The sequence below is a fragment of the Diospyros lotus genome, chromosome 3 (assembly GCF_014633365.1).
Source record: "Diospyros lotus cultivar Yz01 chromosome 3, ASM1463336v1, whole genome shotgun sequence".
NCBI classification, from domain to species: Eukaryota; Viridiplantae; Streptophyta; class Magnoliopsida; order Ericales; family Ebenaceae; genus Diospyros; species Diospyros lotus.
The window spans coordinates 17,851,342-17,923,430 of record NC_068340.1 but is presented as its reverse complement, the minus strand read 5'-3'; the positions used below and the strand labels follow the sequence as shown (position 1 = coordinate 17,923,430).

Genomic DNA, 72,089 nt, shown 5'->3' with positions numbered 1-72,089 from the left:
TTGGGAATTGACACTTTTACAAAATATAATTGTATGAGTTTCTAGTTCTTGTGAAATTTTATGAATTTTGTTATTGATTTAGTATTTTAAATATTTGATTTGGATAAAATGTCGAGTAGCAATCACATTAAAATATATATATATTTTGGGAATCCCTTAAGTCTAAGAGTGGACTAAAGACGACTTAGAAAGAGTATAAAATAGTAATATCACTTATATTTGATTTAAACACATTCAAATGCAATAGAAATTTTAATTACCACCCTTGATTATGAATTTAGAATTAAATGGTTATATTTTTAAGATTCTATTCTTTAGTGACTAATGGTATAAACTTGCTTAGCTAAATGAAAATGGGTCAAAGGGATTTACTAGAGTAGCTAAGGGGAAATAATTAATTTAACTATGAAAATTGAATTAATTATAATTCCTCAATTTTTGATTATGTAATCACCTAAGAGGACAAGATGTTACCTACATAGCCTAATAGTGTGACAATTGTTAAGATTCAATGTTAATTATTTATTTAAATGAGATTCTAGAATAAGATGTTCTAATATAAGTTCATTAAAATTTATTCAAAGAGAGTTGTTATGATAAATTCAAAGATCATGTAAGAGCGTCTACTCAATAAAAGGGTGAATTGGGCGTATTAAAAATTTTACTATTTTAGAAAATTATGCATCAAAATAGTTGTAAAAATATTATCTTATTTCAAAGAAAGATGGCATGCAAGGTAACGGTGTTTACAAGGAACAACTTTAGATATTTCGAACTACAAAGATCATTTCAAAATATAAATTGTGAGGATAGAATGGTATTTGTATCAATCGTTTTTTATACATTTAAATTTCAAATTTCATAAGAAAACTTTTGCACTTGGAATCTAAAATCGAAAACTATTTTTCTTGCAATGAAAATGTCAAGATTGAGTTATGAGTAAATAGTGCATAGAGAGAAAATAAAAATCCATGACACATAAGAAGCAAATTGAAAATCACAATCAACTTAAAAGAGAATGGGTGAATTAAGCCTCGCCTTTAAAAAATTTCTCAATTTAACTGAAGAAAAACTTAAAGAATGCTAAATTTTATAATAGTTCAGCTAGTAGCCTAGTCTACTACCTTACCTTTTCACTAAAGATTTAGTCAACCAACTTACTTGGATAGCTTTTGTAAGAGGATCAACTACAAAGCTTTTTACAAATGGCTTTTAATAGAATCAATCACAACTGCAAAGATAAGACGTAATCTTCTTACAAATCACAAATGAATATGGATAAAAGATATATAAGAGAATGTATGAAATAATGACAGAATATAGTCGCTTATATTGGATTACAGAGATGAAAAGATAAAAAAGGTAAACTCAATCTCTCTTTTTCTTTTTAAGGATATGTATGAATGAAGTACACTTGAAATAAACTTTTTAAGAATGCAGATAGCTTTCTATTTCTTGGTTCTATCTCCGTTTTTATTCGGTTCTTGTATATGTGTCTTTTCTTCAATCTTAAATGCTTAACTGGATTTTATTGAATAAAAAATATCTTCTTTGTAATTGCCATCTTTTCTCTTTATACAAACTCACAAAGATGGTAGAAATAGATATTTAATGTGTAAATTGTTTGAAATTGACCAATCAACATTTAATGAACCAATCATGAATTGAAAAATAGAAACTGTGAGCATTAAATGTTCTGTAACGGCTATAAATTAAAAAACAACAAGAATTTACTTGATTAATTTTGACAAATACTCGAGTGCATATATTTTGTAATAAACTAATTTTGAATTTTATTTGATTACAAAATATTTGTATTTGATTACAATTCTAAGATAGAGACTTGTAATAATTACTCGATTGCATTTGATGAATTTAGTTAATTATGTTTTAATATTTACTCGATTACAAATTTGAACAACTGATTACACCAAAGGTTCAGAGACTTTGACAATTTAAATTTACTGGAGTATATTTAGACATTCATGCTATTACAACTTAGAGTATTCGATTACTCTAGCTATTCTAGAGACTTACTATAAATACTCGATTACAAAAAAGTCAAGTACAAGTTCATACTTGAACACAATTTAATTTGTAATCAATTATCCTGTATGCATAAATGACTTACTCGAACATAATATGATTTTACTCAATTGTCTGATAAGGATACTTGATTGAAATCAATTTATCTCACTTGCTTATTTCAAATGAAATTATTATTTGAGTAAAGAAATATTTTATTCGATTACATGATATAGTACAAAGATGTACTCGATTATAATTAATTTTATACTCGATTAAAACGGTGTGTACAAAGACTCTTGTCTAGATTAATATTTTACTTGAGTAACATATAATTTGTACTCGATTAAAATAATTTGTACTCAAATGCTACTATACCTTACTTGATTATACTTCTATCAACTTTTATCTCTATTATATTATTTTGCATATCATCATCAAAACTATTTTCTCATCAACATAAAAACCTAATATATGACTAAACATAAATAAACCTTTTAGTGAAACATTAAAACTCAATTAGTGTTGTATTTTTCTATAAATAAGCTCTCGTTAACTGAAATTGTTGGGGGTGTGAGACAAGTTAATTAGACTAGTAAAACCCTATTTACAGTGATCCAATTAAATTTTGGAGTCTCGATCAATCTCAAACATTTAGGTTACGTTTTTTTTACTGTTTTCAAGTCATTTTTAGTTTTCAATTTTCTAAAATAATGAAAACGCATTCTCTTTGTTGTTTTTAAAAATGCATTTTTGAAAACAAAAAAAAAATTATAAAGAAAACTGAAAATAACAAAAAGTTATTTTGAGTGTTTTCATAAAAAACAAACTCAAAACTCAAAACATATTTATTTATTCATATTTTATTATTGTAATGGGAAAAAATATTACAAAATTCATTAACTTTAAAATGTATATATTTTTTAATAATATATTAACATTAAATATTTTATAATTTACTTAATAATCAAATTTATTGAATAAAATATCATTAAAAAAATATTTTCAAAATTTCAAAGAGAACGTGTTTTCTAATTTTCTATTTTGAAAAATAATTTTTTAAAATGACAAAGAGAACACGTTTTTAATTTTCTAAAAATAGACTACCAAAACAGAAAACTGAAAATGAATTCAAAATTCAAAACTAAAAATTGAAAATCAAAGAAAATGCAGCCTTATTTATTTGTGATATTAAAGAGAACCCCTTTTAACAACAGTCAATTGTGATTTAAAATCCTTAAATTCGAATCTGATTTCTTTTTTGGTAAATCGGTAAGCCAATTATCGCTATAATATTTCTTCATTGAATGAAAAATACTAATGTGTTTTGTGTATTAATTTATTAATAATTTCTAAGACTTGTTGCAAGCCGTGTCATAAACAATAAGATGAAAAATACAATTATTTTTTAGGTAAAATATTTTCTCTTTTTTCTAGAAGCATATTGAATGAAAATTAACACAATACACCTATTTCTATTTCACTAAATTATCCAATCTAATAAGTAACTTACGTTAGAATTGAAATTTTTTGACTTAGCTATGTAGTATTCTTTTATTTATTACCTATGTCTGCTATTTAGGAATAATGTTATCATTTATTTTTGTTACTGAATACTCTCTCTGCGAGGTTTCCTTCGAAGAGTTTTCGGAGGAGTTCTTGTAGAGAAGCCAATTCAGACTCGGGAGAATGCCTTTTTTTGGAAGGGTCTTCGGGGGCCTTGTTCCCTGAAGATCTGGGAGCCTTCCGAACACCTTTTGAGGATTAGTTTCTCCAAAGGCCTAGGTAATTTTTCAAAGACCCTTTGGGGACTAGATTTCCCGAAGGCTTGGCCCACTAACCTCTAAAGCATTTTGAGAGACACGTTTCCTACTGCTTCAACCAGTGTTGTTTCGCATAACACGACCTGTTATTTTTCGGGCCACATTTTTCCTAGAAACCTTATCGGAAGATATGGTATTCTTACCAAGGTCCTTTTGAAACCTAACCCAAGGATAATTGGACATCTTCACGTGAAAGATTGTGCCACATATTCTTGTGCATGTGTGCCACTTGTCTTAACCTACCACGTATCCCCATTATTGAGAGGTATAAATACCCCTTGACCTCTCATTTTCTAGATTCTTTTTCTAAACCCGGAAACCTCTCTCTAATTTTTCGGCACATATTTTTCTGAAAGCTTTCTTCTATTCGGGAAACCCTATTCGACACTCATCTACATTGCATCTATAACCTTCACCAGGATGCCCACATCTAACTTAGGTATTGGAAGGCCCACGAGGGAGAAATCCTCTCGTGCTTCCTGATTGCCTTTTGTCTTGTAGATCAAAAAATCCAAACCAGCCAAAGACCTTTTCGCACAACTTCTATAGGAGCTCTTTTGCAGTTTCTCACACCCAAAGACCATTCTCTTTCGGGAGCTATCCTTTCGCAAGATCTTCTTTGGGTGACTTCCTCCAAGTAGACTTTGTTCTTTTGCCTGGCTTTACTGAGCTTTTTTGAAATAAATCAATTTTAATTGTTGTATTCCAACAATAATAAGTCTTTCTAAGAAACTAAAAGAAACCTTAAAAACAGAAGAAAAAATAAAAAGTGAGAAAGAAAACAAAGTATAACTAGAAACAACTTATGAAACGAATGGGATTAAATATGAACAAGAGGGATCCATCAAAGAAAATCATTCTTTTTCTATTCTTTTTGAAAGAAAATAAGGATCTAGACAAAATCAATGAGAGAAAAGAGATCCAGGTGAATGGAAAAGAAAAAACAGATAATAAATTCCATTTTCACTTTAAAGAAACGTGTTGCAAGAATAACCCAATTATGAAACTTCTCATCTGAACAGGAATTGAGAAAAAATAGAATCATATTAACAACAAATAAGAAAGAAAAAACATTGAATGAACCATCATCAATTTAGAAGATTACCTTTCACGTAATTTAAAATAACTTATTATATTATTTAATATGTTTGTTTATAGTTATATGGATAATTATACTTTTTTGGCGAGGGGTTGAGAATTTTGCACCAATATAATTTGTTAAATTTGAGTTTTTCTCAATTTGACCTATGAATAATTATTGCTCCTAGGAGTAATTTGCAATCACAAAGTAGAGATAAACTACTCGACACTCATAAACTCTCTAATACTTAAATTAGTAATCGTATCAACAAAGTTGAGTATAAAGTTTGAGAATCATCAATAAGTGATTGTTATAAAATGCATTTTTTTTTTTTGAAGAGTGAACGAATATTGGTAAGTTATAATAATTAGAATGTTTGATCTCTTGAATGATTCTTAAATATTCTTTGTATACTTGTTAGTTAGGTTAATAATGTAAACGTCTTTTTCCTCTTAAATTATATAAGCACTTTTTATTTTTTAATAATATTAAACTATATTTCTAATACTAGTGGGGCGGGGCGAACTAATTAACTTTCCCCCCGATGACTTAGCAACCAAGACTAATTTATGAAATAATACTATTCATTTCAAAAATTAAGTTGAATAGCAAAGTTCTAATTGTATTATGTTAATTATTTTCATCTAAAGTCATACATTTTGTGCTAGCAAAATATATGTAAAATTTAATTTTATATTAACTTTAATCTTCTCGCCATTCAATCATCCTTCATATTTTCACTAAAAAGGTATAATTTCCGCCAATTTAGTTGCTTATTAAAATAAAAAAAATTTAAACCTCTCACATTTTCCCACAAAAGGAAAGAAAGATAAATATGTTACTTTCTATTATTAATTATCTCTCAAACAAAACCTTTAAGCGGGGTCGAAGGAGAATATTTCATCAAGTATGGGGTGCAGGAATGGGAAAAGAAAAAATGTGGGGGTACAAAGGAAAAAAGATAAAAAGAATAAGAACGGATTCAATAGGGCCTGCTTTTTCTGTTTCCGGCGCGGTCTTCTCTTCCCTGCCTCCCGAACACAGCTTTCTCGTTCTCTCGATTTGCGAACTCTCTCCTTCTCCTAGGGTTTTGTTCGATCTTCTCTCGGCCTCTTCATTTGAATCTCCACCGAAGGATCTGAACAATGGTGAGAGGATTACTGAACAAACTCGCATCTCGCTCTCTCTCCGTCGCCGGAAAATGGCAGCAGCAGCAACTCCGCCGCCTCAATATCCACGAATATCAGGTTCTTCTTCCGTTTTTATCATCTCGTTTTCGTGTTACAAGCATAGGCTTCTGCAAACATAGAGCAGCTTTTATTTGGGATCACGGACTCATCCCATATGACCGAGGACTTTGAGAAGAAAAAAAGGAAAGAATTATAAATCTCATAACTCTGGCAATTTTTCTTTTCAGTTAATGAAAGGCACCTCAAATAAATAGTTGTAGCCTATATGTGTTGACTGCAAATAACATTTAACATTCGTTTTATGTTTTTTTTTATATCTTTTGGTCCTTTTTTATAGAATCAAGTCACGCAAGATTTCATTACTTACAAATTATAGATGTTACAGTCCGGTCAAATTGTTGGTTTTTTTTTTTGTTGTGATGAGTGGTGGTTTATGTCTCACGATGTCAGGGAGCTGAGTTGATGGGCAAATATGGAATCAATGTTCCCAAGGGCGTAGCCGTTTCTTCAGTTGAAGAAGTCAGGAAGGCGGTTCAGGATGTATTTCCCAACCAAAGTGAGGTAATTGTTATAAATTTCTTACACGTAGCACCGCATAAGATATATGGATTGGATCCTCGGTTGCATTTTTTTGGTTATTTTTATTATTGAATTTACTGGTTTTGGAAAGGTGAACAAAGGAAATTTGCCATTACCAGGGCCATTTGGTTAATTTTTTTTATTTTTTTCAGAGGTGTATTTTCTGAGTTTGAATTAACGCTCAGAGATGAGAATATTCTTGGTGAAGTGAAATTGGTTCTGCAATGATTTTTGAAATACTCTAGTTTTAGGAAACAATAGAAAATATTTTCACCCCTTAAAAAAGTTGTTTCCATACAAGAATGCAAATGAGAATAAAATGATAGTGTCTTCCAATTTTTTCTTTTTGTTGGAACAAAAAATAATAGAAACGAAGGAAATGAAAACACTAAGATCTCATACCAAAACATTCCCAATTTTGTATGAAAATGGTTATTGAAAATTTTGAAGATGACTTTTCATGGTTTCTTAACAGCAACAACAACATATCAAGCCTTAATCTCATTAGATGGGGCCAGCTACATGATTTTAGCTCAGCAATTATTTGTATTTATGGTCATCTCTTCTATAAGGCTTCTTGGTTCCTTGAATTGGCATATTTTCAAGATCTCGAGAAACAATTATCCTAAGACTGAACATGGAGACACATAACAGGTTTAAGAACCCCAACTACATGCAAAGTGTTAAGACCCAGGGTATAATTGTAATAACGGTGGGTAGTTGTGGGAGCTAACGCCTACTAAAGAGGCTGTTGTAGAAGAGGAATCAATTTTGATGAAATAACAAACTCTCCCGCCCTCTTGGTTTCTCTCTCTCTCTCTCTCTTTCTTTCTTTTCTTGTATTGTTGTTTTAGAAGGAAATTCCTTTCGGAATTTTTGCCATTGTCAAACCCTAAGTCAAGGGCTTGACAATTTGGTATCAGAGCGGTGGGTCCTTGGCGGCTCTCCAGTGAGAAAATCTTGGGTGGAAGACAGATACACGGCATGGCGGAAGGTACTCGTCTCAAACAGATGGGGGCGCGTATGGAGTCCTTAGAGGCGAGCGTGGCACGTGTACAGGAGGACGTGACGTCCAACAAGGAAGATGTCGCGACCATCCGTGATAGCATCAAAGAGCTGGAACGAGGCCAAGAACGAGCGGATTTTTACGGCCAAAAGATCGACAGTATGTTCACTATGCTGTCGGCGTTGCCACAGTTTAAAGTGACTGGAGAATTGCATCCAAGATCGGGGATTGAGCCAATCTTGGAGAGGGATGGAATCTTGCCTAGGCCAGAGGGAATCAGGATGTTGGATGAGCGAGGAGTTTATGAATGGGAGTCACAGGGTAGAAATACAGGCCATAGTCACCCGCCAGTACCAAGATTGGAGATTCTGATCTTCGAAGGGGAGAAGCCGAGGTGGTGGGTTCGTCGTTGTGAGCAGTTCTTTGAATTGTACCGTGTCGGGGAAGATCAGAAGGTGGTGATGGCAGCGGCATATCTCAACGATATTGCCGATGCATGGTATCAGAATTGGAAGCAGGCAGAAGGGCCATGGGTGTCGTGGAGAACCTTTGCGAAAGAATTGTGTGGCCGGTTTGGAGAAAAAAATATGACCGACACGGTAGAAGAATTTAACAAGCTGAGGCAACAAGGGTCGATAGAGGATTACTTAAGGAAGTTCGAGGAGTTGAGAGCGATGATCGGAATAGCCCATCCTAGCTTGTCAGAGACCTATTTTGTCTCAAGTTTTATTAGCGGTTTAAATGATGATCTGCAATCAGTGGTGAAAATGTTGGCGCCAGCAACAGTAAAACAAGCAGCGGAGAAGGCCCGCTTGCAAGAATTGACTTGGGAAGCTGTATTCAAGAAGGGTAGGACGTGGAATCACGTAGGAGCACAACAAGGAAGGGGTATAAGTTTTCCTTCGGGGGAATATTCTAAGTCGACAATGGGAGTGGGTGGCCAAGGAGGACCCAGGAATAATAATAACTCGGGAAGTAATAAGAATTCAACAATGGAACAGAGGCGGCAATTGGGTTTATGCTTCAAATGCGGCGAAAAATACGGGCCCGGACATCAGTGTAGAAGATTGATGCTGAAGATGGAAGGGTCGAGTGAGGACGATGAGGCAGAGGAGGAGCTGTTGGAAGAAGTCGTAGAAGGGGATGGTATAGAACAAGAAGATTACGAGGATGAAGGAGGCCAGATCTCTTTCCATGCCTTAAAAGGTGGTTCAGCTGCAAGGATTATTCAGGTGAAAGGCCAGGTGGGAAAGAAGAGACTAGCGGTGTTAATTGATAGTGGCAACACTCATAGCTTTCTAAATAAAGCTATTGCCGTAGACCTCAACTGCAAGATGACAGAGACAGTTCCCCTATCGGTGACCGTAGCTAATGGGAATAAAATGTATAGTCACCACAAGTGCTGTAATTTCACTTGGGCCATGCAAGGAGTGGAGTTTATGGCAGACCTCAGGGTGCTGGAGTTAGGGGGATGTGACATAGTCTTAGGGGTCGATTGGATGAAGACAGTTAGCCCGTTAACATTTGACTTTAATAAGTTGGAGGTGACGGTGGACGTTGAAGGAAGGAAGCTGACTTTAGTAGGAAATTTGGAACAAGGAGAATGCAAGCTAATTTCAGGAAAGAGATTGCAGAAATTGATACAGAAAAACAGTGGACAAATCACCCATCTGTACTCTCTAAGAGGTGTGGAGGAGGAGGATCAAGTAACCAATGTGGAAGCTGAGTTGAAATTACTGATGAATGAGGTAACCCCTTGTGACAACTTGCACTTATTATTGACTGAATTTAAGGACTTATTCCTAGAACCTACATCCCTGCCACCCCAAAGACCTTTTGATCATTCCATACACATTAAACCCAATGCTGAACCTGTAAATGTCCGATCCTATCGGTATGCACCAATACAAAAGACTGAAATTGAGAAACAAGTCAAAGATATGTTGGCCCATTCTCTAATCCAACCAAGCCACAGTCCCTATGCCTCACCAGTGCTACTTGTTAAGAAAAAGGTTGGCACTTAGCGTTTCTATGTGGACTATAGACAGCTGAATTCCATCACCATTAAAAACAAATTTCCTATTCTAATCATTGAGGATTTGCTTGATGAACTCAATGGTGCATCCATTTTTTCGAAATTAGATCTTCGAGCTGGGTATCATCAAATTAGGATGCAATTAGCCAACATACCTAAGACAACATTCCGCACACATCAAGGTCTTTATGAATTCACAGTTATGCCTTTCGACCTCACTAATGCCCCAGCGACATTTCAATCCCTAATGAACCACATATTTAGCCCTTATTTGAGGAACTTTATGCTTGTTTCTTTTGACGACATACTTGTCTACAACCAGAATTTAGACCAGCACCTAGCCCACCTTTGAACAGTCTTTGAAGTCCTTAGGTTTAATCAATTATATGTCAAGTTGTCTAAGTGTACATTTGCCAAGAGGGAGGTGGAATACCTAGGCCACATCATTTTGGAAGGGGGAGTCAGCACTGACCCAAGGAAGATAGAAGCAGTGGTAAGTTGGCTAAGACCTGCTACTATTAAAGAATTGAGAGGTTTTTTGGGACTGACAGGATATTACAGAAAATTCGTTCAAAATTATGGAGTAATCAGTCAGCCTTTAACGGAATCGTTACGTAAAGATAATTTCCATTGGAATCCTTGAGCGGAGGCAGCTTTTGGAGCCCTTAAAAAGGCCATGACTCAATCTTCAGTGTTGGCATTACCAAATTTTTCGAAGACCTTTGTGGTGGAAACTGATGCGTGCGATAGTGGGGTGGGGGCAGTGCTGATGCAAGAAGGGTGGCCATTGGCTTACATTAGTCAAGGGTTGGCTCCTAGACATTTGGGGTTGAGTGTATATGACAAGGAGTTAATTGCAGTGTTGGTGGTAGTGGATAAATGGCGGCATTACTTGGAAAACAACCCGTTTATAATTCGCACTGACCATGAGAGTCTACAATTCTTAAGCCAACAAAGACTGCACACCCAATTGCAAAGAAAAGGGGTATTGAAGCTCCTAGGAATGGACTACACAATTCAATACCGAAAAGGAAAGGAGAATTTGGTTGCGGATGCACTGTCAAGAAGAGACAAAAAAGGATCTTGTAAAGCTGTCACAGCTGTAACTCCGGAGTGGATTAAAGAGGTCGTGAGCAGCTACGTCAATACAGCCTGGTTGCAGGAGTTGCTGCCCCAATTGGCTGTCCATCCCCATAATCAAAAAGGTTATACACTAGCCAATGGAGTAATTCGCTACAAGGGCAGAATTGTGATTGGAAATGCTGAACAGTTAAAAACAAGAATAATGCAAGCCATGCATGATTCAGTAGTAGGTGGACACTCGGGGGTGAGGGCAACGTATCATCGAATCAGAGGTTTTTTCTATTGGCCAAGGCTGAAAAGAGAGGTGGTAAGGTATGTAGTGTAGTGTGAAATTTGCCAGCGTTGTAAACATGAAATAGTGGCCGTGCCGGGATTGTTACAGCCACTTCCCATACTGGAGTAAGCGTGGGAAGATATTTCGATGGATTTCATTGAAGGGTTGCCTAAATCTAAGGGTGAAGAATTCTGGTCATTGTCGATAGATTGACTAAATTTGCCCACTTCATTAGTATCACACACCCTTTTTCAGCTTCAGAAGTGGCTAGACTATTCTTGGATTCAGTAGGGAAGTTCCATGGAATTCCTAAGAGGGTGGTGTCGGATAGGGATAAAATATTTACAAGTTCCTTCTGGCAGGAACTGTTCAAGAATATGGGAGTTGGGCTACACCTGTCCACTGCTTATCACCCGGAAAAGGATGGGCAAACGGAACGAGTGAATCAATGTTTGGAAGGGTATCTCCGATGCATGTGTTTTGCAAGGCCTAGGAGCTAGCATAAGTGGTTATCTCTAGCCCAGTGGTGGTATAATTCAACCTATCATACAGCTATTAAACGCTCACATTTTGAGGCCTTATTTGGATATTGTCCACCCCTACTACCATCTATTACGAGGACTTCAGCTACTTTGGCTGATGTGGAGCAATACTTTCAAGAACGGAGGGAGGTTTTGGTGGAATTAAAGAGGGAGCTCGGGACAGCTCGGAATTCGGATGGAACAAACTGCTAACAAAAGGAGAAGTGCACGAACTTTTGCAGTAGGAGATCAAGTGTTCCTTAAGGTGAAGCGTTTTTTACAGCCTGCTATCACCAAGGGTCCTGTGTCTAAGTTTAGCCCAAAGTATTTCGGACCCTACACTATATTGGCTAAGGTCGGTGAGGTGGCATATCGGCTGCAATTACCAGTGGGAACTAAAATTCATCCGGTATTCCATGTGTCGTTATTGAAGAAAGCGGTCACTCCTCAGGTGACAGTCAGCGACTCATTACCTAATGTGGAGGGCGAACCTAAAGTGGAAGTTAGTCCGCTGTTACCAACTATTGAAGAGAATGAAGTGGCAGTGGAACCCCAGGCTGTTGTGGATAAAATGGTGATATATCAGGGCACAGCCCCTATTACTCAGGTGTTAATTAGGTGGTCTCATTTACCTCTAGACCAGCCTACTTGGGAGTACTTACCAGATGTATTGAAGCAGTTTCCCCGTGTTATCAGTCTTCTATGACATTCTTGGGGACAAGAATTAATTCATGGGGAGGGGAATTTGTTAAGACCCAGGGCATAATTGTAATAACAGTGGGTAGTTGTGGGAGCTAACGCCTACTAAAGAGGCTGTTGTAGAAGAGGAATCAGTTTTGATGAAATAACATACTCTCCCGCCCTCTTGGTTTCTCTCTCTCTCTCTCTATCTCTCTTTCTTTCTTTTCTTGTATTGCTGTTTTAGAAGGAAATTCCTTTGGAATTTCTGCCATTGTCAAACCCTAAGTCAAGGGCTTGACACAAAGCTATTTCATTCTTTTGTATTTGCAGAAACATGAATAACTCAGGTTAATTGTTAGCATTTTTACACCAATTTAAATGTTGCTTAAAATTTTGTGCATTTAACCTTTAAATAATGAAGGTGTTGAGATCATACATCTCAAGCAGAGGTTTCTGTTTAGTTTATAATCAGTTTGAGCAGTACTCCATTAAAATAAAGAGCAGGATTATAGTTTTTACAGTCAGATGGCCAATTCCAGAACTACTTTTCGAACTTTGTAATCTCTTTAAATGAAGAGACATTAGTAGAAGTGTTTAGCCATTTGTTTTGCTGGTACCTTTTGGGGCCTTTTGTAAAAGCATTTCACCATCAAAACCAATTTCAAGAAGTATTCCTACAAATATTCTGAGTGTAAACTTGCTTGTTTTCGTTGGTTCACATTTTGTGGAAAATAATAACCAAGGAAGGTAAATAAGTTCGTTGCTTTGATTCTGATGCAGTTGGTGGTCAAAAGTCAGATCCTTGCTGGTGGTCGAGGGTTGGGAACTTTCAAAAGTGGTCTTAAGGGTGGTGTCCACATAGTTAAGGCCAATGAGGTTGAAGACATAGCTGGTATGGAAGACTGCACTACTCTGTCTCCACAAATGCTACAGGAATTGGTTATTGCTTTGATTTTAAATTTGTTAAAAATCTTTATTTTCCTTCATCTGAGTCTCTAACTTGCTCACATTCTTGCAACGATAATATGTAATTCATTGTCTAATAATGATTGAACTCTATTAATTTTGGTGCAAACACTTAAAGATGCCATGTTCTAGTGCCATCACCATTTACTACTTCTGTTTGGGTGATCTTGAGAAGCCTCAAAATCAAAATTCGTTTAAATAACCATTGTATTTTTTATAATGAGGTGAGTTAAGAAGTAGGAAGAATTTGTATAATGGCTTCTCGTTAGTAGCGCACATTATTTTTCTTGAGTTACCTACTTGACTAGTTTGTGTGACAAATTGGTTAGTCGAGATTACATGTACCTGGCATTCTTGCAGTCTTGTGGTATTCTTCCTTTCATCCTTCCTGAACTTTATGGTTAAGTTAGCAATACCCACACTTGATTGGCAGTTGGTTAGTTGAGATTACATGTACCTGGCATTCTTGCAGTCTTGTGGTATTCTTCCTTTCATCCTTCCTGAACTTTATGGCCAAGTTAGCAATACCCACACTTGATTGGCAGTTGGTTGTCCTCTGAAATGTTGATATTTTGAGCAGTAGGTGATGTAATGTTTTAAATATTATGGTTTTTAGTTTTGTTAGAATTCTTTGTGGCAGATGTTTTCTTTTGTAATTGTCATGTACCTAGGGTTCAACCTAGGGTTTAAGAGATAATTGGAAGGAATTTGGGGAAGATAGATCAGAAGAAATGGGAGGGAATTAGGGAAGGACAGAAACAGTGAGAGAGATTGGGGAGAACCGAGAGAAAGAGAGGGAAATTGAGAAAGTTTGAAAATCAGATTTCATTCAATAATATGGTTGTCTTTTGAATCAGATTGGATCAGCCTTATATGCTGATCCGGTTGTTAGGTTTGGCACAAATAGGACTACCAATTATTCAAATCAATACAGCTGGAGAATGTTACAATTTAACTAAAAGAAATTTATCCATTAGCTAATTACTATTATGTCCTTGGGTCATGACAATTTCCCCCCTTAGAGAGAGTTCTTGTCCCCAAGAACTTGCTGTAGTTGGTCCTGCTTCTTCATCCAATCCTGACTTGCTCTTCTTATTCTTTTCCATCTTTCAGTCCTTCCATATATAGTAACTGTTTCTTGCACCTGTGACCTAGGCTAAACTGTCCTCCACAGCAGTAGCACAACCCTGTGTGTGTCCTTTGTTCCATCAAAAGTGACTTGGCTGAATTAGGGTTAGTATAAACCCTATGATTGGGTTTTCCTTCCAGCTGCGAACTGTTTGCAGGATGAATTTTGGTTAGGAGCTGGTGTTTTGTCATAACTGATAGCTCTTGCAGTGAAGCTTCCTTAGCTGCTTCTTGCACTGTCTTAGGCTTCAACATCTTCACTGTTGGCCGAAGCTCATTGCTCAAGCCACTAACAAAACTTGATACAAAGTACTCCTTTGTCATGTATGGGTTACGACACAACATAAGTGACTTTAACTCCTCAAATTTGAGCTGATATTCTTGCACTGTTCCATCCTGTCTCAACTTGTTAAATTCTTCTATTATATCCATCATGCCATGATCTCCAAACCTCTCACACAAGCCTCTAATAAATTCATCCCAATTGCAACCATCCCTAACTTTGGGCCATCCTTGGAACCACACATCTCCAACATCGTTTAGGCAAGCAGATGGCAGGGTAACCCTCGAGTTATTGGGCACTTAATAGATGCTGAACAATTTCTCACACCGCCTCACCCACCATCTAGGCTTTTGCGCATCAAATAGAGGCAATTCTAGTTTTGGCATCGGAAAGCCGGATTGATGGGGTGTAACTTGTGTCTCTTGTTGCCTCTCACCCACATTTTCTTCCCTCGTGGCCGGATCCACTTCAAACTCCAATGATCTGGTTTTCCGATTGTTGGTTCCAATTCCTAGAAGTTGTGTTACGACCCTAGGGGCAGTACTGTGATTGGGGTGGAACTAACCTTGTAAACCGTTGGGGGTCTAACTAAATAGGGTGGGTGGTTAGTAGGCAGGAATCTGTTGTAACAGCTAGTTGTTGGGCTAAGTAGTTAGAAGGGGAAATAATTGTTGAATTGTCCAGAGGTTCTCTATATAGGGACCTACGACATTATGGGAAGGATTATTGAATGAATAATACCGATAATCTCTTCCTCCCTCTTGTTCTCTCTCTCTCTCTCTCTCTCTCGTTCTTGCATTCTAAGTTATTGAATTGCCAGCCCTAATTCAAGGGCTTGACATTTTGGTTCCAGCTTATCTCTAGGGGGAAATCAGGCGAGATTCTTACTTGATTTTGGTTAGAAAACATGAGCATGAATTGTTGCATTTGATCGCGCAACATGCTGCTTTGCTCTTGCATCTCTTCCCGTATATGATGATTGTGCATATCCCTGCGCAATCTTTCCGCAACAGCATCCAACTTCCTGTCTACCACCAATCCAATCATATCCTCCATGGATCCCATGCGATTCTACAGCTCCACCACCGTTGCTGTGACTTGCTGTGCAACTGCAATTCCATTTGCTTCATTTGGGTGCCATTGGCCATGGTGGATTGATTGCTTGAAAGAGTCTTCAGCCGGAAACTTGCTCTGAATTTTTCCTCAGTTCCCTGCAGTTATTCACCATTGATTGCGGTCACGACAGCTCAACAATCCTCTAGTTTTGAGACCTCACTTCATTGAATCTGCCTACCTCGGCATTGGCTTTCAATTCCAAACCAAATTATCAAAATCCACAATCGCCAAGGAGCGTCAGAAAACTCAGCTGAAATCACCTTTTGTTTCGCTGCTTGTAACAATCCTATATACGTCGGAATTACCGTCGGGAACGCCTGGCCTACTTGCCTCCAAAAGTTGACAACTCTTCCCTGATTTCACAAGCCGAGAGCCAATCCTCCTGCTTTGCCTTCGAAATTTGTGCAATGTGCCAAGATTCAATCGTCACCTCCTTTGCCATGGTTGGATTTGAGAAATCGGTAGCTTGAAAGTTGCCCCTAGCTTAGCTTCCTAAATCGCCTCCTGCGACTTGACTGGCTTTGAGAATCACTCGCTTCATGTCACAATTTTGAGTCAAGATTCACTTGCTCCTCTTGGTTTCAATTAGTCCTTGCTTCCTTCTAACTTAGATTTGGAACGCGGAAAGATCACTGCTCGATACCAAATTGATAATTTATGTTGAATCGACGGTTAGAGTTTCTGTTAGGAATCGCCTCTGAAAGCAAATGTAGTCCTCGTCTCGAAATTATAGTTGGAGTCGCCTAGCTCGCTCGTCTTCAAAATTCGAACAAGAATTTTTGATCAATCGAAACTACTTCAATTCTGGGCCGATTATTGTTGTGCTTTGCTCCTTGTGACTTGAGCTGAATTCACTACTAAAATCGACAGAATCACAGTCAAGAATCGTTGGCTTTGATACCAATTTGTCACTTACCTAGGGTTCAATCTAGGGTTTAAGAGATAATCGGAAGGAATTTGGGGAAGATAGATAAGAAGAAATGGGAGGGAATTAGGGAAGGATAGAAACAGTGAGAGATTAGGGAGAATCGAGAGAAAGAGAGGGAAATTGAGAGAGTTTGAAAATCAGATTTCATTCAATAATATGGTTGTCTTTTGAATCAGATTGGATCAGCCTTATATACTGATTTGGTTGCCAGATTGTTGGCAATAGGGCTGCCAATTATTCAAATCAATACAGCTGGAGGCTGTTACAATTCAACTTAAAGAAATTCATCTATTATCTAATTACTACTATGTCCTTGGGTCATGACAGCGATTTGAGTAGTTTTACATTCCTTATTTTTAGTGCATTAGAATTCTGTACATGAAGTTTTCCCTTCTGGAATTTGAGCAAGTTTTTAGGTTCTTTATACAAAATGTTTCATTTTGTAATTTGATTGCCCAAACATGGTTAGTAAATGATTGGGTGTTGATTCACAAGCCTGCAACAATCCATACAAAGTAGACTTCTGATTCTCTTAAGGATATTTGAAGGTATTGGCAGGATGTATTTGGTTAAGCTTCCATCTATTGCAGACTATGCTTTGAACTTTTAAGCTGATTTATTGATTTTGTTTTTCTAAATTCATCAATTTATTTTAGCTTATATTTGATATTTTTTGCAGGAAAGATGCTTGGGCAGATTCTTGTTACTAAACAAACTGGGCCTCAGGGAAAAATTGTCAGCAAGGTTTGTTTTTCTTTTACACATACCATGTTTTTACAGTAGTCTCATGTTCTATAACATGAGACTACTGTATGTTTGAAGCAGTTGTCAACAATATGTTGTATCTTTTGATGTTTCATGACAATGTTTGACTTGTATTGGTTACTTCACCTGGTACTCAATCATGAGGGAGGTTACAGGAGAAAATCTTGAAGTGGCTGAATTTTAGCTATTTGGTTTCATATATGCTGAGACTTGGTACTGTAGATCTATCATGAACTACTTTACCTTTCAGAATATTAAGTTGATACTGTTTATGGTTTTGTTGTTAGGATCATGATTCCTGTCTCTCTCTCTCTCTCTTTCTCTCTCTCTCACACACACACACACACACACACACACTCGCTCACTCATTCACTATCTATCTGCTAGCATTTTGCTTGGATCATAATCTTTTGCACTAAATGTTATACCTTTGTTAGTTACTGTTCTGCATCATTGGTTGGGGCTTGTTATTGTTCAATAATGTTTAAATTTTCTTTTGCAGGTTTATTTGTGCGAGAAGTTGTCACTTGTAAATGAGATGTACTTTGCTATCACTCTTGACCGCAAAACTGCTGGCCCTGTATGAACCTGAACTAACTTTCTTGTGTATTGATTTCAATATAGTGAATTTCTATGTTTCATTTCAACTTGACTAGAATCTTGTATCCTCTTTTCAATTCTTGGTTCATGTTTAGATGCTAGGGCTAATAGTTTCCATTAGTTTCTTACATTGACTTTTTTGCTGGAAGACCAAGCTTATGAGCCTTTTATAAATCTATATATAGGCTTTCTTCCTTGTTTGTGTTAAGCTTGTGGAACCATTTTGCCTAGGGAGTATCGTAACTTTCTGTTCAATGCTAGCTTCACCTGCTCTGGTGTTTATTCAAAATTCAAAAAGCAGCACGTTTATTTTTGTGGTTATTGCTGTCTTTGGCTCAACTTCCACCCAGCTTTTTTCTTTATCAAGAGATACAAAATGACCATGTATTTTTTTCTTTGCTGAATGAACAGAGGATAGTAAGGGGTAACCCAGTTGGTGATCCTATCAATAAGTGACCATAGCAGTCTCTTTTGGTTGGGAAACCGAAAGGTAGAGAATTCCAATGACTTTAAACCATGATTTGAACCCAGTCTCATCAGACTAAGGTACAAGTGAACCAAAACCTCTTAAGTCACTAGTGCATGGGACAAAAATTGAATCCATACCTTTTTGTTGCTAGAAACTCTGTGGGAAGTTGCCTTAGATCCCTTGGCCAACTGCTGTTATGGTGACCCTGTAATTTTTAAAATTTCTTTAAACATCCCTTATTTTTAAGTTTATACAATGGATTGCTCCTTATTTCAAGCTGTCAAGAGGGCTGCTGGTAGTTGCTAACATCATGTAGAACTGGTGGAGTTATTATTGGTTATGACTTCGCATCATAGGATGTTTTATTTGTTACTGAAAAAGTTTGTGCTATAATTTGACTATCAGGCATAAGATACCATATTCACAAAGGAAACTGAACTCTAATCTTGCTAAATTGGTCAAATTTCTCCTAGAATACACTTTTGTTTCTTCATCTCTGTACTGATACTGAAAATAAACCTGTTGATGCATTTAGTAGAATTTGGTGTTACAAACTATGAGCATTCTCATGATATGTTTTGATAGGATTCAACAAGAATTTATTTCATATCTTGATTTTACTCTTATTTGTCAAAAAGTGAAGGGTGGTAATCATCAAGAATATGTTGATTTTTTTCTTCAAGATGGTTGTTTATTTAGAAATCTCAACTTTTCATTCCTTGAATGTCCCTTGAGACTTCCTAGTTTGGGAATTGCATGTCAGAGGACTGTGTTTGGACATTTTGGTAGGAGATAAGTCCATATCCCTCGTTGAGTATAGGTTTTAACGGTCATCCTTAAAAAGGGATGTTGGTAAGATTCTCTCCAATTATCGATTACCCAAGGATAAAAAAAAAAAAAAAATAGTCTATGCATACTTTTGCTTATTTCATATGAACAATGGAAACATTTTCTCTTTGATTGGTAGCTTTAGGTGTTGATTAACTTGAAAAAATAGTCTATGTATAACTTTGCTTGTTTCATATGAACAATGGAAGATCTTTCTCTTTAATTGGTAGCTATAGGTGTTCATCAACTTGATTTACTTTAGATGTTGTCACGACCCAATGAGAATTAGAGGGGCAATACTATAATTAGTTACAATTGTTTGTTAGGGGATGCTATTAATTTTGTTGAAGTACACGTGGGTGCTGTTCTAGAATTTATTTTCAGTTAAACAGCCTATAAATAGGCTATAGTATATAGAGAAGTGTGGACAAATATATTGAATTGAAATCTCTCTTACATTCTCTCTCTCGTTCTCCCCTGTTTTCCTCCATTCTCCCTATTTCTGCTCAGTTTCTCCCTCCAATTCTGTTCTCTCTTGAATTCTTCTCAATTCCCTTTCTAAACCCTAGCCAAACCCTAGGGTCGTGACATTTGATATTAGAGCCGAACCATCTTTGGTTGTGTTTCTGTTGCGGCTCAGATTTGAAGGCAAACCCATCTGGTGCTTCGCGATGTGCTGCTCACTCTGATCAGAAGGTGATTCCAACCCAGATTGGGGAGGTGACAGGACCGAAGCAGTCAGAGCGGAAGATGATTTTGACCGGCGCTTCAGGGGGTGCTGCCCGCCTTGAGTGGAAGGCAATTCCGACCCGCACCAGTGAAGTCTCCGATAGGTACGTGGCTGTGTGCTGCAGTTTTGATCAGAAGGCAATTCCGATAGTGACTGCAGACATAGGTGGTCATGTGCAGTTGAGTGAGGTGAACTGAGGACCGCTGAATTTTGATTTTGAGGAAGGCAAATTGGATCTAGCAGGCGAAGCAGATTCTTAGAAGGTGGATTCATAGTAGCCAATTCTCGGCTACTGCATCGTGACTTAGGTTGCAGCTCTGAAGTGTGGATTGTCAAACCACAACAGGTGACGACGTTTATCGGGCAGTGATTCTTGTAATTCTGGTGAATTCAACAGAGTTGGCTGACTCTCGGCAGTGATTCTGGTAATTTTATCTGCTAATTCAAGATTGCTGAAGTTAGATCCATGTTTGATTAGAATTTGAAGGCAGACCAGACCAATTGATTCAGGAAGCCAGTTGATTCTCGGCTATAATTGAGAGCAGTAATCGATTTTCTGTTTCCTAGAGGCTGTTAATCAAACCTTCGTTTTCAAGGCTGCTGCATTGTGTGATTCGGATATAGGCGATCACGGGAGATTGCTGATCACAATCAGTCCCTTTTGAGGCAAGGCTGGATGTTTTGGAGCTAAGTTTGAAGCATACTCGAGAGGAGGTGAGTCTTTGCAGAGAGTGTGACATTGGTGAGAAGTGAATCTGAGCAATCGGAGCCCATTGATTTCAGAGATACCAGAGCAAGGCGGTTTCCGGCCTTGTGACGGAGAGCGTGACAAATTCTCAGGCGAACTGCAGAAGCCTGCCATTTCTAGAAAGCTGATTGAAGCTGTTTAGATCAGCGATTTTCGGAAGTAATTGTGCAGCAGAACTTTTGGTTTCAGTGTTGCGCTGTGGAAGTAATTGCAAAGCGGAAGTGTTGGGTTTAGAAGTTGTGTGGCAGGTTTTCGAAGTTACTTAGAACAAGTTATCTTCTGAAACTGTTCAGAGCCAGCAGGTTATTTGAGGGTGACTCGGAAATTGATTTGGAGGCCATTCAGCAACAGCTAAAGGTTGACACAGATCTAGCCTTCTGTGAATTTAAGGTTGCTGAATTTTAGTACTGGAATAATTTTCTGAAGAGATCCTTAGAAGCTAAGCAAGAGGTTGTTGCAGCAGTGAATTTTCAAGGAATTGAATGGAGGAGATGGTTGAAGGACTATGTGCTGCAACAAGAAAAGGAATCAAGGACCTCAGTAGACAGCTGGACAACTTTTTGATCCTATTTTCATATAAATTCCAGGTTAGAATTCCAGCTGAATGTTTTTCTAAGAATATTCTGCTTCCTTAATTCAGATTGGATATGATTGTTGCAATGAAAAGCATGGGTTACAGCCTAAAGGTTATACTAACAGCAGCCAGCAGATATGAGGTATTCCTAAGGCTGCTGTGTCTCTAAGATTAGGAATGGATGATGCAGGGGAGGAAAACTTGGGATGAGGAGGTGGGGGAACTCACTCCACACCCCTGGGCCCGGGGATGGACATTCCCGAATTTGAAAGAGATAGGCCTAGATGGTGGATCAGGAGGTGCGAGCGGGTGTTCTATCAGTACCGGGTGGCAGAAAGAAAGAAGGTTAATATGGCTGCAGCCTATTTAGATGATGTAGCTGATGCTTGGTTCCAGAATTGGTGCAGAGGGAGGTCCTAAGAATGGGAATGGTAGCTGCAAAGAATGAGGGAGGACCTGAATTGAAGCAGACAATGCAGGATGACAAAGAAGGAATGGCAGCTATTGAAGACGTTATTGAGGTTCCACTGGAAAAGAAATTCGTTGAAATGAATGTGGCTACAATTGTCAATAACCCAGAAGAAGAGCTAATAGATCAAGATGTACCAATTGAGAGGGTACAGGAGAAAAATGAGGAATTATTTGATGAATTGACAGAGGAAGCAAAGACCATTGCAGTAGCCTAGGTGCCTAGTCCAATATTTGAAGAACTGACTAATTTTCAGGAAGGGAACTTTGAGAGGCCTGGTCCCAAGAATGAAGGGTATAGACATACTGCTCCCTTGCTCTTGGCTTTGGAGAGGGATGAGGAGTCCATAACTTGGGTTAAATCAGGCATCAAGATGACGATGACAATTCCAACAGGAAAATGCTTCACTGCTGTTATGAATATGTTTGATCTCGAGCAATGTGACAGTCTTGCTGTCTTTTCAGCTGGAGCAGACCAGTTTCTGGTGCTGGTCCTAGTAGAAGAAGAGCAAGAGATCAGGAATGTAAAAGAAAAGAGGAAAAAGCCTAGAAGGAGAAAGAAGGAAAGAAGAATAAAACCGATAGAGAAAGCTGGGATCGGATGAATAACAACGGCTCAATGGTAATAAGTTACTTGGGGACAAGAGACATTTCAAGGAGAGGGAATTGTCATGACCTAATGGGAATTAGAGGGGCAATACTGTAAGTAGTTGCAATTATTTGTTAGGAGATGCTATTAATTCTGTTGAAGTGCACATGGGTGCTGTTCTAGAATCTATTTTCAGTTAAACAGCCTATAAATAGGCTATAGTATGTAAAGAAGTGTATGTGGAAAAATATATTGAATTCAGATCTGTCTTACATTCTCTCTCGTTCTCCCCTCCCCTGTTTTCCTCCATTCTCCCTATTTCTGCTCAGTCTCTCCCTCCAATTCTGCTCTCTCTCTTGGATTCTTCTCATTTCCCTTTCTAAACCCTAGCCAAACCCTAGGGTTGTGACTGATGTTTTGTACAGTTTTCCTTTGATCACCTGGAAATGAATGTTATTGGTAACTATATGTGTTTGATTAACTTGCTTGTTGTGTACTTTGCCTTTCTATTGCCTGGAAATTAATGGTCTAAAGTAAGGTGCTTCTGGGCATATTTTGTCTCCAGCTTATAATTGCTTGTCAGAAGGGAGGAACTAGTATTGAAGATCTTGCTGAGAAGTTCCCTGATATGATCATAAAGGTTCTAACATGCTTATCAAAAAGTTTCCTTCTAATATTCCATTTACCTGTGCAACTAAATGTCTGTCTGTTTTCTGCTGCCTAGGTACCTATTGATGTTTTCAAGGGGATTACAGATGAAGATGCTGCCAAGGTGGTAGATGGATTGGCCCCCAAGGTGGCTGACAGAAATGCAGCAATGGAACAAGTGAAGAAATTATACAAACTTTTCTGTGAATGTGACTGCACGCAGTTGGAAGTTAGTATTAGCTTATATTTGCGTGACCACTTCATGAGTTATATTTGTTAGTGTGTCTTTGACTTCCATGAGTTATATTTGCAAGACCTTGTCAATTTTGGACAGATCAACCCAATTGCAGAAACTGCTGACAATCAGTTGGTAGCTGCTGATGCAAAGTTGAATTTTGATGATAATGCTGCTTACCGTCAAAAGGAGATATTTACTCTTCGTGATCCTACACAAGAGGATCCTCGTGAGGTCTGACTATAATATTTTAAGCACTGAAAATGGGTGGAAGTTATAATTGGTTTTAAAGACCACTACTGGATTTGGTGTATAAGACCAGCTATTAGCTTCAGTGTTATCTTGGCATCCTTATTTCTTTTGTTTATTTATTGACGGATGGGTGAAGTGAGTAGTTTTTTGGGAAATTCACATTTAGATACAGGATTGGCTAATCCTAGAAATAAGAAACTAATACTTGCAACTCTTCTTTTGTGTTATCCTGTTGCATTAAGTTGTTTTCACTCTTCATCTATCCACTTTGACAGGTTGCTGCCGCAAAAGCAGATCTGAATTATATTGGTCTTGATGGAGAAATTGGTTGCATGGTGAATGGTGCTGGGTTGGCCATGGCTACAATGGATATAATCAAGTTGCATGGGGGAACGCCTGCCAACTTTCTAGATGTTGGTGGGAATGCGTCTGAAAGCCAGGTAACTTACTGATTGCAGGGTGCATGTTTCTCTCACTAACATGATGCTAGGTGGCCCTTTATTATGTCATTGTAATACTTGACGTTCACACACAAAACAAAACCATGTTTCATAATAAGCACAATGCAAGGGTGTATTCAGGAATTTTTTGCTGTTTCTTGTTAAAAAGCAAAATTGGCTATTTTCCCATGAAGAATGCCTGATATTTTTTCAGATCTAATTACTCATTTTTTCCCTGCTCTCCGCTCACCTTAAAAAAAAAAAAAATTGTACCAAGCAGGTTGTTGAGGCTTTCAAAATTTTGACATCTGATGAGAAGGTGAAAGCAATCATGGTGAACATATTTGGAGGAATAATGAAATGTGATGTAATAGCAAGTGGAATTGTCAATGCTGCTAGACAGGTGATTTTTCATCAGATTATCTGTTTGCATTCACGTGCTTATTTAATTATTCCACCTGTTCCATTACATATATATTTGAGATATGACTAGTAGTAGTATGGATTTGTAAAACTGGTGGACCCAGAAACAGTAAAGACTGCAAATTATGGTGGAATTTTCTAGAATTAGAGTTTTCATACTCATATTCTAGTTGTTCGTTGAACAAGTACTAATCACTCTATGGGGCTTTGTCTTTAATTTAGGTTCAACTCAAAGTACCGGTTGTTGTTCGTCTTGAAGGTACAAATGTCGACCAAGGGAAAAGCATTCTTAAGGTAAATCGAAACTGGCCTTCCATGAAATCCTACCAAAAAAATACGGTTGGCTGCCTCCAAGAGTTATATCGATATAAGGGAAAAGTAATATAACTAAATGCTAATGTTTTTCCGTCAAATACACGACTCTGCAGGAAAGTGGAATAGCTCTAGTTACAGCAGAGGATCTAGATGATGCGGCTGAGAAGGCTGTCAAATCAGCTTACAAGTGAGCCCATCGAATGATCGTTCTTATGTAGAATTTATTTAGCTCCAACTTGATTAATCTTAATCTTCTTCTGCGCATTGCATTTGGCATTTTGTGGTGTACACAAGGCTGTGCTTGCAGCTAAATTTGGAATTTTATATGAAAAAAGTGGTGATGGGATGGGGGGGCGGGGAGGGGAGGGGAGGGGCCATTTGATGCCTTCGAGCTGTCGGGAAACAGTTACAACCCACCCAGTGTTTCTTTGATTATTGAAAGGAAAACATAAGCGCATATATGCCATTTTTGCTCTGATCTTCATTCCCTCTACTATAATTCAAACATTGCATGCATTCTTATAAAAGGTTGTTGCATATAATGCAAGATTCCCTCCCCACACTTACAGAACAAAATGTAAAAAAGTGACGATGAAATTTGTGTAAGATAATTAGACTAGTATAAGCTCTTATTATATTTTCTAGGTACAATGCGTTCAGAAAATAAGTTGATGGATCCTTGGCAAGAGGATCCTCGTGTGAGGTCTAGCCAAATGGGAATCGGGATCAATTTAAGCGAGAGGACCACCCTCTTGCATGTTTCTTTATTTATTTAAGGACTCATCGCTGGAAGAAGAGTTGTTGGAGGCGGCACGCTGGCCTTCGTGAGGGAGAAAAACAATGATGGCAATGGCAACGAAGCTTTAACCTAACCATAACCTTTGACTCATTTTATTCCCAATGGAAGCCAAAGAGGTGTTGGCCAAGCAGAGAACAAGGAGAGATGACAGGGCAGAGGGGTCACGAAGAGGTTAGTGGTTCACAATGAATGGTATTCGTGACCGTGAAAGATTGGAAGAGAGATCGGGAAGAAGGAAGGAAGGCAGAGAGTTGGAGAGGGAGAGATCTTTGAGGGTCTAAGAGATAGAAGAACTGCAATCGATTCGTATGCACCCAGACACAACATCTCATCGCCTAGAGACTCCCACTTTAGTGCTTGATAACCATATTTGGAGTTGTCACCAATTTTTTACTTTACATTGCTTAGATTTTGACATAAATTGGTTATCTCTTATATCTGAATTATATAATTATTATGTATTTTAAATTCTAGATCTGGGAGTCGTTATAGAGAGAGAGAAAGAGTTGAAGGAGTCGGTAGTGACGTTTAACGTCGCTTTGACTTGTTGACGATGATGTTAGGATTGAGAGTAAATTAAAATAAAAAATAAATATTTGTTGTCTAATAACATATTAAGTTCTCGTTTTTAAATTAAAAAAAATTGAAAATGAAAATTAGAAATAAAAACTAAACAAATATCTGGGAAATTACGAAACTATAATAAGAAAAATAAAAGAAAAAGCTAATATAACTATTTTGTAAATTTCAGTTTAAGACATTCTAAGATTTAAATAATTTTTATGTAATTTATTTTTGATATTTTAAATTCTTATGGCCTCTGTTCGTAGGACTGTAAACAAACCGAGTCGAGTCAAATTTTGAAAAGTTTAGGATTGATTCATTTATAAACGAGGTTGTTCATTTATAATTGAACCGAGTATTTTGTGGCTTGTATTAAGCTCACGAGTTTTATCGAGTTTCAATTTTATTTAATAAAGTAAATAATAAATTAAATTAATGATAAATTTATTCAAGAATTTCAATATTTAGTATATAATTATATAAATTCATGAAGTATTATAATTTTTCTATACATATTTTTCAATAAAATTACTTAAAATATATGATTTTATAAATATTTAAATAAATATATAAAAATTTTAAAATATATATTAAATTATTCATGAATTTTTATACGAACTAACTCACGAATCTATAATCAAGCAGTTCAGGAACCTTATCAGGTCGAGTTTTATTTAATTTAGATTTGACTCATTTATTAAACGAACTCTAAAAAATAAGTTTGAATAAGTTTTTATTGAGTCGAGTTTCGAGTAGCTAATGGCTCAAGTCATTTAGAGCTCTATCTCTTAGCTATTTGCATTGTATTGTGTAGTATTGTATTGGTGAGCATTGCTGGCCCTGGCTGCATGGTGCAATATGTGCTGAGTAGCAGATTTTCTACGGCCAAAAGGCAAAAGGCCAAAGGCAAAAGGCAAAAGCAAAGGCGAATGAGATGGGATGGGTTTGGAATTAGTTCTAGAAGCAGCGCGCCGCCACCCGGTTGGATAAATTTTGAATATATTAATTAATTAATATTTTAAATTAACTAATATAATATATCTTGAAATTATCATTTTTGTGCGGTCTCCCATTAATTTTGTTCTCGATTTTGATAGAAGAAGTAAATCACAAGTGGAGACTTTATTTTATTGCGCATGACAAAGAATCGAATTTACGACCTATTTGTGCGAAGTTCAACTTATTGTAACTTAATTATTTAACTTGAACATGAAATAACTAATATAATAATATATATAGAGGGTTATTTATTAAAGAAATATAAAATAATTGAGGTATATACTTGTCCTCCCTCGTGGAGCAAATATTCTGCCTACATGGCGATGGCCTTTTGCCTCAATGGGGCATGCCTTGTTATATATATATGGAGAGCACCTCCAACCTCTATAGCTCTAGCTCTAGTGTGTAGTCAACGTGAGAAGATATAACATACAACGGCTCTCATTTGTTTCCAATTAATTAGCTATTGCCCACCTCTCTCTCTCTCTCTCTCTCTCTCTCTCTCTCTCTCTCTCTCTCTCTCTCTCTCTCTCTCTCTCTCTCTCTGATAGAGATAAGTATGTATGTATGCAGGAATGATAGGCTAAAATCATATATAAATCCTTCACCTTTTCTCATTTAACCACTTAGCCCCTTCAACTTGAGGAGGGACCTATTAGGTCCCTCAACTTTTAATTAAGGGCCTCTTAAACACTCTAACTTCTAATTTAAGACCCATCAACCCCCTCACAGTCCAGTCAACTCACGCGTGAAGTAAACTCTTACTGTTTGCGCGTGAAGTAAAAATTGATAGTTTAAATTTAATTTAAACTATTACTAATTGCTCTCTTTGCTGTGACTTTCTTATAGTACAAATTTAGTTTAAATTCTGACTATTTGCTTGGTTTGCTGTAATTTTCTTGCTACTCATTATAATTTTATACTTCTTATTTTTTACTTATTATTTTCTTACAATTTACTATAATTTTAATTTTTTTAAATGCCAATATTTAAAAAATATAAGTGTTATATCCTTTAAAGTCAAGTGCAAAATCAATCCCCTGTTATATTATAAACATGAAGATCAACTTATTCATATTAGATTATATAATAAAAAAAATTAATACCCTATTACATTAATTCATAATCAAATATTCATTCATCCTGTGATAAAGCCAAGATTGGAAGTACCAAAATTGAAAGTAAAATTAAAACAAATTAATCCATTCATAATCAAAAATCAATCCCCTGTTGCATTAAACAAATATTTGCATTAAAACAAAATTAATTTTGTTGCTTCAGTACCAAGATTGGAAGTAAAATTGAAGCAAATTAAACAAATATTTACATTAAAACAAAATTAATTTTGCTATTGAGCTCCAGTTTGTTGCCGTCATCTTCACAATTTGTTAACCTTTTTGCTGTTGAAGTTGATTGGTTGTTATTGCATTCTTTCCTTTCCATTTCAGCCCAAGTGGTTTAAAGCCAAGATCCCCTGTGACAATTGCTGAACTCTTTATCTTCCTTGGGTCATGTATGAGTCTGGGGGTGGTATTTAATGACTGTAACAAACAAGTACAAAATTCAATAAAATAGAAGAATTACAAAAATTTGCAAATAATAATGTATTTGACATACGTAAATAATATACCTGATATGTCATAACCCCAGTAACTTTGTTGTACAAGACTCCCATTCCGCTCATCACATTTTGTCGCTTGGCTTGCGAAGATACTGTTGGTGCTGCGTACGACCTTTTAGCACCATCAATTCCATGTCCCACCCCAGTTGAACTTGTATTGCATTGATTGACAGTACTCATGTTTCTTGACTGATGTACATAGATATGTAAAATAAAGACAATAAATGATAGATAAATGTAATTAGATTTCAATTAAATTTGTTAATCAAAACTTTACCTCATGATTACTTGAACTTGCCTTGCACCCCTTCTTATTATGGCCAAATTGCTTGCAGTTGGAGCACCTCATTGTTAAACCTGTTTTGGGATATTTACCAATTTTACGTTGGGATTCTTCTCTATCTTTATTTCTCTTAAGCCTTGGTCTACCTGGTTGTTTTCTAACTTAAGGTGGTTGAATAGTTGGATTTTGTGAATCTGGCCACAATTTAATTCCTCTCATTGGTTCCAAAAAAAAGCTATATGCCTTCAGGTAAGTCTCCTTTCGATACCACTTTACAATGTAGTCTTCAGGATTCAGTTGTTTATGAAACAAAGCACATACAACATGTTGGCAAGGTATCCCTTTCAGCATCCAGCTCTTGCAAGTACATGTCATGTTCTTAAGATCTACATTATGTCCATACTCCCCTTCCAACACCTCAAACCCATTGTCTCCATTCCACCGAATGTGACACTTCATTGCTAAGATCTTGTTCGCCTCCAACTTCTGCATTGCATGAGGTGAAATGTCTGATATCCATGTTTCTGCGAATTGTCTCATGGTTGCAATCCTTTCCATCACCTGTACCCTGATTTCTTCTAACATTGTATGAATTGACTTCATTCTAGCATTAAGAATCCAACCATTGAAAGCCTCAGTCATGTTATTCTCCAATGTATCACACTGACAATCTGTTCTAAAGAATGCCCTGCACCATGTATTATGATTATAATACAATAGGTCATCAACTATCCCTTGTCCGAGCTTATTCATTTCATTTAATTTTTCCTTTGTCAACTGCTCAAACGGTGCTCGTGCAACCTCCCAAAATTTCTTCCTCTTGTCCTCACCTCTCCACTTCTTAGCCCAGTTTGACCATATGTGTCTAGCACACATTCTATGCTCTACATTAGGCAACTCGTCAACAATAGCAGAATCCAAACCCTTTTGCATATTCGTGACCACTGTCCAACCAGCACCTGTTTCCATACCAAGGTCCACCTTAACCGTAGAGATAAACCACTTCCAGTTTTTCTTATTTTCTATATCCACAACCCCCCACGCTACTGGATACATTTGATTATTACCATCATTTGATACACAACATAAAAGTTGACCCTTACATGGACCCTTGAGAAAGCATCCATCGAAACCCAAAATTGGTCTACACCCAGCCTTATATCCTTTCTTAATAGCATCAAAACAAACATAAAATGTCTTGAACTGTTGCACGCCATCTTCATCCCTTTTTACTTTAACAAAACATGTTGTACCAGGATTGGATCTCCTAATTTCATCTGCATAGTCATGTAGCCTACCATATTCAACTCTGTAGTCACCTGTCATACTTGCAATCACCTTATTCTTTGCTCTTCTACACACTGTTTTTCCCACAAACATATTCAAAGACTCTCTACAGAGTTGTTGTATTTCTCTAATCTTTATCTCAGGTTGAGACAAAATCCTCTCCCTGAAATGCCTAGCAATAAACTTTGAATTGCATAACCTATTCCTATTGCTTTTATAGCACTTGTGTACAGGGTTATAAGTCTTGATAATGAAGTTGTTTGATTTTCTATCTAAACTACCAAATAACAACCATGGGCATCCTTCCTTACACTTCACCCTGACCCTTTTCCTCTCATTAGGTCTAATGGTTAGCTTTACTCCCCTTGCCACAGCATACTTGGACACAGCCTCTCTGAACTCATCTACACTCTTAAATATCATACCCAACTCCCAGTATGGAAATTCTGAGTTTGGATCATAGCGAAAATTTCTATGTTTGTGTCCTCTTCCTTGAGTAACCTCAACCTCATCCTCATATTCTTCGTCAGTGCCCCCCCTGCTATCAGGATCAGAGCTATTCTCAAAAGGCTCATCACCCCCAACAACACCTTGAGATGTACCAGACATAACAAGTTCCCCATGAAACCCCACATCATTACCCACTTCCCCTAATGATAGTTCCCCTTCTTGTGTAAAACGAACACTTTTTCTGTCATTCCTCAACCTTTCTCTTGCTATTCTAACCTCATCATCAACATTAGTAAATATAAATTGTCCACCAACATCTTCTTCTGGTGGGTCAATACTTTCCTCACTATTGCTCTCACTAGTGTCAGTACTACTATCATCAGTGTTTTCCCCCAAACCCTGCAATTCGAAATCTCCCACCCCACTTCCCTCATTTCTTAAAGGGTTAACCTCACTATCTATATGCTGAACAAACACATCCACTATATCACCGTTCCCAATTATCGCACAAAAACTAAGCACATCTTGATCTCCTTCAATTAAAGTGTAATGCGGGACATCAACATCTTTTACCCATCTATAGTAAATGGCCACGTGATTGGTGTAACCCAACTCCTTGACACGTGTATTTAATTCAATAAATGACAACAAATCTGGATCAACAATGTCTTCAGTTTGAGTGCCTCCAACATACCTCCTTACCCCATTATCAATTACAAAATTTCCCCCATGATTCCACCTTAACATCACAACTTTTTCAGCCATGTGCAAATCAAATTTCCTAAACAATATAATAAACAAAAATAAATTCAATTTCAGACCAACATCAAATTCAATAGAATCTATTCAATTCCAAAAATATTTTAATTTCCAAAATAAACCCCTAAAATTCATCAACAGATTGAACCTACAGTGAACATCAACAAAATTCATATTTTCATTTCCAAAATGAACCCCTAAAATTCATTTCCAAGCAAATTTACATACACCACAGTGAACATCAACAAAATGAACCCTAACATTCATATAGAAAAAGTAGTAAATGTTACCCCATTTTGCAGCAAATTGAAACACAAAGGCACCTCACCGGGGATAGCCAGCGACGGCGAAAGTTAGAGCGACAGCGAGATCGGCGATGGCGACAGTGAAATGTCGCAAGGCACCTCACCGGAGAGACCCAGCAACCACCACCTACAGAGCGACAGTGAGATCGACGACGGCGAGATATCGAAGGCGACATCGAGAGCGAGACCGAGAGCGAGATCCAATGCGAGATACCGACGAAGAGACCGACATCGACGATAACACAAGGGTATCGACGGAGAGACCGAGATCGAGACCCACAGCGACGGAGAGACCGAGATCAAGACACAAGGAGACAAGAAGATCTCGACGCACAAACCAGGATAGATACCGAGATCTGGACGGAGACAGCGTGCTCGACGGGGAGATCAACGGCGTGCTCGACGGGGTGGGCGAGATCAACGGCATGGGCAAGATCGACGGCGAGCGCGAGAGCCAAAGCGAGCGCGAGCGAGAGAAACACCAAGGCAAGTGTTCTGTTTGGGTGTTTAGGAAAAGGGATTTTTCTTTTGTGACAGAAATGAGTGCGTGTATTGCACGCAGGTAGATCGGTGATTTTGAGTGTTTAAGAGGTCCTTAATTAAAAGTTGAGGTACCTAATAGGTCATTCCTTAAGTTGAGGGGGCTAAGTGGTTAAATGAGAAAAGGTGAGGGGGTTATATATGACTTTAGCCGATATGTTGTCTATTGGCAGGCAACATAACATTTGGCCGTCAGTGAAAATAGCATGGGCCCACGCACATGGGGCCGTGTGTATGTGTATGTATGTATGAACATTTACATTTACATTGACATTGCAATCATGCAATATATGTTGACAGACAGGACATTCATTATCCATATGTTAAATTAAAAGTAAAACTTGTTGAAATCTATAATAATAATAATAATAATAATAATAATAATAATAATAATAATAATAATAATAATAATAATAATAATAATAATAATAATCACCGAGCCTCTTTTTTAAGCAGTTAAGTTCAGTTATGCAGTGGTATATAATAATGCAACTAATTAAGTGTTGGGGGTAGGTTAACATAACTAAACAATCTATATACAGAAACAATAATAATCTCAATTGCTCAAATCAAATCAATATTAATATTCAATATTATTAGTTAAAATCTGTTGCTCAATACTTCATTGAAAGATTATTTATAGATAATTAATAGATATAAAGCTATTCTAATAAGAATTCCTTTTAACTAGGATTTCTTAGTATTTAAACTAACAAAGGTAATCCTAATCTAATTAGGATCCTAGGACATAAAAAAATTAAAAGAAATTAGAAAACAAATTAAAATAAAGAAATTAATATATTTCTACTTTTATGCTTAAAATATTATTTTTTAAAATATTTATCTTTATAATCTTCATCCTCATCCCTCGGTTGAAAAGAACTGTCCTTCAACAAGTTGGATTGGAAATACCACTCTAAGAGCTAGGGTTACCAATGAACCAAACTATTTGCGAGCGACTTGACATCATTCGTTAAGTTAAACTCGGGCCTAATCTCGGCCCCTTCCCTAGGCCCAATCTCGATCTTCCCTCTAGGCCCAACCTTGGTCCAACGCCAGCCTACCACGACATCATTGCAACACTCGCTGGGTATCTGCGCAGCTACCTCAGATCCCATCCTCATTAATGGCGAATCCCATCCACATTAATGAGGGTCTCGTCGCCACCATGCAAACACCTAGGAACCTCCATCGACGTCGGATAGTCAGTCCCATCACCTACAAACACGTGGCGCATACATGTAGGAGGACTTTTCCTCTTCCTATATTAGCCAGCTCTTCTTAGGGCCAAGGTATGTTCTAATATCTAACTTACTGATACACTATCTTTTTCTTACTCTCTTACTCACTCGAGCGTCGGAGTGCTTGTAGGTGCCAGCTACCCCTCGGATGGACCAGTCGCCGGAGCTCGTGCCTTGTCGTTACGATCTCTACTTTGATCGTCCTCTTTTGTTCAGGAAAGAACATCTGGCGCCCATCGTAGGGCTCGGTAAAACTTACCTACCCCATAACTTAGGGGTGTTCAAAAAAACCAACAAACCGTGAAAACTGACCGAACCGAACCGCACCGCACCACACCGCGTGGTTTTTTAAGATGAGCGGTCCGACACGGTTTGAGAAATCCTCAAACCATGCGGTTTTCGGTTCGAGGATTTCTCGGTTTGGTTTAAAACCGAACCGCCCGAATATAATGTAATAATAAAAAAATTATAAAATAATTTATAAAACAATTTACTCTCAAACCAGAAAAATAGATCTGGTAAACAGATTGTAAACAATCTGTTCTATTTTACAAACTATTTGTTATACAGTTTGTTTTTACAAACAATCTTATACAGTTTGTAAAAACAATCTTATACAATCTGTTTACAAACAGATTCTGTTTTTACAAACAATCTTATACAATCTGTTTACAAACAGATTCTTTATACAAACAGTTTGTAAAAACAATATGTTTACAAATTGTATAAATAAAAGATTATTTTATTTATTTTAATTTATGAATTAAATAGTTGATGAAATAATTCATTAAACCATGAAAATCGCACTACAAAAATGAGTGGATTAATATTTTGAATATTTTGAACAAACCGCGGAAACCGCACCGAATCGCACCGCAAATACGGTGCGGTTTGATGCGGTTTTTGCTCACCAAACCAGACCGCGCGGTTTGGTTTGATAAAAAATCGCACAAGCGGTTTGGCGTATTAAAAATGTAAAAAACCGACCAAACCGAATCGTGAACACCCCTACCATAACTTCACTAGAGCCTTTCAAACCAACCTCCCCGTTACCACACCATGGCACAAATCGAAAATGCCTATACCCAAAGATCGAGCGACACCTGCCACCATCTAACTACCATACCCACATTAATCCATCCCCAGCTGATCGAATAGCCAGAGTCATTGACACTATTTTTAGGGATTTTGCCAACGGAGTGCCAAACTCGGCACAAGAGCAATGCTCCCACACAATCATGTCAATAGATGATACCAAGAAGAAACCTAGACGAATGGAGCGACATTCTGCGATCGGCTTCACAGACAAAGACTTCGAAGGAGTTGATCCACACCCTGATGATCCCATCGTAATTTTGGTCGTTATCGTGGGCTTTTTGGTAAAAAAAAGTCCTAGTAAACTAAGGTAGCTCGGCCGACCTGTTATACTTACCAACCCTAAGAAGGATGGGTATCCTCGAAAGAAAGCTAAGACCATTTCATGAAAACCTGATCGGCTTCTCAGGAGAGTAGGTAGGTGTCAGAGGTTACATCGACCTGCTGATCTCGCTCGGGGCAGCTCCGTCAGTTAAGTCCATCACTATCCGGTATCTGGTTGTGGATTTTCGGGCACCATACAACACGCTCCTCAGCTGACCATCCCTTAACGCTTTGTATCCACCCCCCATCTAACCATGAAATTCCCGATATCAAACACCAAGGTTGGGGTCGTCCACGCCGACCAAAAAAAGGCCTGACAGTGTTACTGCGATAGCCTCGAAACCCGGAGCCCCAAGCCTAGCAAGGGCGAAAAGAGAAGTGAAGCCTTTAATGGCAACCAAACAACGGGCGTCGACAACCAGGGCTCACAACACCATGTACATATGGCCAAGCTAGATCCGCGAAGCGAGCTCTTAGACAAGCGCCCCCAACCCACAAAGGAGCTCCACCCTGTAAGCTTGGGTCCTCACCCCGAACAGATCGTTCGCATTTGCTTTATGTTACTAAGTGAGCTAAAAGAAAGGCTCATTAGCCTGTTTCGACAGAATGTCAACCTTTTCGCTTGGACCCCCGCTGACATGCTAGGAATAGATCCACTTGTCATTTGCCATAGGTTGGCATTGGATCCAGAGGCTAGACCTGTCGCTTAGAGAAAAAGAAGAATGGGAGAAGAAAGAAAATGTGTAGCCACCGAAGAAACAACCAAACTCCTAAAGGCCAGATTCATCAGAGAGGTTCCATACACCATGTGGCTTGCCAACTTAGTCATGGTAAAAAATCATTAGGAAAGTGAAGAATGTGTATCGACTTCACCAACCTAAACAGAGCGTGCCCAAAGGATTCATACCTGTTACCCAACATCGACCGACTTGTAGATGCGGCCTCTGGGTACAGGTACCTAAGTTTTATGGATGTTTACTCCTGTTATAATCAGATCTGGATGCACCCCAAAGACGAAGAAAAAATAACATTCATCATGGAGAATGCCAACTTTTTGTCATCAGGTCATGCCATTCGGACTAAAGAATGCAGGCACAACATATCAATGACTGATGAATAAAGTATTCACTAAACAGATTGGCTAGAACATCGAAGTCTATGTGGACGACATGGTGGCAAAAACTTCAGAAAAACAGGACCACTGCTTGGACCTAACCGAAATCTTCGCGCAACTATGGCAGCACAACATGAGGCTTAATCCTGACAAGTGCGCCTTCGGGGTGCAAGCCGATAAGTTCCTGGGATTCATGTTGACCAACCGAGGAATTGAAGCTAACCCTAACAAATGAGAAGCCATCCTCGCAATGCATAGCCCTGCCAACCTAAAGGAAGTCCAACAGCTAACAGGTCGAATAACGGCTTTATCTCACTTCCTCCCAAAATTGGCCGACCGAGAGAAGCCATTCTTCCAATGCTTAAAGAAGTCAGTTGAGTTTCAGTGGACGAAAGAGTGTGAAACCACCTTTTAGGAGCTAAAAGCCTTCCTAGCAGCCCTCCCATCCTTTCAAGACCAGAACCTGGAGAGGAACTTTCACTCTACCTCTTCGTCATCACTAATGCCTTCAACCAGGTATTGGTTAGAGAAGAAGGCAAAACGCAACGGCCTGTATACTTCATCAGCAAAACCTTTCAAGGAGATGAATTACGCTATCAAAAGATCGAAAAGCTAGCCCTAGCACTGGTAACGACGGCCCAAAAGCTCAGGCCCAAAAGCTCAGGCCGTATTTCGAGAGCCATTAGATCACGGTTCAAACCGATCAATCGATCCAACAAATACTCCAGAAGACGGAGCTTTTAAGAAGAATGATCGCATGGTCAGTCGAGCTTTCCGAGTTCGGCATACAATACTAGCCATGTAAGCACATCAAATCCGAGGTACTGTATGATTTTTGTGCTGAACTTTCTCCCCCTAATCAAAGCCCGAAGCCTAACCTTTGGATATTATTCGTCGATGGAGCCTCAACATAAAATGAAGTGGAGCTGGGATCATCCTAGAAGGACCCAACGGGCTGATAGTCGAACAGTCACTTCACCTCAACTTCAAGGCAACCAACAACCAAGCAGAATATGAGGCCCTTATAGCCGGGTTAAACCTGACAAAAGAAATCGGAGCATTATGACTAATTGCTAAGAGTGACTCCCAACTGGTAACCAACCAAGTCAAGGGCGAGTTCCAGACGAAGGAGCCACAGCTTGGCCGATACCTCCACAAGGTTAGAACCCTGGCCGAATCCTTCAACTATTTCCAAATTGAATATATCCCCAGGGAACAAAACGCACGAGCAAATCTGCTCTCAAAACTCGCCAACACCAAGAAGCCCGGAAACAATCAGTCAGTCATGTAGGAGGCCCTGGATTTACCTACTATTGATCTTCTCGACATACAAACAATAAAAGCGACATTGAAATTTTGGGGAACCCTTATCATTCGATTCCTACAAAACATGACACTCCCTGATAACACCGAAGAAGCCAAAAGGCTCAAAAGAACAGTTTGCTACTTTACCCTACTCAAGCACTAGCTGTACCGAAGGGATCTTCATGCCGCTTCTCAAATGTGTTAACCTTGACCAGTCCATCTACATCATGACCGAGATACACGAAGGGGTATGCTGAGGCCACCTCGGTGGACGATCCATGGCAGCAAAGGTACTGAAAGCCGGATACTACTGACTGACGATGAGGAACGACTGCCTGGCCTATGTAAAACTCTGTGACAAGTTCCAGAGGTTCACAAACGTGCATCATTCCCCTCCTGAAGAGCTCCATAACCTCAGTAGCCCTTGACCATTTTACAAATGGGGGATAAACATCCTTAGACCCTTTCGAACTGCAATAAGACAACTTAAGTTTATGGTAGTAGCGATTGACTACTTCACAAAATGGATCGAGGCCGAGCCCCTAACTATGATCACCGCTAAAAGAATCTGAAAGTTCATTTGGAAGAATATTGTTTTCCAATACGGCCTTCTTGGGGTGCTAAGTTCAGACAACGACACTAAATTCACTAACGGCAAGCTGCAAGACTTCTGCCAAGAGCTCGGTATCCACCAGGTTTTTACCTCAATCGAGCATCCCCAAACCAATGGCCAAGCTGAAACTGCTAACAAGGTCATTTTAGCAGGCCTAAAAAGACGACTCGACAGCTCCAAATGAGCTTGGCTAGAAGAACTCCCCATGGTATTATGGTCGTACCACACCACCGCTCAGACCTTGACTTGCGAAACACCTTTTCGACTCACTTACGGGTTAGAAGCTATGATCCCGGTTGAGATTAAGGAACCCAGCCCTAGGCAATAGTATTTTTGGGAAGACACCAATAATGAAGAACAATGAGTCGACCTTGACCTTGTCCAGGAAATTCGAGACCAGGCCCAAATTCATGAACATGATGTCAAGCAAAAGGCAGCTTCGAAATACAACAAAAGAGTTTGTCCCAGACGATTCCAGGAAGGAGACTTGGTCCTAAGAAAGATTGAAGGCCCAAGGAAACAATCCTCCCAAGGAAAACTCAGCGCCAACTGGGGGGGCCCCTACCGAGTTACCAACAGCCTCGCGCAGGAGCCTACCACTTGGCCGAACTCTCAGGAAGACCCTTGATCAGATCATGGAACGCCGCCAGCCTGTGAAAGTATTATAACTATGCGACCATTTTCTTACATCATTCAGATAATATACTTCTTTCTATTACTCGTTAAATCCTTATGCGGGTCCAGACCCCAAGTTTTTCTTTTATCACAGATCTCGAGTTACCTTGGTCTGCTGCTTTTGGCCTCGAGTTATCTCGGCCTATCTTCAACAAAGCTTTGTAACAAATAAGCTTCGGCAAACCTCAAGTTTCCTCGGTCTGTTGCCTTTGGCCTTGAGTTACCTTGGCCTATCTCCAACAAAGCTTTGTAACAAACAAGCCCCGACGGACCTCGAGTTACCTCAGTCTGCTGCCTTTGGCCTTGAGTTACCTCGGCCTATCTCTAACAAAGCTTTGTAACAAACAAGCCCTAACGAACCTCGAGTTACCTCGACCTATCTTTAACAAAGCTTTGTAACAAACAAGCCTCAGCGAACCTCGAGTTACCTCGGTTTGCTGTCTTTGGCCTCGAGTTATCTCGGTCTATCTCTAACAAAACTTTGTAACAAACAAGCCCTGGCGGATCTCGAGTTATCTCGGTTTGCTGCCTTTAGCCTCTAGTTACCTTAGCCTATCTCCAACAAAGCTTTGTAACAAACAAGCCCCAACGGACCTTAAGCTACCTCAGTCTGCTTCACAAGTCACCCCAATACTCCCCCTTTTATTACTTAAAATAACACGGAGCCTACTCAAATAAAAGCAAATCAAAAGCTTCATTGGCCCCGCTAAAACCCACCGCAAAGTAGGCAGATGCAACAACCCTACATCTTTTGACACTCACAACGATTAGGCAATTAAGCACTGCAGCAAGCAAAAACAAAGGGAAAGCGTAAGGTACTCATACTCAGAAAATTTTCATTTCATTACTCCATTCTATTACAAAACATGCCAACAATACAAGATCTTTTATTAGGCTTTCGATGGTCCACCTACAAAAAAAAAAAAAAGTAACCAAAACTAGTTCAATATTTTACCCTAATCAAGCCTTAGCACAACAAGACCCTCGCAGCTAATCAAGCCTTAGCACAACAAGACCCTCGCAGCTAATTAAGCCTTAGCACAACAAGGCCAACCCAGTTGTTGAACTCCCATCCTCCACAGAACCCTTAGTAGCTTCCTAGCATGAGATCGCCAGAAAATTGACGCTGACATCATGACCGGCATTGGAGTTGATAACCCAGGGAAAAAATCGGCTAGAGGCCCCCTCAGCCGTACTTTTGCTAAATGACACCCCCGCAAGCCACACCTTAGTGAGGCAGACCCACGCAAGCGAAGGCATAAGCAAGAACTCCACAACGAGGTTCAAGAAATGCAACAACACTAGCGTGATGCTCGTGGACCCAAGAGAACCCAAAATTCTAGGGAAGGCAGGAAGGTGAAGGCGACAGAGGGCAAACCCCTTAAGGTTAAGGAGTAAATCGGCCCTCGTATAGCGACTATCGGGAACTACCAACTCACATATCATGAACACCCGGAACCACAAATCACGGCTAACTCAAGCTATAAGCGCATTGCCTGAATCGACCACGTCGCCACCAGAGATAGTATCACGGACCGACAGAACCTCGACTTGATTTGACATCACCAATCATCAGACCCAAAGATATCTAACTAAAAGAAGGACGCTGAGGCACTGAGTAGAGGATGTGCAAAGGGAAGCAGAAACAACCCCTTATTTATAGGCGTGATAAGGAATGTCGAGCGTCATCCACCTCGCCTATGATAACGTCGCTCATTTCAACATTAATGCCCCACATCCACCGGTAGAAGAGACACCACTGAAATGGAGCCATGTACTCAAGTAGTCAATGCCTCGCCCTAGGGAACTGACACACCTCCTGGGGAAGTGCCCCTTCTCCATTGAAAGCGCCCCATCGTGAAAGTGACGTGTTCTGCACCACCGAGCGTTATTTCACACTTACAAGCCACGCGCCCCCGACTCCATGCCACACACATTCTCACAACACAACACCCAAATCGCTGCATTTGGGCATCCCGAGGAAAATCAGGGATGGGACAGAGCCACCCCATACCCCACTAATCTGTAGGTACCGATCAGCCTCGGCGCCCCAATCCTGAGCCTATAGCGAAAACAAATAAAAAGCAAGGCGAAAAGAAATAAGGGTAAGTCGAGCTGTACTCGAAAATATCTCTTTTATTTAAATAAAACCAGGATCACAATGTCAACTAGTTACATGAAATGAGAGCAAAAGAAGTAAGAGCCGCCCTAGGGACCGGCGATAGGCTGATCTGATCGAGTAGAATCAAGAAGCCCACCTTGTTGCTCGACGCCTCCCTCTACCTGATCGGCCATTCCTCGAACCTCCTCTAAACCTTCGCCCTCAATAGCTGGATCCGTCGAACCCAGATCCACAAGTCGACCACCCACTAACTCCTTGGTAGGGTCGCACCCAATAAAATCTGCCCTCTGGCAAAGTAACGAAGCTTGCTCCAATACCGCACCAAAACCCCCAAGGTATTGTAGAAGGGCCTCCCTCCTAGCACAAGCCTCCAAGCGGGCAACTTCCTGATGAGAAGCGTCTCGTTTTGCTTCCAACTCTTTAACCCTCTCGCCCAACGCAACCAATTCCTACTGAGCCTTGTCCCTCTGGCCGGTCACTCTCAGATATCTAGACGTTAGCTTCTCCACCTTTTCATCTGCTGAAGCAGCCTGCCCATAAAGGCTACCAGAGTCAGCCTTAGCCTTCCTCAGCTTTGACTCCATGAATAACAGGTGAGTGGCACTGACAGCGCACAGTTGCGACATCTCCACCCATCAATACAACCCCTCATCCCCAATAGAGGCGAGCCTCTTCCGATCGGCCTTCATAAGAAGCTGATCCTGGACGAATTTTCTCGGTCAAAAGACGTGGCTCCAGAGACTCCGTGGATCATATTTGGTGTTGTCGCAACCCCACAAGCTTGGCAATGGAGCACGCATCAATCGAGGAGGTGTCGACTTGTTGTTAGCCCGATTTGAGGCTAACGAGCTTGACGCATTGGTGAGTGGATTTGAACCTGAAGGGCCTGCAACGCCGATAGTCGGCCCATGACCCGAAGAGCTAGGCACATCAATAGCTTGGCTCAGAGAGCCCAACACGTTAGGAGCTTGATCAGAAGGGCCCGGTTTAACAGCTATCCGATGTCTCTTCTACTAGAGGGGCACCTTCTTGACCTCCGGTGGGGAGGGGGTGCCAGTGGCAACTGCGACAATTGGTCAGGCATGAGGACTCCTCGGCTTCACGGCAGTGAGTTTCACCTTACTTGCAAGCACCCCGGATGACACCCTGGCACTTTTTTTCGCGGTGTGCCTCGCCACCTTTTCTACCTTCAAACCCGGCACTTATTACCCTAAAACATAAAGTCTCGATAAGAGCCATCGTTAAAATAAAGTGAAACCTAGACACGCAGCAACAATGTACCCATATACTTGGCCAAAGCCTGGGGATCCTCTCCTAGTTCCACGAGCTTTGCAAATTTGAGCTAGGGGGAAAACGTGAAGGCATCCGTTAAGGCTTGGTCCTCCAAATCGAGACTTCCATACTCCACCTCCAAAAGAGGATTTGGTTCCGACTGTCAAAATAAGGGGTATTTCTCCTTACCTTCCTCGTCCAAGAAAAAGTTAAGCTCTTCCTTGCTCGAGCCCACCTTGAAGAAGCATCTTAAAAATGCTTGAAAGATGTAGTAAAGGCCTTCAGCACCGATTTCCCCTTATGGCTGGTCAGAGAAACCCAGCCATCCTAGTAGGCTTCTTTCCAATGATAATAGTGGAAGAAGACTGCCTTGTTAGGTTTGCGGCCAAGGAACTCGGCTAGTACCTCAAAGCTGTGGATGAAGCCCCAGCTGTTCGGGTGCAGCTGCGTCGGGGTAACGTTCATCGCCTTCAATACCAAATTCTGAAACTCGGTCGGAGGAAGCTACAACAGTAGCCTCATAAATAGCACTTTGTACATGTACAGAAACTCGGAGTCTAGGGCCGAATGAGAGACACGCTCCTCCCAGCCACAGGGAAGGCAGACGAACCTTTTCCCCCGAACCTCTCTTTCCCCATCCTTCTCATTTCCATTTCCGCTCCAAGAGGTAATCTTTCCCCTCATCGCGCCCAAAGATGAATCTGTAGAGAACTTCGACGCGGTCTAGGTAACCTTCTCGTTTACCAGTCATATCGGCGAGCGAAACTTGAAGTAGAGATATCCATCTATGAGCAGACTAGCAGGTTAGACGGAGCAATCGAACGTCGAAATAAGAATCCCAAGATAGAGGACGGGTTCGAGAACGAAAGTAAGGGACGTACACACACGAGGGCAGCACATATAAATAAGCATCGCATGAGGCACCTAATAGACGATCGATGACCAACGAAATCCCGCCACGTGTCCCACAATGAGCACCTTGACGGATTTTCCCGGCTTAGGGCGGCGGACTCTTTCGTGCCTACAGGCGACGCGTCATGCCCTCGGGCAGATGCCTCGATTCCTGAAACCCATGGAGCCCCACACAATCAAACAAGGCTGCTTAAGAAAAAACCCAAAGTCGAAGTGCCAAACCCTTCGAAGGAATGACAATTCGGCCCCATCCCACAGACTAAGATTAGGGGCACGACAAACTAGTCAGGACATCAAAACCGCAAGGACCGAGCAAGATACACACGAAGAGAAAGACAAGAACAGAGCATCCCGATAGGGAAAGAAGCGCGATTTGTTATTTAAACAAGAATCACCTAGCAAAATGACAAGACGAACGCCAAAACCAATGCTACCATACAAAATCACGACTCGGCTCGACTGTCATTGAGAAGGCCAAAACCTGAAAGATGTAGCTTCGGGAAAACAGCTCGGACATCGAATAGGGCCGCTTCATACCCTTCCTTTCTCGACTCCTCCACTTCCGTCTTCGCCCTTGCCATGTCGGACTGAGCAAAGGCCACCTCGGCCCTCGCTCTCATCCTCGTCGCTGTCACCTCAGATTTGGCTAACGCTACCTTTGCCTCCAGCTTCGTGTTGGTAGCATCCAACTGAACTTGGAGAACATCGACTGTACGACCAGCATCCTCAACTACTTCTTTGCCTCGATGGTAGCTGCCTCTACTGCCCTCTTAACTTCTCCACTTATTGACTCCTGAGCCCGGCGTAGTTCTTCTTCGTGATTTTCCTCCACCTTGGAAAGACGAGTCACCACCCCTGCCTTAAGAAAACGGAAATCCACGACAAATTGGAGTGCCTAGTGCTCGACCCGATGAAATGTGACTGATAAGCTGGCACCTGGTAATCTCCCCCGATCCAACAGAGGACCAAGATAAACGTCAATGAAGAGGTCACTTCAAAATTATGGGTCTGGAAACAAAACCAAGCGGCCACCACTCACGGCAAGATTTGAACCACTGGGTGATTGAGCCTCCCCATCAACACCCTTCTGATGCTTCCTATGTTGGGCCAGCTCTTCAGAAATACTAGGCTCCCTAGAGCCAACACCAGGAGCCATGGTAGCAACCACCATAGCAGCAAGTTACGCAGTAGGAACAACAGGTACTGGCACAATTAGGGCCCTCCCAACTGCCTTATTCGTTGGAACTGGACCCGACGCAGCCTTACCTCCCTCCTTGCGAACGTTTCTTCCCTGATATCTTTCTTGCGATATGCTAAAGCTATTTTCCCTACAAAACACACAAGCGCAAAAGCAATCGAGTAGGCTATCACTCACAAAGTTTACCAAAGACCCCGTGCCTACCTTTTTCGTCCTATCACTGAGAAATGGAGGAAACCCTAACCCAAAAGGGGATCCTTATAAGGATTGTCAAAGAGCGCCTATGACACGTTCCATAGATCTACCATCACAAAGCTACCACCTGTCACACTTTGAAAAGAATCGACAGTTATTATCCAGATAGCACCCTTATCTCTTAGGTCGAACGCTTCAAATCCCAAAGCCACGTGCATTGTGGGTCAGCGCATAGAGAAAACTACTTTGCTTTCAAGGTCAGATCGACCTCGACAATGACTCTAGGGTCACCATTTAAGCAAAGCCAAAGTCAGCTAAGCTGGTCGCCTCGGTCATGTTCTAAATCGACTCTCCAAAACTAGTACATGCAGCAAAAATTGCTTGGGTCCTCTCTTTTTTCCTTCTAGCTCGAATGCTCACTACTCGAGCATCCGACCTGGGGGGCTGTGGATCGTCCGGGCCCAATCTCAGCGCTCTCCCTAGGCTCAATCTTAGCCCCCTCCCCAAGCCCAATCTCGACTGTCTCTTCGGGCCCAATCTTGGTCCTCCCTCTGGGCCCAACCTTGGCTCAGCACCAGTTTGCCACGGCATCACTGTAACCCCTGCTTGGTATCCGCGTGGCTATCTCAGACCCCATCCTCATTAATGGTGAATTCCATCCACATTAATGAGGGTCTCATCACCACCATGCTACCACCTGGGAACCTTTACCGACGCCGGATAGTTAGTCCCATCACCTGCAAATGCACGACACATACATGTAGGAGGACGTCTCCTTCTCTTATATCAGCCAGCTCTTCTCAAAGCCAAGGTATGTTCTGACCTCTGACCAACTAATACACTGCCTTTTTCTTAATCTCTTACTCACTTGAGCGTTGGAGTGCTTGTAGATGCCAACCGCCCCTGGACGGAGTTGTCGCCATAGCCCGCGCCCTACCATTGTGATCTCGACTCCGATCGTCCTCTTTCAGTCAGGAAGGAACATAAACGTGTTAAAGTTAAGCTTAACTTTGAAATTTGATTTGTAAACAATCTTGACTCATTAAAGCTCATGAATATGTTTGATTGGAAGCTCATAAATACCAATAGACTCGATTATTGACTTGTAAACATGTTTGATTAGAAGTTCGCAAATAATTCATGAACAAGTTTGTTTATAAATATATTAATATATACATGTATTTATAATTTTATAAATATATTATTTAACATAAAGTTATCAAACTTTAAATTATTATAATAATATAATTAAATTGCATAAGAAAAAGAAACTTTTCCCCCATTGCTTACGCTAATTCCATTTAACAAATAATCCATTTTAATATTATATTATATTAAACAAGTGAAATACTTTGCAAGAAGAAGAAGCAAATTATTGGGAAAAGCAATGGGCAACATTTTTGTCCTAGGAAGGATCAGGCCAGTAGAAAGGCAAAAGAAACTTTTTGCCCAAGTCAATATATAAATGGCAAGTGGGGTAGGGGAGACTAAAGCAAACCCTAGCAATTGTCTTTGCCTATTCCTCTCTTCCTCTCGCTTGCATCTCCGTCTCCTCTTCTTCTCCTGCCAATAGTTGTTGTCTGTAGGCTAACCCTATCTTCCTCTCAGCTAGTAGTTCCTTCTCTCTTTTTTGATCAAATGACTTTTGTCCCAAGTGTTGCTGCAAGCCTTCATTCAAGGTTTAACCACTATTAGCTATTGCCTTCCTCTACTTTGCTCTCACTTGTTGTGTTATCTTCACCTACCACTACCGTACACACCCTTGTCGTGCTGTCGTGGCCTTCTGCTGCCTCCCACCACTGTGGCCTCTTGCCACCTCACACCCTTTATCTTCGCTTGTTGCCACCTCTTTAAAGTACTGTCTACTATTGTTGCCCATCGTTGCACACTTTCTTCCCTCTTTGCTGTTGCTCGTTGCATGCATCACACCTTTGAGTTAAGCTCGAGCCCGAGCTCAGCTCATCAATCTTTTGGCGGGTCGAGCTCAAGCCCAATCCCAATGAAACTTGGCTTGGCTTAGTTTGATTGCAACCCTATTAAGAGCTGAAGATCTAGGACTCGAAAATTCTCAATAATCCAAGTGTTATTGGAATATGTTATTGGATGGTTTTTCCATTTGACAAGAAAAAACAATCTCACGTCAAGCACAAGATTAATCAAATCCCTTTGTTGCGTATGCGTGACATACAAGGACCTTGGTGACCTTGTAAGAACACTAATAGGCAAGAGATGACGCTCAAATGTGTCTTGGTAAAGAGTTAAATATTCCACATTGAAAACATGACTAATATTTATATTATTAGGTAAGTTGAGTAAATAAGCATTAGGTTCAAGTTTTTGAATGATAGGAAATGGGACAATAGCTCGAGCATGTAGTTTCTTAAATGACTGTTTAAGGAAGTGCTTAGGACAAATACAAATCATGACATATTCGCATTTGTTAAATTCCCAAGCCTTATGATGTACATCGGTAGCAAGTTTATAGTCAACGTTGCTCATTGCAATTTTCCTTCTAATCTCAACATATCATGGAAGTGTTGGACAATTTTTTAGCAAGATTAGAAATTTGAGCTTATGGAGGTAAGGGTACAAGATTAATAGGGGTGTGGGGGGAGTAACCATGAACAATTTCAAAAAGACTTTTGACATTGAACTTATTAATAGAGTTGTTAGAGCCAAACTCAGCAATTGGCAAAACCAAATCCTAATTTCCAGGCTTCTCACCTACAAGACACCTATGCGAGTCTCTTAAACTATGATTCACAACTTTGATTAGTTTATTAATTTGGGTATGGAAGGGAAAAGTGAATTTAAACTTATCCCAAATAGCTTTTGTAGTGTCTTTCAAAAATAATTGACAAATTTGACATCTCTACCAAATACTATGGAAGAAGGTAAACCATGCAACTTAACAACTTCTCTAAAGAATAATTTAGCAACATAGGACACATCTGTTGTCTTACTACAAGGAAGAAAATGTGCCATTTTAGAAAACCTATCTACTACTATGAGAATTGAGTCTTGTCCCCTAATAGTCTTGGGTATACCTAAAATAAAATCCATACTCACAACTTGCCATGGCCTATGCAGGATAGGGAGATGAGTGTACAAACTTGTGTTATTCTTCCTAGTTTTAGCCAATTGACATGTTTGACATTGTGAAACAATTCTTTAGATATCCCTTTTCAAAGATGACCACTAAAATCTATCCTCAACAAGTGCAATAGTCTTATCTCTTCCAAAATGACTAGCTAATCTCTTTGTATGCATTTTCCATATGAGAAAGTCTCTAAATGAGGTATGTGGAATGTACAACTTTGTTCTTTTAAAACGATATGTTGGAAAGACTAAAATGATTAGGTTATCTCTTATGCTCGAAATTAAGGAGATAAAAAAGATAAGAGAAATTCAAGGAGATAAGAGATAAGGTAAAGTAGAGGATAAAGAGATAAAGTAGTGTGAAAAAGATAACATCACCAAATCTCTCATTTCAAACTTGTAAATATGTTCCTATAGTTTAGGAGATAAATAGTCCTATTTTTTTGGAGACATTTTGTGTTGTAATGTGTATAAATACATCTCATTATCACATAAATAGACTGTAGCTTCTTCCCATCGAGTCATCCCTCTTTGATACTTGAATAAGCTTAGTTTTTTCTTTTTATTTTTTTCATTTGTTCAAGATACCTATCATGAATGACAAAATCAATAAAGGGGTGACGATTCTCTTGACTAACGTCAAGGTACATAGAGTTAAAATAAGGAGAATTAGGGTAAATGTCCTTCGCCTTATCAAAACAAATAACCTTTGTAGTCATCACCTAAAAAAAACAAACTACCCGACTAAGGACATCATTTACTTTGTTATTGACCCTTGACCCCAGAACAATGCTTAAAGATAAATGTATACTCAATAAGGAATTCTACCCATTTAACATGCCTAGAGTTCAACTTCTTTTGATACTACAAGTATCTTAATGCTTGGTGATCAGAATATAGAACAAATTCGTACTGTAATAGATAGTACCTCTAATAGCAAAAAGACTGGACAACATCATAGAACTTTTTATCATAAGTGGAATTTTTTCGTTTAGATTCATTTAGTTTCTCACTAAAGAATGCTATTGGGCGACCCTCATGGATAAGAACACCTCCAATACCAATGTCAGATGCATCACAGGCAACCTAAAAAACTTTAATAAAATTAGGGTGTCATAAGATGGGTTGTGGCCATCATTTCTTTAATTTCCTTAAAGGCTTTATCAATTGAACTAGGCTAAAAAAACTCTCATTTCTTTAAATAATCTGTAATTGGAGCCATGATAGTACCAAATCCCTTCATGAATTTCCTATAAAAAGTAGTTAGGCTATGAAAACTACAAATCTCTAACATTGTCCTAAGTTCAGGCCACTTTCTAATAGCTCGAATTTTTCTCAGGGTCAATAGCTACAGCTTAGGCAGAGATAATGAAGCTTAAGAAAAGCACTTGAGGTTGGAAAAAATAACACTTCTTAAGGTTAGCATACAATTTATTAACCCTAAGAGTTAGGAAAACTTGTTTGATGTGATCAAGATGTCTATCTTGGGACTTGCTAAAAATCAAGATGTCATTAAAGTAGACAACCAAGAATTTTACAATGGTGGTTGCCGACGTTGGTTGGCACAAGATAGAATTGAGAGAAAGGGGGGAGGGGGGAGGGGGTGGTGTGCTTTTGAGCTAGAGGGTCTCCCCTAAATCTTTTAATCCAGACCTAGTTGGGGTTGGGTTGCTTAGAGCTGCTATTTTTTCTTCGCTTTTGTTTAATATTAATTACTTATTTCTTTTATTATTTTTATCTCATTTGGATTTCTCATATATATATATATTTACACACACACACACACACACACACTAACATATAGAGTAGAGCTAAAAATTTAATTTGATGTCCATAAAAACAATAAAGAAACTAAACCTAAAAGTTAGGTCATTATTTTAATTTAGATGGATGCCTAACTCCTTTTGTTGCTTCTAATTTCTAAACTTGTAATTAAGATTTAAGCCTCAATTATATAAATAAATAAGTCATTAAGTTACAGGTATTTTTCGCTCTACTCTTTATGGGGTGGACTCAATTCAACGGGCTGCCCCAATCGCATGAGGTCCAATAAACCTTGAGCTGAGCTCGTCGAAACGAGGTCACACATTGCTAAAACCCAATCTCAAATCGCAGATTGAAGCAAGCTCCCAGAAATGCCTCTAGCTCGCCGGCCTATCTGAGCGAGCTCCCAACTACGCTTCGAGCGAGCTCCCAGTGACTCTTATAACTCGTCGGCCTAGCCGATCAGCTCGTATAACGAGAAAGCCATACGCTAGAGAATATTAGTAGGCTAGGGGCAGGCCCAACCTGGCCCCAGTTTCTCGGCCCATCTGATTGGCCTATGTCAGTCCTATCCTAGCCCTTTGCAACAACATCATTACAGCTGTGTCTGGGTTTCCGCGTGTTCACCTTAGATCCCATTCTCATTAATGACGGATCCTATCCATATTAATGAGGGTTCCGTCGGCACCTTGCTGCTGCATGGGCGTTCCCGCCGGCTCTAGGTATTCTGTCCCATCATCTGCAGACGTACAGTACATGCATGAGGAGATCTCCTCCTCCCATATATCGACCAGCTCTTGCGAGAGCCCTGGTAATGTTTTTCCCTGTTAACTTACTAATACTCTGCATCTTTACTTACTCGTGAATTGACTTGAGCATCGGAGTACCTTGTAGGGACCTGTCGACGGGTCAACAAATAGAACCAGATAACTCATTCTCTCCCTCTCAGATTCATTACACTAGTGCGGGCCGATGAATCATAGTCGACCAATTCAGAACATCAACAGTACCCCTCACATTTTTCTCTATTTCTTTATTAAGGGAGTATTTGCTAAAATAAACAAAATAAGAGACATTAAGATAAATTTAGAATGCTTTTCGAATCAAGATATGGAATAGTCAAGATAAGATTGGGAATCATTCTAAGATTTTTATTAGATTGTTTGTTAAATTTTTTGAAATTCACTGATAATTATATATTTTTTTTTTTTTATGTGTTTCTTAATACATATGATAAGCACTAAAATAAGATTTTTTTTAATCAAAATATCTCTATTGTCAAATTCATTCAAAATTGTTTATTAACATCAATAACAAATTTATGATTAAAATAGTATTTTATGATTAATATGAATTGTCAAAAAAAATAAAAATAATATTTTATTTTTTAAATTCATATTAAAAATAAATTTAAAAAGAGTTAAAAAATAAAAATAATTATTGTTAGAATTACAATAATTTCACTTAGATAATTAAAAATGGTCAAAACATAGATAATAAAATATAAAATTAAATAAAATAATTTAAAAATTGGTGAAAGGAATAATGTTATTTAAATTTTAAAAATTATCAAAATATATGATAATTTAAAATATATTATATAATATTAATTATAAGATTTAAATGGATAAGTTGTTTTAATAAATTTAAAATTTTAAAATATATTAAATGAGATTAACGTAGAGATGACACGTGTAGATCCCCCAGCAGTTAGGCGTCGCTTTCATCGGAGACCAGTCGGCGGCTGCCGCCACGCCATGTCGGTGTCTGGTCCCCGCCGCTGCTCGCTGCTTCGTACCAGATTGCGGGGGGATTCCTCCACTTTTTGCCCTCCGGTCTGGTGGGCTCTGCTGCGCCGGCTTTATTCTGCCCGCAGCAGTTCGGCCCAACCACCAAACCAAACTAGACTAGACACAAATAAAAGCGTTTTGTCCCACCTACGCGCCGCCTGCTCCGTTGATGATCCGCCATGTGGCCCCTGCATGCATAGCATTGCATGCATGCGTCGTGCCCAAGCCGTAATAGTACCCTGCTCCTTTTTCAACCACTTTTTTACATTTCTGCCCCCCTACAGTTTTAATTTTTATTTAGATTAATTAATGCAAAAAAGGAAAATCCATCGAGGCATCTTCTTTAGTCTACTAGAAAGAATAATCAATGTCCTAAATTGCTAAATTGCCCATCATGGCACAGAAATCAAATCAGGGCCTAATCAACGGTTCAGAACGACGGAATCTTTAGTCTGCGTGGAAGAAGACAAAAAGGAGGACACTATAGTCATTCCAACTGCAGCAGCGTCAACAGTAAAGCAAATCTCTGCAAACAGAAAGCCAACTTTGTACTCTCTTTCATCTTCCAACCGAAACATGCCTCTGGTTCCTCCTCCTCCCTCTCTCTCTCTCTCTCTCTCTCTCTCTCTCTCCCCCCATAACCCACTTCGTATAAAGCTCCCACTTCTTATAAAGCTCTCTCTCCGTCTTTAGCTTGAAACACTTGTTTTTGTTTTTCTCTCAAATGGCTCTCTCTTCACCTTCTTCTCCGTCGTCTTGTCTTCTTGGTCTCCTCTTCTTTCTGATATTCTCGGTATTACAGCGTAGCATAGTGGTTGCACAGCTTTCGCTCAACTCGGAGGAGCAGGAATCGGTGTACCGAGTTCTGGAAGCCGTCAACTCGGAAGTCCCGTGGCGATCTCTCTTCCCGGACGACTTCTGCTCCTCCGCCCCCCACGGCGTCGCCTGCGACTTCTTCGTCGATGGCGCCGCTGAGGCAGTTCACGTCACGGAGCTGAGTTTCGGCTACGTCTCTGACTACTCCCCGAACCCACCTTGCACGGAAAGCTCCACCGTCGATTCTCGCCTCCTCTTGCCCTTTAAACACCTCCGAAAGCTCTTCTTCTACAAATGCTTCACGGAGAGGCCAGTCTTCATGTCCGCCGTTTCAATTTCGGCATCATCTCTCGAAGAGCTAGTGTTCATTGAAAACCCATCTTTGGTCGGTTCCCTCGCCGGCCAACTCGGTAACTTGACGAGTTTGAGGAGGTTGGTTCTCACAGGAAACAACGTCTCCGGTGAAATCCCCGGTGGGTTGGGTGATTTGACCAACCTGGAAGAGATTATGCTCTCGAGAAACAAATTCAGCGGCGAAGTTCGGTTCAGTATAAACAAGTTGAAGAAGCTGAAGGTTCTCGATCTTAGCTACAATGGGTTAACCGGAAACATTCCGGAATCAATCGGCGAACTACCGAAGCTTCTAAAGCTCGACCTCAGCTCGAATCGATTTTCAGGGAAAATACCACATACCTTAAAGAATCTGAAGAATTTGGAGTTTCTGGACATGAGTTACAACCTATTCACGAACTCTGGAATCCCGCTATGCTTAGCAGAAATGCCCAACCTGAAGGAGCTGTACCTGAGTGGAAACTTCTTTGGAGGGCACATTCCGGAAATTTGGGACAAACTCGGGGGCATTGTGGGAGTAGGACTCTCCGGGACCGGACTCGTCGGGAATATCCCGGCCTCGATGGGGACATTTCTGAGAAACGTGGTTTATTTGGGCCTGGATAACAATGGGCTTGAAGGGACAGTGCCTGAAGAGCTCGGATACCTGTCTTCTCTGAATGAATTGAATTTAGAGAACAATAACCTGAAGGGCAGGCTGCCATTTTCTGCCAATTTTGCAGCCAAGTTAGGCGACAAGCTCAAGTTGGAGGGCAACCCAGAACTGTGCATCGATGAGGGTCTCTGGTCCCCCAAAATTGCCTCTAGTTTGGGGCAGTTAAAGCTGTGCAAGAAGCCAAGCCTTCCCAATCCTGTCCCATTCTCTGGGGGCATTCTCGTCACACCAGTTTATCTTGTCTCCATCCTTGGGTTTTTTGTTTCTCTTATGTTAGTAGTCGCATAAACCAGAGGGAGAGGGAGAGGGAGAGGGGGAGAGAGAGAGAGAGAGAGAGGACACTAACTGCTGACTTGGGTCGTCGTTGCAGGGGCGAATGGGCAAAAGTGTAATTACAAGGTCTGTCACTGACCTACATATATATATATATATCTATACACATATCCATACAGCTACTGTTTGCTCGCTTGTTTGTTTGTTCTTAAATTATTGGCTTCGAAACCCATTTGATCAAACCAATTCATGGGGCTAAGCAAACGTGTTGCAGCTCCAATTTAATACAGAATTGTACAGTAATTTACATTATATATAATGGTGGCGGCGAAGCATTGCAATGCTCAAATCAAAATTGCTTGGGGAAAATGATGGTTTAATTTAATCCAAATAATTGAGGAATAATATGTCTGTAATCACACACACACACACATATATATATATATATGAAAAGGACGAGATGGAAGAATATTTTGAATCATACAACAGATGAAGCGAAAATTTTGTTTGCAACTATGCAAAAGCTTCTCTCTTTCTCTCTCTCGCTTTCGTTTTCGTTTTCTTCTAGCTACAGACACAAATTAATATGCACCCAACTCTTCCCTGTGAAATTCTTGTTTTATCCTTTATCTTCCTCTACGGGCGGCCTCGAACTGGAGTTCTGACTGACCAGGCCGCCATTGCTCTCGGATCCGGGCAGGGGCTGGCCGTCAGGGGCGGGCGGGCCCTGCTTCGAGCGCGACGACTTTGATGACCCGCCCAAATCCTTGGGCTTCTTGCGGTGCGATTTCTTCGGGATGTCAGGTAGGGCTTCCGAATCCTTGTGGCGGGTCGACTTCGAACCTTCCGACGAGTTTTTCCTTGATGCCCGGCCCGATTTTCCGGACGGATCGCGTTTTGGGGATCCGGGTGTGGGCGAACCCCCTGCCGAAGAGTGGCGTCTGGTTGTCTTGGGCTTCTGGGACGGTTCTTTGTTTGCAGAATCCTGTGCTTTTAAACTACCCTTCCGGCCAGAACCTAAGCCAATCAACACAGAAATTTGTGTATAAACTTGTAAACCGGATCGTGATTTATTCGGGTTCGGGTCTAGGTCTAGATTAAAATATGAATCCCAACCAATCTAATCCATAGACAGCCTGCTAAACACAAGCAAACAAACCAACCTTCAGAAACCCATTTGATATCTTCCTCCGAGTTGATTGGTTCCCCATTGGCATTTAACGGTGCTGATTGAAATCCCTGGGCCCCTTGGGGTGCCGTTGCATCAAACTCCTTCATCTGCATTGATTACACGAGATTATTGTCATCTCCATTATTATATTACCGTTAATTAATTAAAATTGCATGGAATTGGAAAACGATTAATTACGTACCCAGCTGGGTGAGTCTACAGAGGGTCCATCCCACCCAATATGAGCCACGTGCTTTACGTCCGTCGGAAACCCAATTTGCATCTCCGGTTCTTTGTCCTCATCTGCAAATGCAACTCACAGTTCACATCTTGTTTGGTTGCAGAGAAAATTAATTAATTTTCAACCGGAAATGAATCCGGACGAATAAGATCGAGGGAGGGAGGGAGGAAGGAAGGAAATGTGAACCAAATATCTGAGTAATGTATCGTAAGCCCTTCAAAACGCCCTTCATCTTGTTGGTCCCCATCGCTGCGGAATTCTAGATAGAGACTCCCTAGCCCAAGAAAATTTTCCGGGAAACTTGGCCTTCAAATCTGAAACGGACAAGAAAAGCATTAGATCCCCAGATGGGTTCGGATCAATATATATATATACCCGTCCTTTCTGTAACGAAGAAGAAACGACCTTCAGAAGAGAAGAACCCATTGGAGAAAACGCCAGCCAGGAGGGTGAGGCCTTCCAAGCGAGTTTCTCTTTGGATTTGAAGGGCGAAGATGAAGAGAATCGAAGAAAGAAGAAAAACTACGATAATGGGATCCCCCCGTTTAATTGGTAGGTTTTTGAGTATTAAATTGTAAAGGGAAGATGGTGATGGCGAGAAGAAGGGAAAGGGGAAGCAGAAGGAAGGAAGAATGACGAGTTCAAGTTGGTTAGCTGCCCGTCAAACGGAAGCCAGAAGCTGATCGAAAATTTAGGTGAGAAAGGAGAGAGAATTACAGGAGATATTTACAGGCAGCTGGAGGACGGAGGCTGGAGCCTGGATTTGCTTGCTATTAATGGGGATGCCTTTTTAACCACTCTCTTCTAATCAAAACTTACTTTTGCTGTTTCTATTTTTAACCACCCTTTTCATATATTAATATTAATAATTAATAATAGGATTCCATTTTCCATGGTTTTTATTATTATTAGTAATACATCTATCGAATAGCACACTCGAATGATACAAAATTCAATGCTGGAGACAAATTTACCACCCTTTTACAGTCATTCCATTGTGCAACTCATTACTCTTAGACAAATATATATTAGGTGTTTTTTTTTTTGTAAATAAACAATTCCATTACACAAAAATTGAAAGAATTAGCACAGAACAAGCCAGGACATACTCCGAGCAAAACATACAAACTAAAGCAAAGAGCTTAGCAAAAAGCAAACATCACCGTAGCAGAACAAAAAAACAACTACACAGACAATCTAAAAAGCTAACTATCCTGCAAATTCATCATGCTGCTTCTTCTTCTTTTGGCGTTCCCTTTTGCATTGGGACTTTGATTTTGGGGGGCAAGATAAATTATCAGAGTCAACTGTCACGTTCATCGAATCTTCTAAATTATTATCCCCAGAATGACAACAATCCTGAGGGTTTGAGCCACTCATTGGAGGGATGGATTGATTTGCCTGCATTAGAGAACAAAACGTGTTGCCCTCTAGAGTCTAGAGTATCATTCATTGTACCTTGGACATCACTAGCTAGAATTCAACGACTGGGCTTGGGGTGAACACCTCGCTTGACCATGAGAAGGCCCTCTCAAACTACTATTCAATTGGGGTAGACTTATTTCAAGCATTTAATTCTGGAGGAACATGAATTGGAGACAAACCACCATTCACTGGCCCCTTACCAATCGGAGCAGCGAGGGACACAACTTGCTTAGGGACATAGATCTGTTTAGCTTTCTTCGGGCAATTCACCAAAGAGTGACCAAAGACTTCACGTTGCTTGCAAACGGACGAAGGCCATTGGTATTCAACTGAAAGTTTGGCGATCTTTGGTTCGCCGATAAAAGCATTAACTCCTTGAATTAACTCAATATGATCTGGAAAGGAAAAAGAGATATAAAACTCGATACAAATTTTGACATAACCCAATCACAATCGGTCTTCAATAATCGCATCTGCATGAATAGGGCGGCTAAGGGCATTCGCAATGATAGATAAACCATTACCAGTCCAACCTTCTACAGGAATGTAGTAAATTTTCACTCAAAGGGGAATAGATGAATGAGACTCTTGAGTGAGAAGCATACCCAGTTCCCAAACCTTAAGAAAAAAGGGGTGGCCAGCAAATTGTTAAGGCTTGGTTTCGAAGATATTCATCATCTAATCATGGGTCTCAAATTGGAAAAAACAGAAGCCCAAACGATTGCACAGGACATCTTTAAGGATATGTTATTTCCAAATTCTCTTAGCAATGTATTAAATATTAGGATAATAAAGGCATTTTTCAATGAAATGACCAACTAAACTATTAACTGAATATTGTTTACTTTCCTCAAGAGTGGTAGAAGGAAATTGAATTCTAAGAATTTCGATACCACTTGATGAAGAAGGAACATATCGAAGCTTGGCTAGAATTCGAAGTCGCGAAAAGGCCACTACATTGAGATTATTTGAGTGTAAACCCAGGTTACCCATGTTACCCGTGAGATGCACTTGCCATTGAAAATTTCAAAAGTCCTCCCCGACATTCCCACCTAAAAAAGACATAAACCAACCATCAAATGTGACCGTTGAAACTAAAATGAATCATCTTTATTCCTTGCATTAAATGTTGCATCTAATGAGGCATTATGATTGGCTACAAGAGGCAGAAAATCATCTCATCTTTGCCAACACGTGGCATGCCCCCCCTAAAATTTGAGCTGGTGTTCTCTTTGTATTTCATTTTTAACTTTTGAATTCATTTTGTATTTTATGTTTTGAGTTTTTGTTTTGAAATTTTTAAAAACACATTCTCTTTGTCATTTTAAGAAACTGTTTCTCAAAACTAAAAACTGAAAACGCGCTTACTTTTGAGATTTAAAAAAAAATATTTATAAAATTTAATTATTATTTAAATTAAAATAATTTAATGCTAGTATACTATTAAATACATTTTGAAATTAGTGAAATATTGTAATATTTTTCCCCATTGCAATAAATGGGGAAATAAAAATTAAAAATTAACTCAATGAAAATGAGAAAATATGATTGTTCATAACAAATAATATTACATCAAACAATTCAATAGCAAATGGATTACAATTACAAGTTTAAATAGTCGTGACATAAATCAAAATAGTTCGAACACTAAACATTAAAATAAATCAACATAATCATGTATACGACTCCTTGAAAAGTTATTCCACATTTGTGTATCAATTTGATCCCTGCCTTGTCCTATTTGAGCTGTTTGACTAGTATCAAATTGTATGGCTTCTTGATCTTGATTTGCCTCCGACATATCTTGAAATACCATATTCTCTGATGAAAACTCAACAAATAAGCTATCTAAAGCGTGTTCATGGCGAATATGGTTATGTATTGCACAACATGCAGTAGAGATTTGTCTTTGCTTACTAAGTGAATAGTTGATAATTAATTTTAAAATATGAAATCTTACTTTTAAAACTCCAATGCAACATTCAATAATGTTACGACACGAGCGGTGTCTATAATTGAACAATTTTTCCTTTCCACGCAGTCTTCTTCGTCCAACATAATCACGCAAATGATATCTAGGTCCTCGATAAGGGGCAAGAAAACCAGGCATGTTTGGATAACTAGAATCAACAAGGTAAAATTGATCTGCAAAAAAAAAAATGACCTAAAGACTATAATATTATAAAAATATTTGACAAATTATTTAAAATATTAGAATATACCTTTACTTGGCATTAGAAAGTTGTTTGAGGTTCTTGTGACTGCATCAATGAATACTCGCGAATCATTAGTAGTACCTTCCCATCCAGAATACACAAATGTGAACTTCATGTCAAAATCACACATCAACATCACATTTTGTGTTATATTAGTTTTTCTTCCAAAAAAGATGTTTGTCTCGATGCAGGTGTCCAAGCTGTAACATGTGTTCTATCTATTGCGCTTATGCAATTCTTAAAATAAGAAAATTTGCGCAAAATCCGCTCATGTGGCACATTTTGATGTGTCGGACATATTATCTCTGTGGCAAGTGAACAAACAGCCCGTAATACTCGTTCAACCCATTTGTGTATTGTGTTGTTGGAATGTTGAAACATATCACCAATAATACTATATCATGTAGTGTGCCCTACAATCATAAAAAACATAGCAATGCCCTCCTTGATGCTCACTTTTTTTCCATCTTTCAACAACTACTTCTATTTCAAAGTATCACAAAAATTCATGAACACATGTTTCTGCATACGAAAATTACAATAACATACGTCTGGATGTCCATTCAGAATCTCTAGTATGTACATTTTCCCTATAAGTAATGACGTTCTACAAGGTACCCTGCCGATAACACTACTTTTGCTGGCAACAAAGCAATTAAGCATTATTACATCCCCAAAATTAGCAACAATATCATCCGTAAATAAAAAATCATCATCACTCGAATCTTCGTCAGTCGAATCATTGGTATGCATATTACCAACCACATTTGATTCAGTTGACATCCTGTGTATAAATATATTCATAATCATCATCAGTAGTCATATCATTCATCATTTATTATAATCAACGTAAAGAAATAATTCAACATCAACTAAGATGGCAACAAAACAATTAAGCATTATTAAATCCCAAAAATATAACAAGCATTCAATTTTAAATAAACTCGACATCAAACAGTTCTAGTTGAAACATAGTTCTACAACCATCAACATCAAACTATGAAAAAAAAAAACAGTACTTGAAGCTAATGTAAGAAAACACAGTACTTTGAGCTACAACATCACCAATGAAAATAACATGATATTAGAAAATATGCAATCAACCAACCAAATCAAAGAAGTTCCAAGATAGGTCTTCTTCTAATTTTTGGCATCTTCACAAATGACACTCTAAAATCTGGATCCTTAAAAGCCTTTATCGCTTTCACATAAACTTCATTAGACACTTCTTCCATATTATTCAAGATGTCCATGCAAATCACATTTGAATAAGGATCCAAACTAGTATCTTCACTATCTAATTGATTACGTGATTTTCCTTGGAGCTTTGCAAGCTTTTCTTTTAGGTAAAGTGTCCTAAGTTCAGTTTCTTCATTCCTCATACTAATTATAGATGACCACTGCGCCATACAAACATCGAGTTTATTAGTTTTACTGATCTTAGGTTCCTTGCGTCGACGTTCGCTAGATTCACCAATTTCTTCACGCCAACAAGTATTTGTAACTTCATCAACATTCTCCACACGTACATGAACTCCTTTATTCAAAAAATCATCTTTTAATTGTCTTTCTTCCTCAGATGTTGAAGGAAGCTGAGTGGAAGCATTGCCTAATCCTCTAGTAGTTGTAGTCCCACTAAATATCTCTCCAAGAGTTTCATAGTGCTTACATCCTTCCTTCTTGAATATTTTGTACTCAGACTTGTTAATCTACAATAGTAAAAATAAAACACATTATCATATTGTATAGCAAAAAGGGGTAAGATTGATATGATAAAAAAATGATGGTAAAAAATATTCTTTAATAAAGATATATATCGTATAAAAGTGTTGCCAAACTTCCTCTGGAGCATTAAATTTGTTAGTATTTGGATCCCATGTAACACCTGTATGTCCTAAAAGTTCAGAGAACAAGCGATGTACCTTACGTAAACGGTTTCATTTCCCCTTTAATCTATCTATGTCGTAATCCATTTTTGTGAGAATAATCATGGCTTGATTGATCTTGCCCCAATCGTCTTTTGTGAATGTAGAACATTGCAATATCCTTGATTTCACATTCTCGTAAAGAATACCAATAAATGCGTGCTCGTTCTCATCAGACCACGACATTAGTTCCTTAGTCTTACCTCTATGACCACCCATGTTCTATATTGAAGATAATAAAAAAAATATGAAAACGACATGAAAAATATACTCCAACTTACCAAAATATACTCCACACGACATGAAAAAAAATTCAACATCATGATTTGATAGACCCACCCTTGGACCAAGGAAAAGAAAAGGAAAACAAAAATAAACACAACAAAAAAAAAAATGCAACACTAATAGTAAAAAGAAATAGGTAGTAACAATACCAAAATTAGAATCAATGTTAATTTTAACAATGTTAGAATAAAAAATAATTCAATGTTATGTGGTGTAAAAATAATTCAATGTTAATTCTAATCATAAATGCAGTTGTTGGGTTTTGTGTTTCCTAATGAGGCCCAAGGCGATGACGATGGTTCGAGTTATCTTCATAGGCTTCGACTCGGGATTGAAGCAACGGTTCAACCCACTTATTGGCAGCCCATTTATAGAAGTCGGGCCATAAGCCCTTAACCCTCCCTTTGGAGGAGAAATGGGCCTTGACCCATTTGCTCAAGGGAGGGAGGAAGCCCATGAAGCCCAAGCCCATTTCCTCTTTTTCCCTAAGCCCACAATATAAAAGGGATTCTTCCCCTTTTGTGCCTTAGGTGTGGCGACCGATTGTGTTCTCTCTCTTGTTTCCTCTCTCGGTCGAATCTCCTCTCATTGATGGCGATCCTCTTGGGGTTTCTTTCCTTCTCGGATGGATGCTTCTTTCCTTTGCTGTGTGCCGCACTTTCCTTGTGCGTGGTGGCTATTCGTCAATGGCGTTTGCAATGCCTATTTAGTCCGAGTTGCTGTCTTCACTTTGAGGTAAGTTTTTCGGCCATTGTTGAACCCATACCTTTGTGATTTCCCTCCGTTCCTTGGTGGATCCTACTGTGTGTGGAAGCTTGTGTGGCTTGGGTAAGGGGTGTCGATCGGCCAAGAGATTTGGGGGTTTGAGGGCTTCGGTTCTTGGGGCTTTTGGGATCCTTTGTGGCTTGGTGTCCCTATTCGTTGGCGTTACCTAAGTGGTGATTGAACGAGCCTAGATCTGAGCCTTGTAGCAGTCTTCGTGACTGCCATTGTTGCTAAACAAGGAGTTTAATTTTCTGCCTCGATTTGTTCTTGCATTCGATTATTTTTGGTTTGATTTCGATTGAGTTCTAACTCTCTGTTTTGTAGAGTTTTCCGCAACAGCAGCTTGCATTCTAAACATTTTTATGTTTACATTTAAATTTAAAAACTTGATGCCTTTCATTCAAAAACTGGGTAGCTCATGATCTCTAGTTAAACTTCAAATGACTTATCTCATTTTAAACATAGGGCACTAGCTACTATACCACCATCAACAATTTTTTTTTTAAATATGCATACCGAGAGTAAAAGCCCAGTTTGTGTTGTGGGGGTCTTAGCATTGGTCACCTAGATTTCATGTCATGGTCAATGGAACATAATGCATTAATGCATGACCATAATAAGTGAGGAAAAGTTTTTCAAGACAACTTGAGTGAATAAACACGCTGTTGAAAAAGGTTAAGTGAAATAAACATACTCACTAGTAATGCATCACCGAAACATGCTATTGGAAAAGGTTTTAAGGAGAGATATATCAACAAGAACTTCTAAGAAAGACTTTTCACATATGATATTTTTGAGTAGGTACTTTTTATTCTTTTGTCAAGTAGGCATATACAAAAAAAAAAAAAAAAATTGCATTATACAAACAAACCATAGATACACATATCTCCAAACACACTGCATGTATAAGCAAACAAAACTAGGGTTATATATATGGAATACAACTTGTACACGTCAAATTTGCATTAAAGATTATATATATGGCATACATATTGCACACTGTCAAATATGCTTAGAACTTGCACATTGTCAAATATGGCAAACACATTGCCAAATATGCATTAATTCCAAACAAAACTAGGGTATATATATATATATATATATGGCATACAACTTGCACGTATAAGCAAACGAAAGTTAATTTAATTAAAAAAAAAACAAGCAAAACTTTATCCTAATATAACAAAATAACCTACCAATTGTGAAGTCGCGAGGACATTTTGTCAACCAAATCCCTGCCTGCAATTCCATATATATATATATATATATATTACATTTTAAATATATTAAAGACAAAATTACACTTAAAAAAACTATCTATAAGAATCCCAACAATCATCAAACAAACTCAATCAACCCAATAGCCATTCCAAAAATCTCTAAAAGAATCAAGGAACACATCATATTTTTTAAATCCGAAACCCTATTTCCTCATGAGAACAAATTCATACATCCCAAAATTACAAACATAGATCTAGATCTAAGCATCTTAGAAACAAAATTACTAAAATCACTTAAATCATAATACAAATAAAATTATGAACAAAATAATTGAAATCAGAATACAAAGGGTTTGACCTGAAGACAAGATCCGTAGAAGGAAGTGACAGACGGCGTAGGCGAACTGCGACCAATGACGGGGAAGAACACACGATCGACGTAAGCGAACGGCCAAGGGGAAGAAGAAAAGACCGGCATAGGCGAAGGTGAGGCGTTGCAGATCTGGGTTGCTGGTGGCAACGATGTGCAGTGGCGGCGATGGCAATGGATGGCGTTGTGACAGCCAACAAGGAAGAGAGGGAGTCGATAACAGCTTGAAGGGAGAAAAAGAGTCGCGATCGACGGCCAACAAGGAAGAGATGTGTGATCGATGGCCGAGATGGAGTCAGATCTGCTCAAATCTAGAAGAGGGAAAGAGATGACGGTTGACGACAGCTGGTGGCGGTGATGGTCGTGGCAGGCACGATCGACAGCCAGGAAGATCTGGGTTGCTGGAGCTTGGAAGAGAGAAGGAAGATGGAGTACTTGAGTTTCAGGAAATGAGAAGGAAGAGATCTGGGTTGCTGGAGATTGGAAGAGAGAAGGAAGATGGAGTACTTGAGTTTCAAGAAATGAGAAAGATGGAGTGCTTGAGTTTCAGGAAATGAGAAGGCAGAGATCTGGGTTGCTGGAGATTGGAAGAGAGAAGGAAGATGGAGTACTTGAGTTTCAAGAAATGAGAAAGATGGAAGAGAGAAGGAAGATGGAGTGCTTGAGTTTTTGGAAATGAGAATGCAAAGATTTGGGTTGCTAGAGCTTGGAAGAGAGAAGGAAGATGGAGTGCTTGAGTTTAGAAAATGAGAAGGCAGAGAGATGGAGTCTGGACTTGGAAGCGTCTACACTGCATAAGAAGGAAATGCAGCTATTTTTCGTGTTTTAAACTTTTAACCATGTTTTGGCTGAAAATAGCCAAAATGATTTTTTGTTGTTTTGGATTTCCTTTACAAAATTTTCTCTTGTTTTTGAAAATAACAAAGAGAACATGTTTTGAGTGTTTTGAAAAACTGAAAACAGAAAACGACCTGAAAACGACAAAGAGAACAGGCCCTAAATCTTGCTCCAGATCTTCACGTGGAACAACCCTATGCAAAAGTGACAAGGCCTGAGTTCCATCACTTTTTGTAAAGGCCTCGTTAAATGAACTTTGGCCATGCAAATATGTTAACCCCACCGCATTAACTACCATCGCACCAACACCCTAGACCGCACTACTTCCCACTATCGAAAACCCTTGATTGTCGTTGCTTGGAGAAAAGGCATTAAATGCCTCATTTGTGTTGTAAATCATGTCATATTTCAAATGGTCAATAGAGAGTCTTTGTCCCACATTGGTAGGATAGAAAGCTTTCCCCTCATCTTTATATATGCATTGAGTCTACTTAGGCTTATGAGAGTTGTTAGAGAGTTGGGCCTCGCACGCATGAGAATGGGTTAATCCAGGGAAAATTTGATAATTTGCCCCCCACGCACGAGTTAGATTGCACATCAATTGCAACCTTTTGTTCGATTTTCTTTTTCTTTTTCTTACCTTACCCAAAACTCCTTTGAATTGGTCTTCAACAATTGAGAGAGACCAGTCTTTGTTAACCAAGTCTTTACTTTTTATCTTCTTCAACAGTTGAATTGATCTTTTAGCTTTTACCTTATCTTCTTTGACCGATTATCTTTCCCAACGTACACCTTTCTTCACCTATAAAATAAGCCCCTTGTTGCACTTGAGATACATGTAAATCATTTGCTCTTCCTCTTAGTTCATTCTCATTATTGATCATATCATCGATCTATTGGATTCTTGCACATTGTTTCTTGCTCTCTGTTTGTTCCCAAATCAGGTGAGTGCACATGTATTTGGAAAGGCTTGTTGTATCATAAAGGATAGCCACATGGGCTCTTGCACCATTTGTGAGGGGTGAAAATTATCCTTAAGGTCAATGACGTTTGTTGTTGTAACACCCGAGAATAATTTTGAGGATAAAAATGATGTTTGATAAAGGGCATAATTGGAATTTTGGGAAAAATAAGACTATAGGGCACACTAACACAGCTTTGGACGACCGAATTAATCAGAGGGAGTACCTCGGACTCTAGATAGCCAAGGAAAATGGTATAGTACTGACGAGCAATTAAAATTATGATTTTTAGTGATAAAAGAAATGAGATCGGGAACAGTTTTCGGTACAACAAAAATACAGCTGCCAATTAGGTCGTATTACCGAATTGCTCTAAACGACGTCCAAAAAGTCAACGGAGAGTGTCAAGGACTAGTATTCGATGTATAGAACAACCCTTAAGAGGTTTCAGGTTGAATCGAGTGGATTTGAGGTCAAATAAATCAGTCGGGCCTAAGTGTAATTTTCTAAAAATGCCCGAGGGAAGTCAAAACGGTAAATTTTCAGAAATTTCAAGGGAGAAATGAGAAGTCCTAATCTTGAGGGTCTTAGTGAGGGTGCTAAAGAGATCAGGGGCTTGAGGGTAAGGGCCAAAATGCAAAAGAGAAATTTCAAAGGACCAAAGTGCAATTTTCAGAAAATTGTACAAGCATGGCCGATTTGGCCGGAAAATCCGGCCATTTGGCAGCCTAGGATCATCAGGGCATGGCCAAGGACTGTCCTGGTGGAGTGTAGGAGGAGTTTTGGCCGGAAATCGGCCACGTGGGGGTCGAATTTGGCTATAAATAGCCAAGGGTTTCGGCCGAAAATGAAGCATCAAATTTCTCGATTTTGAGAGCAAATCGAGGGAAACCAATAAGGGGCTTTTGTTCCTTGAGGGAAGAGGATCATTTCTGGAGATTTTGGGAATTTTTGGGGTAGTATAGAGGGTGTTTTCGCATATATATACATTCGGCCGTATATATATATATATACATTTTGCAATCGGGTTGTAGAGTGATCGATCGAGCAATCTAATAAGGGGCTTTTGTTCGAAAGGTGATGGGTAACTGATCTGGAAAGTTTCGTGCCAATCGGAGTTCGAATCGAGGGTCAATTTGATTCGCCGGAGTTCAGTGGCGGGATAGCTTCGGCCGACTGTTTTTGGCCAAATCGGAAGGCTTCCGGTGGTTTTTTCCGAGCAATATTGGTACCATTGGGATCGACTAATAGAGAGGAACAGCCTGGTGTCGTCGCTTCGATTTTCCGGTATACCGTCGCCGGAGAAGATGACCGGAGGTATTTTTGTGTTTTTTTAAATACTGAAAATATAGAAAATTTGATACAAAATAGAATTAAAGGAATTAAAATTCTGGAAAAATATCCAGAAATTCTAGAAAGATGAATAGTTTAATTTGGTGAATTTTTATCTTGGAAATTTCTTGGGGAAATAATTATTTTTTATTTTTGAAATGAAATGTAAATAGAAAATAAATAGGAGGAATTTTTATAAAATTCTGGAAAAATTCCAGAAGTATAAGGAATTTATTTTATGAGTTTTGGTGATTTTCTTGAAGTATATTCGAAGTAAATATATGAGAAATAAATTTTCTCAAGGAAAAGTAATTATGGAAATTTGAGAAAATAGGAGAAAAATCTGGAAAATTTCCAGAAAATCCCAGAGGCTTATAAATATTGTTTTATGAATTATTATGTAAAAATATTTGAGAAAATAGTTGTGTAGATATTTATTTTGGATTCTTAGAGAAGAAAATGAGAGAAAAATAGGAAAATTGTGAGAAAATTAAGGAAAATTATAATTGTTGGATAAATGTGATGATTAGGGTGCCTTGAGGGTTGAGACGAAGTGACTCGTGCGAAGATCGAGGCAGGCACGCAAATCGAGGCGTACCGAAATATCACCAAAGGTGAGTGTTCGCCCCCAACTTTGTTTTGACTTGTGAGTGGTTCTACCCGAAAAGGATTTAAGTGACATGTGAATGGTTTACTGTGAACGTTCATCCCTATGGCTTGGTTTATTATGGTTGTCCAAACAATTATTTACACATGCATTGAATTTCGTACGGTAAATTGCATACATTGAGATGTTGATTTTATGCATGTTATGATTTTTCGGCATTGGCTTGTTTTGTGTCGTCCATGTGGGACGTGGGTTGGTAATTTGTGACGTAGCCCAGAGTGACGGCACTCGGGATGTGTACCTAGGATTAATGCTAGGTGACCCACTTGGGACGGGACTGAGACGGACTTCACCCTACGGGACCCAAGTGGCGGGGCTGAGAGTGGACACCACCCCGGTTGTTGGCTCAAGTGGCGGGGCTGCGAGTGGACACCACCCCAGGTTCCTTTGAGCAATAGCATTAATGCCAAGGTGACGTCGATTCCAAGGATAGTGCTGATGTGACACTCTTGGGGCTAGGGTTGCGTTGAGTTTTGGATTGCTTTTGAGTTGGAGCGTAAAGCCTAATAATGACAATGGGGTGATTCTCGGGTTCATATGTCGAGGTTGTCCTTCTTAAGCATGATTGTTTTGCCAATGGGCCGAAGTGGTTGTGTCGCCTTTAGAGAGATTGCATTTTCCCCGATTAGGGTTAAGTGCTATGTGGGATTCTCTTAGGCTGGTACATGTCGGGATTTATTGATTTTGTATATGATTTTTCATATCTGCATGAAAACGTTTTTGAACTCTCACTTAGATGATTCAGCATCTAATTTGGACTATGTCCCTGGAATATTCAAACGTTCCAGGTGAAAGCGGTGGCGCCAAGGGAAAGAATATCATCGAGATGTAGCGGCTATGTTTAGTTTTCGTAGGTTTTGTCCATGATTACGATGTTCAGAGGTTATGTAATATTTTGATATTTTCATGTGAAACATCGATTTGGTTATTGTAAAGGAATTGTCGGTTATATATCATTGAGGTTTCGATCTTGCTTCCGCTGATGTAATTGTTGATACATGTCTTAGTTTATTTATTATTAAATTTTGATATGCTAAGAAGGTACGATCGGGATTGACGGGAAATGATTATGACGAAGGTATATGTATTGAGAGACTTATGTTGTGTGTTCGATGTTGAAAAAAAAAAAATATTCCTGAAATCTCGAGTTAACGCTCGTTGTGGGAAAACGGGGCGTTACAGTTGTCACGCCTCGAGTTTCATACACTTCATGTCCGCCTCTATCTGTTTATTTCCAACTTTCTTAAGGATAATGATGGATGACTATTTCCACATTGCCACTATCAATCGTGCAATCGCCAATACTGCCCATTCCACCAACACTATTGCAGCTGATTATGTTGCTGCCGCTACTAGTGTTTATGTAGCCCACCATGTCGTTACTGATGTTGTTACAACCAACTATGTTGCTACTACCAACACTATCATCCCTTCTATTGTCAACCATGTTGGTGGATCATCGTCATCCACTACTCCTTTTGTGCTTCCTTCCATCTCGCTTATGCAATTTGCCAAGCCATTTCTCGACATGTCCAAGATTGAATTATTCGATGGAAAGAACTTCAAAATATGGCAGAAGTGGGTACATTCAATCCTTAATGTACACGGTGTGGCATATGCACTTAGTGAATTCAAGCCTAATGAAGCTAGTGTCGATGCCAAGTTATTGGACCATTAGACGTATGTAAATAAGGTATATAGGCACACGATAATTAGTACATTATTTAACGAATTATTTGATGTCTACTGTCCCTATAAGGAAGCGAAGAAAATTTAAGATTCCATGAATGCTAAGTATACAGTCGAAGATGTTGGCAAACAAAAGTTCATGATTAGAAAATTCTATCGATGGGAAATGGTAGGTTCAAATCAACGAGTACCACAAGCTCTTAGAGGATTTGAAAGCTAAAAACATCGTGTTGCAAGAAGAATTTGTAACCGACCTACTCATTGAAAAATTGCCCAAATCATGGAATGACTACAAGAACCAACTCAAGCACAAGCACAAACAACTATCACTCAAAGACCTATTTCTATGCATCATCATTGAAGAAACAAACTACAAAGAGCTAAAATCTGTAAAGGAAAGGAGATGGCGTACAAGGCTAACTTGGTACAACAAAATGCATGAACACAAAAATAAAATGGATTATAATTGTGATGCCCTGGCCCCACACTCAGGTGTCACCGTAACCCAAGGTTACACAAAAGACCCACTTCGGAGGCCAGCTATGCCCTAATAACAGGGGAATAAAATAATATGGGTGCCCTGGGTGGGGTTCAGGCTTCACCGCCTCCGGCCAACAAACTCGAGATCTAAGACTCATAAGTAATGGAAGGATACTCGAATCTCGCATATGACTGCGTCTTATACGCAAATTAATAAGTTGTAATTTAAATATATTTTTGGTCTGCACACACAAAGTGTTCATAAAAAAATAAGCCCAACTGACAAGCATAAGTTACTAGTAACTTAGACATACACTGACAGTGTCCGGCACAACTGTTAAAGGTAATAATTACAAGCCACTTGACCCGCACCCCATCATGAATTGCCACTCTCATCAATTGGCTGGTCATCGACATACACTACCTTTCCTTTACTGGATCCAGAGCCATCTGTGTGGTTAGTGGGGATAGAGGGGTAAGTCCTAGGACTCAATAAAAAAAATATGCAATGCAGTAAATTAATAAGCATGACATCATAGATAAATATGAATTGCAGCGTGCATGCAAGACCGTCCACCTCACCTATATCAGGCTTTTGGTGGCCCTTAGTGGTTCCTACTAAGACCTTCTCTCAAGACTCGGGTAAAATTAATAAACACTCACTAAACTTAAAGTTGTAATTATTTGTTCACTTAACTTTAAATTGTAACCACTTACTCACTGAACTTTACTCATTGTTAACCATCCATCACTCATTATAACCCCGCCAAATATTACACTAACAGAATCTGACATGGCTAACGGAATCCAAAATTACCCAATAAAATATTCATTTTTAGCCTAGTCAGCTCCTCATCAGCTCCAAGTCATTTGCCAACTCATTTAAGTGAGATTAATTAACTAGAAGCTTAGAGATGGAATTGAATTTCGTCTCTAAGCTTCTTGTAAGTGACCAAATTGAATTAAAATTAAGGGTTTATGTTGGTCACGAGATACACACGCGCAGCACAAAATCAAGGGCTCCTGCCATTCTCTTCCACCGTTCTTCCTCGCCGCACGGTTGCTCAGTGCTCATGGCAACTGTTCTCATTTGCTGCAAGATTGCTGGGTACTCGTGGGTCCTCCCCGTGCGATTGCTCGGTGCTCGTGGGTTCCCCCTCATCGCACGATTGCTCCGTGCTCATGGCTACTACTCTCCTTTGCCGCGCGAATGCTCAGTTGGAAGTGCTTCTTGCTTTTTTTGGAAGTGACTCTCTCAGGCTTTCACAGTTAACTTCTATCCTCTCCATCTCAATCTCTTTGTGTATTTAAATCCTCTCTCGCCCTAAGGTGACCCACAACCAGTGCTACTTGCTTTGTGTATTTACAACTAGTGCTTCCATTTTCCAGGACAAAGGTGACCCACAAGTAAGGAGAATGGACCACACAGGCATTGTTGAGGATGCTTTATTGGAGACACGAGATGGTGGACCACATGAAGGTAATTTTTTTTTTGTTTTAACTAAAAGATTCTATGTTTCAAATAAATTATTCATCTTTTGGATTTATGTGTTGTAATTTTTTTCCTTTTCTATCCCTTATTGTGCTACATGTGAAAGCTTTCCCAGAACCATAATTGTAGAAATGAAATCTAATTGCAAATCTTGAGGATGAGTTGGATGATGCTGGAATAGAGCTTTCTGACTCCGAAGATGATGTGAACGATGGTGATTTCTAATATGACAGCAATGCTCCAGAGAGAGTATCGATTGGTCTGAACTGCGACCCTATTGTTAAAGAGGAACACGCAGACGTAGTTGGAGAGGATAGTGACTCTGATTGTTCATATGATTCGTTGTCCGAGGAGTTGAACACCAACTACTCATCAGGTGAGGAGGATAACATTAAACTCCCTGTATTTAACGAAGAGAAAGAGATGTGGGATCCTCAATTTGAGGTAGGTAAGACATTTAAGGATGACACACAGTTTGGGAAAGCTGTAAAACACCATGGGGTAGCCATGAGGTGCAATTTGAGGATAAAAACGAATGATGATAAGAGAGCACAGGTCATATGCAAAAATGGGTGTAAGTGGAGGATTTGGGCATCGGAGAATAAGAAGTTGAATTGCATACAAATAAAGACTTATAATCCCATCCACACCTGTATTAGAAATGGCACAAATAGGCACTGCACAGCTAAGTATATAGCTGAGAGATATTTGGAAACCTTTAGGTTGGATCTAGAATGGAAGATTATGTTAATTATGAAAAGAGTTAGGGATGACTTGAAAATAAATATTGTGAGATAGACTGCTTGGAGGGCTAGGAGATGGGCTAGGATTTTGATTGAGGGGACGGATGGCCATCAGTTTGGGTTACTAAGGAGCTTTACAAAGGAGTTGTTGAGAACAAACCCAGGTTCCACCTGTAGGATTGCAGTGCATGAATCCAAATTCCAGGGAATTTATGTATGCCTAGATGCTTCCAAGAAAGGATTTGTTGCAGGGTGTAGGCAACTAATAGGATTGGATGGGTGTTTTTTGAAGGGTACATTTGGGGGTTAGATGTTAGTTGTAGTTTCCTTAGATGCTAATGATTGCATCTATCCAATTGCATTTGCTATTGTTCAAAGGGAGAATACTTCCACCTTGAGATGGTTTATGAGACATCTAGGTGGGGACTTAAAGATTGTTAACTGCAACGAATGGACCTTTATGAGTGATTGCCAAAAAGGATTGCAGAATGTGATTGAGGAGATGTATCCGAATGCAGAACATAGATTTTGTGTGCACCACATGTACACTAATTTCTTCAGAAAGGACTTCAAGGGATTGGCTTTGAAAGAGATCCTTTGGAGGGCTGCAAAATCAACTACAGTTGCAGACTACAACTTTTGGATGCAAAAGATGCAGAAGGAGTCCAAACCTGCATATGAGTGGTTGTTGGACAGGCCTGCAAACGAATGGAGCAAGTCACATTTTCTAATGAAGGTAAAGAGTGATATATTGTTAAACAACTTATGCGAGTGCTTCAATAAGCTACTTTTGGAAGATAGGGAGAAGTTAATTGTGACAATGCTAATAGACATGCACATTAGCACAATGAAGAGGATTCAAACAAGAAGGGACAAGATGAGGAGAGTCATAGGCCCTCTATGCCCTAAAATTCATGACAAATTAGTGAAGAACCTTGAAGTTGCAGATGGTAGCGAGGTGGATTGGTCTGGGGGAGCACAGTGGTATATAAGAAGCAAGGATGGTGAGTTTGTGGTTGATCTCCCTGCTCGCACTTGCACTTGT

The 72,089-nt window shown here is 39.3% G+C and overlaps 3 protein-coding genes across 4 annotated transcripts; 2 read left to right on the top strand and 1 right to left on the bottom strand.

Annotated features, from left to right (window-relative positions):
- Nucleotides 1-5,917: 5,917 nt before the first annotated feature.
- Nucleotides 5,918-25,165, top strand: LOC127797877 (succinate--CoA ligase [ADP-forming] subunit beta, mitochondrial). The gene is made up of 12 exons (XM_052331061.1): nt 5,918-6,176; nt 6,570-6,680; nt 13,079-13,190; nt 17,399-17,463; nt 17,987-18,064; nt 23,056-23,130; nt 23,215-23,367; nt 23,473-23,607; nt 23,901-24,065; nt 24,346-24,468; nt 24,711-24,782; nt 24,917-25,165. Exons 1-12 carry the CDS (start codon nt 6,075-6,077, stop codon nt 24,992-24,994), a joined length of 1,269 nt encoding a protein of 422 aa, XP_052187021.1. The 5' UTR covers nt 5,918-6,074; the 3' UTR covers nt 24,995-25,165.
- A 26,581-nt stretch (nt 25,166-51,746) lies between these two features.
- Nucleotides 51,747-53,542, top strand: LOC127796563 (piriformospora indica-insensitive protein 2-like). Its single transcript, XM_052328747.1, has one exon. It carries the CDS (start codon nt 51,854-51,856, stop codon nt 53,237-53,239), a length of 1,386 nt encoding a protein of 461 aa, XP_052184707.1. The 5' UTR covers nt 51,747-51,853; the 3' UTR covers nt 53,240-53,542.
- Nucleotides 53,543-53,590: 48 nt separating this feature from the next.
- LOC127796564 (CRIB domain-containing protein RIC6-like) lies at nt 53,591-55,389 on the bottom strand. 2 transcript variants are annotated; one of them, XM_052328749.1, is made up of 5 exons: nt 55,012-55,389; nt 54,823-54,950; nt 54,598-54,698; nt 54,388-54,502; nt 53,591-54,241 (listed from the first exon to the last, which is right to left on the bottom strand). In XM_052328749.1, exons 2-5 carry the CDS (start codon nt 54,881-54,883, stop codon nt 53,844-53,846), a joined length of 675 nt encoding a protein of 224 aa, XP_052184709.1. In that variant the 5' UTR covers nt 54,884-54,950; nt 55,012-55,389; the 3' UTR covers nt 53,591-53,843. The 2 variants fall into 2 exon arrangements, with proteins under 2 accessions (XP_052184709.1, XP_052184708.1); XM_052328748.1 differs by having other exon boundaries at nt 55,042-55,389.
- Between the last annotated feature and the right edge of the window lie 16,700 nt (nt 55,390-72,089).

Bases quoted from the DNA above. Each gene is read 5' to 3' on its own strand.
- LOC127797877 (XM_052331061.1), top strand. From the start codon at position 6,075: ATGGTGAGAGGATTACTGAACAAACTCGCATCTCGCTCTCTCTCCGTC. The intron at 18,065-23,055 runs GTATGAACCTGA...TTTTGTCTCCAG, and splicing joins ACCGCAAAACTGCTGGCCCT to CTTATAATTGCTTGTCAGAA. The intron at 23,131-23,214 runs GTTCTAACATGC...TCTGCTGCCTAG, and splicing joins TCCCTGATATGATCATAAAG to GTACCTATTGATGTTTTCAA.
- LOC127796563 (XM_052328747.1), top strand. From the start codon at position 51,854: ATGGCTCTCTCTTCACCTTCTTCTCCGTCGTCTTGTCTTCTTGGTCTC.
- LOC127796564 (XM_052328749.1), bottom strand. From the start codon at position 54,883: ATGGGGACCAACAAGATGAAGGGCGTTTTGAAGGGCTTACGATACATT. The intron at 54,699-54,822 runs GTTCACATTTCC...TTGCATTTGCAG, and splicing joins ATACATTACTCAGATATTTG to ATGAGGACAAAGAACCGGAG. The intron at 54,242-54,387 runs GTTGGTTTGTTT...TGATTGGCTTAG, and splicing joins TATCAAATGGGTTTCTGAAG to GTTCTGGCCGGAAGGGTAGT.